Here is a 72,089-nt window from a genome sequence, read left to right on the forward strand (position 1 = left end):
TTTCCAGATATTATATCAAAAATGTTGCACAAGCTATTAGGTGAACAACTAATACCAGCCCTATGTTAATTATTTAATAAAAGGTTGTGAGATAGAATGCTGGCATCTGACTAGAAAACTATGATTTATCCCTATTTACAAGGGAAGGATCAAGAGAAAAGCCACTGAGTTATAAATCAGTCTTCACTATTTAATGACTTCAACCATCAGGAGCAGACCAAAAATATGAGGCAAAAATTTAAACATTCTGCAAAATCTGGACAGTTGGGAGGTATGAGGGGAAAGGTCCAAAATCAGGGACAAGTTTCAATCATTACTCTATTTCACTTAAAAAAGTTAAAAGAACAACAGATTTTGCATCAATATCCATAGTCTGAACAATAAGAAATATAAAGCTGCAATGCCTGGCATTGATTGACTGCTATCCATAATAATGAATAATAATTTACCAGAAATTCAAACATTTTATTAGGGTCAAGGAAAAATATGAGACATGATCATGGAAGTTCTGGAAAATCAGACATTTGAGCGGTACACCTCATCTTCAAAATCAAGAAGGACAGGTGCAGCCCTCTGCTTAGTAATAAGCTCCATGTATAATTTGAGAAATCAGGAGTGCTTCCATTGCAAAGTCCTTAACTGTCACAAGGAAAGTATTAAGTAAAGTTGCCACAGGTAACTGGAATACTTTGCCACAGAATGTGGAAAGTTATAGCAGTCTTCCTGTATTTTGCAAACTGCTAAAATCTCACCTTGCAGGGATACATATGCCGTAGTCTGTGGTACACCAGTTAATCCATATTTGTAAATAGTCCACTCCATATGTAAATACTCTTACAGCTTTAGTAGTGGCTATGTCATTTATTTGTGACTCAGCAACACATTCCATTACACCTGCTTTAATTTTGAATATTTATAACCATTTGTTTTATTAGGGGATATGCTGGGGATAACTGCCATCACCATCATCATCATCATCAACATTATATTCAGCTTTATCGTCATTATCATATTTCTTTTTATTTTACTTCTTAGTGAATGCATTTCTTATAGCTCAAATACATTTATTAGTCAGTTTATACTTATTTAGGGTCAAAGGCATGCTAAGCTATTAACTATGTATCTATCTAATTCACTGCACTGTATTTATATGCTTTTGACCAGTAAATATTGCTGTTTGTTTGTTGCTGGCATTTGGCCAGTGTTGAGACAGTAAATGGTACAGTATTTAGAACCAGTTCATTTACACAGTTAACAAAGAAATTTATCAATCAATAGATCAATCAATCAGTCCACAGGACTATATTATAAAAACTGTTGAGGAAGTAATTGAATGGGCCACGGGCTTCTAGAAGATTTGAGATGCATTTTAGAACCTTTTCAACCTTTTGATGCAATGATAGGCTGAACAGTAATCATGAATAAGCAAATACATTCAGTTATGCTTTTTTCCTTCAAGTAAGAAATAATCTATTTCCTAAGCTTACATTTCCAAATTGTCTAAATAGTAGCGCCAATTAAATGGAGAAGGTAAATCATGCAGAGATATATAAATCATAACTGGGAATAGTGCCTACCTCCATACTCCTCAAAAAAAAAACATTAACATGCTGTGTGTCCCCTTGATGTTAGACTGGGAGAAAGTGAAAGAATATGTTTCCATAGGTATACATTTCAGTAGTTGCTGTCTTAGACTCTGTGTACTCACAGAATATCTAAAGATCTAGATGCTCTGTAATGTATTTAATGATGGATTTTTTAAAGATAATTACTTGTTAACTATTCCTTTTAGCTCTCGGTACTATGTGTATCCACATATTAAACTGATATTATTTTTCTGCAAGTGATCTCACAAACTGGGATCTATCACAAGGCACACACACACCCACATACACACAAACACACACACGTGCGCACACACACACACACACACACACACACACACACACACACACACACACACACACACACACACACACACACACACACACACACATCAATGGGCAAATTAGTAGAATGTCAATTCACCTACACTATGCCTTTGGGATGTTGGAGAAAACTAGAACACCTGTATAGAAAATATAGACAGTGAGTACATACAGACTCTGTACAGAAAGAATCACAGTCAAGAACTCAATCAGAGAGGAAAGTGCTGTGAGATAGAAATGCTATTTGCTGCATCACTGTGCATATCATATATATCATGCACAGAATGTAAAAATAACCATTTATTGTGTACAATGTTGATATTCAATTGTGATTGAAAGTGAAAGAAATTATGGACAGCTTATTTCATTTAAATATACTGTAAAACTACCCAAACACAATCACTGTCACCCAGAGACAGTACTTGTGCCCACCAATTGGAGCCACATTTTTCAAGGTACATACATCAGATGTTCTGAGTGTTAAATAAATAGCTATAATAAAGTACTCCAGCTTGCTGCACACAAATGAACACTAGCAAGGTTAATGACTGCTTAACTTAATCATGACTTTACTGACTGTGCACACCTCTAATGTCATATTATGATAAAACATGGCCCCAGCAATGCAGTTCAACTTTGTTTCTCACAAACAGAATTCACAGTATTGTAACTTGCATCCACACAAGTATGCATTAGTTCTGCAAAGCAAGAATAATGACTGTTTAACTTGAGCAAGTTGTGGCAGGGTCAGCCTGTGTATTCCACAGACAGTCCCTATAACCAGCAAGTATAGCAACTGTCAGATAGTGATAAAAAGACATGCCCACAGTGATTTACTTCATTTTTATTTCACACAAACAGTAGCCATAATAATGTATTCCAGCCTGTTTTTGAAAAATGCACATTAGTTCTGCAAATCCAGAATAGTGACTAACTTGTGCAAATAACAACATGGTTAGACATTTAAATATGCAGACAGTCCTTGTAACTAGCAACTATTGCCACTTCACTGCTTACATACATCATATGTCTGATTTTAAAAAGAAAATATGGTCTTGGTAATGAATTTCAACTGAGTTTCACACAAACAGCAGCCACAGTAAAGTATTCCAAACTACTTCACACAAATATTTCAGTAGTCCCACAAAAACAGATTAATGACTGTTTAACTTAAGAAAAATACAAAAGGTTCAGTAATTATAATCTGTTTGCTGACTTTCTAACAGTATCCATGGTAATATGCTCCAAATAGTTGGACACAAATAGACATTAGTCACAGAAAGTCAAAATAATGACTGTTTGCTTGAGAAAATTACAAAAGGTTTAACCACTGTCACCCACAGTTAGTTACCATAACTAGCAAGTATAGCCACTCTCTCTGATTAAAATAATGCCACAGTAATGTATTTCAACTTTCTTTCACAAAAAAAAAGTTAGCACTGTAAATTAGTCAAGACTGCATCATACAAGTGCATTTCAGTCCTGCAAAGCCAGGACAATGACTTCTGAATCTGAACAAATGACATAAAGGCCATTTAGGGTAACTTTTATCCGTACAAAACCCCCATATAAAGTCATGATCACATGAATGTGTACACCTTGGGTATCAAATAGTAGTATCATAAAATGTGACAATGCCAGTTTATTTCAACCATTTTCCCACACACACCCACATCCAAATACAAATAGATGTGCCCAGCAAATATATCAACTTTATTGACTATGTATACCACAGATGTATGATTTTGATCAAAATAAAGAATACGTTCATAAATCCACAGTAATGCACTTCATCTTACTGCTGTCAGAACAATGCAGTATAACTCAATGCAACAACATACACATGCAGACACACACTCAAACAATCAAACAAATGCACAATTAAAAACTTACTGTTTTATTGACTGGCTGTGGTATGCATAGTGTTAGTTAAAAAAATAAAAAATATAGAATATTTAGTCCTGCAGGCTGTCTCAGGTAGCTTGATCCAAAAGGAAAAGACTCATCATTATTTCATACAGCAGTCCAGTTAGCCTCCTATAAAGTAGTATTTCTGCTACTGTAAAAAAACGAAACAGGAAGACCGGTAATAAGGAATAATTACCTTATTCTCTATTTGGAGTAGGGTAGTTGTGATGAATGCACTGTTTTAAAAATAGAAAGCTGAGTATTTTTTTTTTATTTTTCAGAAATTGGAGATCTGAGCATGCTCAGCAGCATGCATAGAGTTCTGGTCACTGAAATGAGAAATGCAGCTGAATGAATGAATGAATGAATGAATGAATGAATGAATGAATGAATACCTAACTAAGTAAATAAATAAGTATTGAAATATGATTTCAGTTTTTCTTTCATGGGGGATGTGGAACTACAGCCCAGCAGCCAGAACCATATGCCACCCTGAAAATATATCTGATGATTCATGGTTTTTGCTTCGTCAGGCTTCATATAGCTGTCATGAGACCATTGACTTCTCTATATAGCTATGCTTCCTTGCATTCAGTATGAGGGCTGTCCTAGAAACAGGATCTAGGACTGCAACCTGTGTGCAGTCATCATGGATACCTCTCTTTTGGGAGTAAGAATAGTTAGCAGTGTCTGGTGAACTTTAATAAGTTTAAACCTTTTTCTACTTAGATAATGATTAAATATCTTTACCACACAGACAAGCAAGGTGTCTGTATAATACCTTGATTTTGTGAGATAGTAGATTGTCACTTAAATAAGAAGATATACCACAAGACACCTTCATAATAAAAAAAGATTGATCAAAGTATGTAAGTACCTTGTGATTAACTCTTCAGTCCCCTGTGCATTTACATCCATGAAGTCGTATTTCAGATGATGTACAACATTTGAGAGGTAATGTAGTAACTTATAGTAACTATAGTTTACAAGTTTTCACTAGTGCACCTTCTGAAGCTAGATAATGTAGTAACTTATTACTACAGTTTACAAGTTTTTACTTGTGCACCTTCTGAAGCTAGATAATGTAGTAACTTATTACTACAGTTTACAAGTTTTCACTAGTGCACCTTCTGAAGCTAGATAATGTTATAACTTGTTACTACAGTTTACAAGTTTTCACTAGTGCACCTTCTGAAGCTAGATAATGTAGTAACTTATTACTACAGAAAACAAAAACTAGGAGCAACGCAATGAAGGGCATAAAAACTTCAATTCCAAATCACGTAGGTCAATCTTATTCTCAAAAATAACAGTCCACAGATATCGAAGTAGATAAAACGTAGCAGCAGTTTAATTAAGTGCACATAAGAACAACAGTTAGCGCTTTCGCATCACAGCTTCATCAGACCAATAATAAATGACTTAAACACTGTTTAAATAAAGCCAAGAGCAGGAAAACAACAAAAGAAGACATTAGACATTTAAAGGTAGATACCTCATATCATACAAGCGCTCCATATAAATCCTCTAAGTATATACATTGAGTAATTATGCACAATAAAAGATCAATCACACAAACTCTATACACATTTGTTAAGAAATATATTAAAACATATTAAAAAGTATTAATTATTATTAAAACTTCTACAAATATAATCACTATGAAGCGTGTATGTGTATCAACTATTCTCTTAGTACATAAACATCACTACTACATTAAGTTGTGAAACACTCACTCTCAATTGATAAAGCAACACCATATCTAACCAGTCCAATATCTCCTAGAGAAATCTATACAGAACATACAATCATAAAGTCATTAAAACATTGAAATGTTGAACATATATAGAGCAGCATGTTCATAAAGGCAAATATATACAAAAGACTCGGGGCATCTCTATCTCACTGAATAAACCACTCACTGCTTCCATCTTGCATAACTGGATAAAATAAATATGAGCAAAATCTAAAGATATAAAAATAGATGCAGCAAAGCATCATCCTACTATTCTAATCACTTCCACAGGTAATGCAAAAATATATACAAATGCATGTGCACAGCATGTATATAAAGTGTGTAAAACATATACAAAACCTATACTTATATGTCGACACATGTCCAGTTATACCTTGAGTCTCCTCATCTTCAGATAGGGTCTGATGGGTACCTTCCCATTCAAACCCGGTGGCATATCAGATCTAAGTTTAATGATCCAATTACTCTCCTTCAATTCTGTAAGATTGCAAATGTCCCCTCCTCGATGTGTGCCATATAACCTCTCAACAATCCTAAATTTAAAAGAATGGTCAACACTAGTGTCACTCACATGTTTGGCCAACGCATTATGGGGTGTACCTACCCTGATGTGATAAATGTGTTCACGCATTCTATCCCTAAGACTCCTGTTGGTCTTGCCGATATAGAATGCGGAACACAAAGTACACGTGGCCAAATACACCACATTGGTGGACATACAGTCCCCGCCAGCTCGTACTCTAAAATTTCCAAATCCATTCGGATGGACGAAAACAGGACTAGACTCAATAAAAGAACAAAAGTTGCAATAATGACAAGGGGACGTGTAAGTGAGAACATCCGAACCACTGTACATAGGGGCCTTGGGATAATACAATAACTTTTTCAAACTCATTTTATTCTTGTATACAAACCTAGGTTTATCACCTACCACTCCCCTAATAGCAGGGTCCACTGATAGAATGTGCCAGTGAGCACTGATAACATCTTTAATGCATCCTACATCTTTGGTATAAAATATCGGACAAGCAATGCCACTGAAACTATTCTTCACCTCAACGTCATTACTGACCAAGTCTCCAAATCTAGCAGAAAAGTAAGGAACAGCTCTCTCATTCCTTATATTGTCTATATCCCGTATACCTGTGATCAAATCATTCTCAGTATACCCACGTTCTCTCAACCTTCCTGATAGGTTCTCAAACTCATTTCTAAAACATAAATCACTAGGATTGTACCTCGAAGCACGCATTACCTGACCTCGCACTATATTCTTATATATATAGCCTGGGTGCATGCTGCTTCGATGAAGGAGGGTATTTCTATGACAAGGCTTTCTATACAGCCCTGTATTGATAAGACCACCATCCAACTTCTCTACAAAAACATCTAAAAATGAAATCCTAACCTCTGAGAATTCCATTACGAAATTCAAAAAACTGGTGGTTCCATTAATCTCACTGACAAATGTGTCTAACTCCTCAATTGAACCATCCCACAGAAAAAATAAATCGTCGACAAAATGCCTGTAGAAGGGCGCATGCCTAATGTATAACCTATTCTGGAACATTTTCCTAACCTCCCACTCAGCTATCACTAGATTGGCGTAGCTATTGGCACAAGAAGTGCCCATAGCCATGCCATCCTTTTGGAGGAACAACTTACCTGTGAAACAGAAGACGTTGGATTCCAGTATCACTTCCAAAAACGCCATAAGCAGATCAATCTCTGCTTCACTGAAATCTGAGAACTCGTAGGAATAAAAGAAAGTCCTCTAGAGAGGACATCCAACTCATCAGATGTCAACTCAACTGAGGACAAATTAAAGACTAATCCCTCTTTCTGGATTCCCACATCCTCTTGATATTCAACGTTTGAGGGCGGTCTGGGGAAAACTTCCTCTTCTGCCGCCCTCTGCTCATCGACCGTTTCCTTCCTTCTCCTGGAAGAGATCTGATCGGAAAAGGGTGTTTTGAATCAAAAACCTTAGTAACGATGGCATTACCCTCATTGGTTAAAGCAACAGGTGAACCTTCTGAGCATACAACTAACCCTTTATCTATACCAATTTTCTTTCTCACTACAGGGCCCTCCAAGCGTATGGGGCCGTTAGTGGTGTCTGTGGTGTTGGCACCAGTAGCTCCCTCATGTACTACTACATTACGATGGGTAGCTTGTGTACTACTAACTGTATCTATTGTGCCTATAGTTTTTGCTGACACCTCATCACTGGAAACATTCTCATTGACGCTTGTATCAATAGCAAAATCAGTCAAAACATCATTACCAGCACCAGAATCAATTGCTGCAACAGGTACAACATTAATTGCATTGGTAATAGTCTCTCGGCATTGTGTTGTGCCGCTCGGGCCATTATTCACTCTAGGCCAAGTGAATATATTACCTAATTTAAAATCCATAGTGTCTCTTTGTAACTTGACCCTTTTCTGGTTATACAGTCTTTTTTCATACTGAGTGACGTTATCTAATAAACATGGCAACAATCATTAACTGCTAAAGCAGGGAACTGAGAAAATATAATAGTCCTTTGCTGTTGTACCTCTGACCTTAGTGTTTCTTCAATCGGTGTAAAGAATGTATTCATTAACCTGATATAATTGAGGCTTACCTCCAAGTTCAATTGCTGCCACTCGTAAAGAAGTTCTGGGTACAGCGTAGCCGTAGTCGGCATTTTCAGGACCCTAAGGCCTCAAGGCCTCCCCAAAATCCATAAAGACCCAGTGTGTCCGCCCTTGAGGCCTATAGTAGCAGGGAGAGGGTGGTCCACCGAACCATTTTCCATTTATGTTGAAGATAGGTTGAGACCTATTGTCAATGGTAACCAGTATATTCTACGTGACACCAAACAGTTTCTGTTAGATCTATATGGGTTTTTGGGTTCCAATTTAACTGAGGTCGATTATGTTTTTGTCACGATGGACATACAGTCATTATTCACAATGATACCTAATTCAGTAGGGATCAAGATGGTGGATAGTTATCTGAGAAGGGTCTCAGATTTCAGTGAAGCAGAGATTGATCTACTTATGGCGTTTTTGGAAGTGATACTGGAATCCAATGTCTTCTGTTTTACAGATAAGTTGTTCCTCCAAAAGGATGGCGTAGCTATGGGCACTTCTTGTGCCAATAGCTACGCCAATCTAGTGATAGCTGAGTGGGAGGTTAGGGAAATGTTCCAGAATAGGTTATACATTAGGCATGCTCCCTTCTACAGGCGTTTTGTCGACGATTTATTTTTTCTGTGGGATGGCTCAATTGAGGAGTTAGACACATTTGTCAGTGAGATTAATGGAACCACCAGTTTTTTGAAGTTCGTAATGGAATTCTCAGAGGTTAGGATTTCATTTTTAGATGTTTTTGTAGAGAAGTTGGATGGTGGTCTTATCAATACAGGGCTGTATAGAAAGCCTTGTCATAGAAATACCCTCCTTCATCGAAGCAGCATGCACCCAGGCTATATATATAAGAATATAGTGCGAGGTCAGGTAATGCGTGCTTCAAGGTACAATCCTAGTGATTTATGTTTTAGAAATGAGTTTGAGAACCTATCAGGAAGGTTGAGAGAACGTGGGTATACTGAGAATGATTTGATCACAGGTATACGGGATATAGACAATATAAGGAATGAGAGAGCTGCTCCTTATTTTTCTGCTAGATTTGGAGACTTGGTCAGTAATGACGTTGAGGTGAAGAATAGCTTCAGTGGCATTGCTTGTCCGATATTTTATACCAAAGATGTAGGATGCATTAAAGATGTTATCAGTGCACACTGGCACATTCTATCAGTGGACCCTGCTATTAGGGGAGTGGTAGGTGACAAACCTAGGTTTGTATACAAGAATAAAATGAGTTTAAAGAAGTTATTGTGTTATCCCAAGGCCCCTATGTACAGTGGTTCGGATGTTCTCACTTACACGTCCCCTTGTCATCGTTGCAACTTTTGTTCTTTTATTGAGTCTAGTCCTGTTTTCGTCCATCCGAATGGATTTGGAAATTTTAGAGTACGAGCTGGTGGGGACTGTATGTTCATCAATCTGGTGTATTTGGCCACGTGTACTTTGTGTTCCGCATTCTATATCGGCAAGACCAACAGGAGTCTTAGGGATAGAATGCGTCAACACATTTATCACATCAGGGTAGGTACACCCCATAATGCGTTGGCCAAACATGTGAGTGACACTAGTGTTGACCATTCTTTTAAATTTAGGATTGTTGAGTGGTTATATGGCACACATCGAGGAGGGGACATTTGCAATCTTACAGAATCGAAGGAGAGTAATTGGATCATTAAACTTAGATCCGATATGCCACCGGGTTTGAATGGGAAGGTGCCCATCAGACCCTATCTGAAGATGAGGAGACTCAAGGTATAACTGGACATGTGTCGACATATCAGTATAGGTTTTGTATATGTTTTACACACTTTATATACATGCTGTGCACATGCATTTGTATATATTTTTGCATTACCTGTGGAAGTGATTAGAATAGTAGGATGATGCTTTGCTGCATCTATTTTTATATCTTTAGATTTTGCTCATATTTATTTTATCCAGTTATGCAAGATGGAAGCAGTGAGTGGATAATTCAGTGAGAGAGAGACGCCCCAAGTCTTTTGTATATATTTGCCTTTATGAACATGCTGCTCTATATATGTTCAACATTTCAATGTTTTAATGACTTTATGATTGTATGTTCTGTATAGATTTGTCTAGGAGATATTGGACTGGTTAGATATGGTGTTGCTTTATCAATTGAGAGTGAGTGTTTCACAACTTAATGTAGTAGTGATGTTTATGTACTAAGAGAATAGTTGATACACAAACACGCTTCATAGTGATTATATTTGTAGAAGTTTTAATAATAATTAATAATTTTTAATATGTTTCAATATATTTCTTAACAAATGTGTATAGAGTTTGTGTGATTGATCTTTTATTGTGCATAATTACTCAATGTATATACTTAGAGGATTTATATGGAGCGCTTGTATGATATGAGACGTCTACCTTTAAATGTCTAATGTCTTCTTTTGTTGTTTTCCTGCTCTTGGCTTTATTTAAACAGTGTTTAAGTAATTTATTATTGGTCTGATGAAGCTGTGATGCGAAAGCGCTAACCGTTGTTCTTATGTGCACTTAATTAAACTGCTGCTACGTTTTATCTACTTCGATATCTGTGGACTGTTATTTTTGAGAATAAGATTGACCTACGTGATTTGGAATTGAAGTTTTTATGCCCTTCATTGCGTTGCTCCTAGTTTTTGTTTTCAGTATTATCTTGTTGTGCTTTCCACTAGGGGCATTAACTCCACGTGGATCTGTTTTTTCAACTTAACTTATTACTACAGTTTACAAGTTTTCACTAGTGCACCTTCTGAAGCTAGATAATGTAGTAACTTATTACTACAGTTTACGAGTTTTCACTAGTGCACCTTCTGAAGCTAGATAATGTAGTAACTTATTACTGCAGTTTACAAGTTTTCACTAGTGCACCTTCTGAAGCTAGATAATGTAGTAACGTATTACTACAGTTTACAAGTTTTCACTAGTGCACCTTCTGAAGCTAGATATCAGAAGCACAGCTTTTACCCTGACCCTGTCCTGTGATTGGGTAGTCCTTTCTATTCGATCACTTGATCACATCTGCAATCTCGCCATTGAAAATGTTATATTTATCTTTGCTCTAAGCTCATAGTTTTTAGACTGTCTTGGACCAGCCATAAGTTAACAAGGTGCTCTTCGTCATTCTCCCTGGTAACAAGGCATATTGGGAATTCCTTGCAGTACTTGGTCCATTGCTTATTCTCTAATAATATGTACAGCCATTACACCATAATACTTTGTTTATGCGCAAGTCATTTAATAATGTAACTGTTTTCAACAGTCTTTTCTCATCCCTTGTAGTCCCCTTTCATTGATGACACAGACATCTAGTTTACCATTTTGGTCAGCACCTAGCTTCCCTCTTTCCCCTTGCTGCATGGTATCCTGTCATCTTTAATACCTGAATTGTGTGCTTCTCATGTGTAGGTATCTCTTTCACACAGAAGCTGGCCTCATCAGCATGATTTGCACATTTGTCCTGCTATACCTTTCATATTACAAAACAGACTAGAATTCTCTTCAGTGTATCTGTTTTTTTTCATGGTAGCTGATGCTATCAAAGTTGATGCACCCAAACTGAACAGCTAGACATGAGTTAACCAACACATTCACTAATCCTAGTGGCAGCAGTACTTTGTTCTGTCTGGATACTGTACTAGCACCAACAGGATGTCTGTTCTTTAATTCCAATAATGCTGTGTTGGTGGCTCAACATTTTCCAACTGGCTGTGAGTTCTGTTCCCCCTCCAGACGATTGGATTGGTAATACTACAGTGCAGCATATTGGGGAAGGGGAGTCCTGAGCGTGCTGTCCTTTGGATGAGATGCTCAACCAAGGTCCCATCTGCTTGAGCTGATGGTTACTCATTTGGATGCAAAAGATCCCACAGCACCTATTGAAAAGAGTGGGAGAAATTCCCCCATGTCCTGGCAATTTTCCTCTAGTATTATAAATACAACCTTAGGTCCTCTCCATGAAAAGATGCAACTACCACTAATGGACTAACTGGGCCAACAAACAGAAGATATAAAATAAATATAATAATCATCACAAGGAGAGAAATGGCTCCATATCAGAACTGCAAAACTTCATATTGTGAATAATGACATTTTTTTATGTCGGGATAGGGGTGTTTGTCAATCACTGTAAAACAGTATTTTTAAACAAATCTCTCAGGTCTTCTGATTGCAAGTTTGTGCATTCATGTTGCAATGTTGAGTACTGAATGAAAGTATCATCGCAGCCTAAACTAATACATGTACCTCTTTCTTTACTCATCATAGTGCAATAAAACATAAACCTTCAGAAAGCATGCATTTTGGTATGTTTTATGGTTCCTCTGAATCCTGTTGACTTTAGGATCTCAGTGTCTTGGTCCTCTCTCTGTTATCACTCATTTGTTTCCCTCTTGACCCTTTGCTTATTACCACTGAACTGTTTCAACAAGAGGTAAGAACTGGACAGGTAGTAATATTTCATTTGAGTATGTGTGTGTGTATATGCATATGCGTGAGTGTGTGTGAGGGGAGTCATTCAAATCCTACCACTTATTCAATATCCCACCACATTAGAACCATGGACATACAGTGGCCCCTCACAAAGTATTGCTGACAAACTAATTAGTCCACCATCTTTCCTTGCAGAATGTTATAGCAGGGCCACCATATCCCCCTGCCTGGCCACTCCAGATGGTAAGCAGACACATACCGCTCGCTACCAGTTATGTATTTCCTAAAGAGCTGTTATTGACAAGTAGCATTCTGGAGATTATTTTATTAGACTTACCTACAAATAATACCAGTTCAAGAAGATGAATTGTGGAGTTTGCATATTAATTTCTAGTTTCATAATTTTAGCAGCTTTTGAAGAATGTAAAGAAGTGGTGCATCTATAGGTCAATTTAGCTGTTACTTTTCTTTACAGTAGACTTTGATGAATGTTAAAAAGGTGCAATTAGATGTTAATTTAACTCTTAGTATGATGCAGAAGACAGACAGATATATAGATAGAAATAGAGAGATAGAGAAAGAGATCCATTCAGTCAAACTGAAAACCCAAGTGTAATAACCAGTCTTAGAGTTTCATGCAAATTCATCAAAATCTGTTTGCAAAAAAACAGCCAAATGAAAGTAAATCAGTTGACACACTTTTAAGGTTAGCGTTTTCTCTGTGGGTAACCCTCCACATCCACTCTTATGTTGGCTTTGCATTTTGTGCACACACATATTTAATATAGTCAACTGAAAAACTGCTTCACTTAGGGGGAAGGAGTAAAACCATTAACCCAGTGACCTTCTCTGACACATGCCTTTAAACCAAGTGGTGCTGATCAAGCTTTTCCCTTGTATACGACTGGTAGTATATTGGCCGTATGTGTCACATGGTTGGGCACATGGCAGGCAAGCTTCGAAGGACAAATAACTTGCTCTTATCTATGGAAAAGGTTACATTTCTGGAATCATCTGTGGTGCAGATCAGCGAGGCCAGCATCAAGTGGGCAAAAGGGGAGAAATAGTCAGATTTTCACAGCAGGATGCATTTATGAATGTTTGTGCACTCTTCCTGCAATTTCATGTCAGGGCAAAGGAAGGAAGAAGCACCTGAGCACCTGTCTTGCAGGGTGACACCCTCAGTGGTCTGCAGTTCAACCTTTGCCTCTTGTAATGTGGAAGGCAATTTATTAGGCTGTTATAGATTAAAATCATTAGGGAGAACCACAAAAGGAATCTTAAAAGAGTTGATTTTAATATGATTACTTTGTGACATGTATTGTTATTATACAATGGTGTAAAGATGTGTTCTTTATTTCTAGAGGATCACTTTAAGAGGAATTGTTATAACTGAGATTCAGTGCAGACGAGTATACATTACAAAAACTGAGCAGTAAACACTAATGATGTTTAGCTGTGAGAATGTTTGAGGCACATAGGCTGACCTGGAGCATCACCCACTCATCCACCTCCTGGGAGATGGTTGAAACCTGAGCTTGTTTTTAATATCTGCCTGCAGGAAGGTTTAATTGGCTTCTAATTATTGGAGTTTTACAGCAACCTTGCCATAGCCCAGCAGCATGCATTAGCTTTGTGTTGCTATGTAATGTCCATGCTTAGGTATTTTTCTGTTAATCTGTCTGTCTGTCTCTCTATTATGCTTATGTGCATGTTTGTAAGTATGTATCTTAACTATAATCTATTTATTGCATTTCATTAACATTGCAGTTTGCTCACTGAAATAAAGGCCATTTATTGGAGCCACCCATCGTCTAAACAGATGAAAAATTAAACAATTGAACTTATTAAAAGCATGCTTCAAATGAAGGAGAAAAAACATAACTCATGGCAGAAATACATACGACACAGGAAGCTAGAAGTTGCTAATAAGCTACACAAATACAATCTACCAATCTACATTATTGAGATGGTCATAAAAAAGTATTGTAGACATTCAGTGCATTGTAAGAAGCATCTATGTCCTTATTGCAGATTATTACACATAGGCAGAGCAGGCAGCAACATGCTGTTTACCAAGCAGCATTCTCCACAGATAGTTCACATTGTGAAACATTTCCTACCAGGCAATGGCATAGATATGTAGTGGATATTGTGAAGCATTGTTTGACTGCCAATGTTTGCACTTATAGTGTATATTATGAAACAGTGCTCCCCAGGAACTGTTATAAATAAGCAGAGTGTGTGTGTGTGTGTGTGTGTGTGTGTGTGTGTGTGTGTGTGTGTGTGTGTGTGGTGTGCGTGTGAGTTTATGAGTGTGTGTCTGTGTGTGTCTGTGTGTGTGTGTGTGTGTGTGTGTGTGTGTGTGTGCGCGTGTGTGGGCGTGTGTGCACATGTGTGCGCGTGTGGTGCGAGTGTGAATTTTTGAGTGATTGTGTGTGTGTGTGTGTGTGTGTGTGTGTGTGTGTGTGTGTGTGTGTGTGTGTGTGTGTGTGTGTGTATGTGTGTGTGTGTGATTCAGCTCACACTGCTATACAGAGCCAGTGCATGTTTTTTATTTTATTAACATAATTACAAAATACAAAACTAAACCACAATAATATCAAATCACAACAGTGGCATGCAGTGCCCAGACAGACATCTATTACCAGTGCAAAAGGTGTATTTAGATCAACAATAAATGAATGTGGACCAAAATCCTTTTCTTTCTCTAATGTCTTTCAGTCTTTTCTTTTGATTGAGCGTTCTATGGATATACGTCGGTCTTTCTTTTTTCCAGTCAGCTGTGTAATACTTTCAAAGCTTAAAAATCAGTACTAGTGCTGCAGCTATGATTTCTCTATAGATTTTCTTAAAATATCCCAGAAAGGACAGAGCCTCCGTGGACATACCTAGAAGTCAAAAAGCAGGGTCACATAAACCTGGTATACAGAAAGCCCCTAGAAAAGCTGTCCCATGATAGACTGATAACCCTGATGAAGACTGGGCTGTACTCCTCCAGATCATATGAAAGCAATCTGTGCATGGTGCCATGCACTCCTCCAACAGCTAGATGAATATTTCAAAGCTATTCTTCACAATTTCTCCTGAGAGTGCTGTCATAAATTTATTAATTTAAAGAAAATAAACTTTATGGAGGGGAACAATAAGGGTGGATAAACTAATTCCAAACTTCCAGATATTCTTCTTCCCTAAAGTGTCTCTTAAACCAAAATTCCAATTTTAGAGCAACCTGTTATTGAAACACTGATGTCTTACAATTATACCAGAAAGGCTCATCCAGACTCAGTAAAACTTTGCTGTGAACGAAAGGTTAGTTTGCTTTTATTTTTTGTATTTTGTATATTTTAAATACTGTAGTTTGTTTTCTTTACCTTGTGTTTTACCTGCATTCTGCTTTAACAGCATATTAAAACTTCAAAAGAGACCACAGCTCTCTCTCTCTTTTGAGTCAGGCAAAATTTTTTTTCCTGCCCTCCCACCCAGTCATAGTTGTCTTGTCAAATACCACTGTCTTTCTAGTCGCCTGCCTCTTATGTTAATCTGACCATATAGCTCATTTCCTCTCTACTTTCAGTGGCTTGTGTGAGTAATCACTAAATCAAAAAACCCTCCCCTTCAACTATTTAAATTTATTGGCCATCCTAGTGTATTCCATAGTACCAGGATACAAAAGTGACCACCCCTTTCAACCCATCTTGATGTTTTAAAAATAGTAACTCTCCACTAAACCTTAACTTTTTAAATAGGTAAAACTTAAGTTACCTACTTTCACATCTACCTTCTCTAGTGCACACTGCAGTGTGCATTTTTTTTCATCTTACTTTTAAGCATCCCTTTGACTAGCACTTTCTCTAATACCTGCTGGAAAGCACTAGGAAGCCTTAAACTGATACAAGCACTCAACTCTCCTTGTTAATAAGGAGAAATTAATAGTAGGCACTAAACAGACTATAATTGCAAAGTACCTTGCTAAGGTAAGGGAAAACAGCTCCTGTACTTTACAAAAAAAAAAAAGAAAAGCATCAAACCAGGCATGTCCAAGGGTCAGCTTCCGGTGATTTCTCCTGTCCACCTGGTGAATCTGGACATAATGGGGCAATGCAGCAATTGCCTCATGTACACAGACAACCCTCTCCTCCTACTACCCAACACTACAACCTGTGAGAGATACACTTACATAGCCAAAATGGAAGCAAAGCTCTCTCCACCCAAGATTGTGCTAGACAGTCAAGAGGAGAAGGTTAACACCCACACTACACCTCAAGCAACACATAGCCCTTCTAAACCCACACCACCAACACCCACATATAGCAACACAAAATCCACATATGCAGAGGCCCTTAACTGTAACCTGCCCAAGCAACAAGGACCTCTGAAGCTGAAACGCAAACAAACACCAATCACAACCAAAGTGTCACATAGTTCAAAACACTTGTGTGCCACCCAGCAACAGCCCCTAAAGCAAGACAATGTACTTAACACTTTAGTCATAGGAGATTCTATAGTCCAGCACACTGATGTCCCTCTCACCAGGTTGAACAAGGAGAAAATGACAGTCAGCTGCCTGTCGGGTGCCAGGATCCGCCACATAACGCATGCACTCAAGTCACTCCACAACAATTACAAATATGACTCTGTCATTGTCCGTGTTGGAGTGAATAACTTGAGATGTACCTCCCTGGACTACATGAAAAGAGACAAGGAAGAGCTCTCGGATCATGTGGCCCAGGCAGGTATGACCCTAGCCCTGAGTAGCATTCTGTCTTCGCCCCCAGAATGATACAACAATATAAGGACAAAATGATTGACTTCAACAATTGGCTAAGCTTCTGGTGTCATTCAAAGGGGATCCAGTATCTGTCTGCCTGGGACGACATGATTGACAGACCATGATGCTTTGCCAGAGATGGTCTGCACCTGTCGCCTCTGGGATTCAGGTTACTGGCTAAGGCTCTTGCCACCCCTATAGTGCCTTTTTTAGGCAAAGTTCAAAGAACAAAACCACCACCGTAACAGGTACAAGCATGCAAAATCTGAAGGTAATGCTACTCAATGCTAGAAGTCTCAACCTCAAAATGCACTCTCTCGAGGCACTCCTAAAAATGGAGAACATCGATATCTGTGCAGTAAATGAGACCTGGTTCAAGGCTCCAGAGAGCACCCCTGCAATACCGGGCTACAACTCTTAACCACACTTTTTGGCAACCAAAGCAGGACCAAAACACTAAAGGTGGAGGAGTGTCAATATTCACCAAAGATATTCACACCACCAGGCTAGTTGGCAAACACAATGCGTCTGAAATTCTCCAGGTGCAACTAACACTAGGTAAGACTGCAATCCAAATTGTAGCTTGCAACAGATCCCCCACCATACCCCAAGATTCTCACTACACCTTTCTAAGCATACTGGAAAATATTAAGATAGAACCAAACACCCTAATACTGGGTGATTTTAACTACCCTGCCATTAACTGGGAAAGCTACTCATGTACCAACACCTTTGCCCAACGGTTCTTGGAATTCATAAATTCCAACGCCCTGGATACACTAATCCATAGTCCCACCAGGGGCTCCAATATCCTAGACTGGGTCATTACCAACATGAGAAATCAATACTCCACACCTATGGTCACCCCCTCGTTAGTCACGTCTGACCATAAGCTAATCACCCTTAACATCCACATCCCACCCCCACCCCCCAGTAAGGAAACCTCCATAAAAAACTTCTCCAAAGCCAACTTCATGCTACTCAGGTCAGAAGTGACAAACTTTATGACATCCATGCAGAAGGGAGCTGAAAGTTCAACTGCTGAATCCTACACTAAGGCACTGTACGAGCACATCCACTCATGCATAAATCGTGCCATCCCAAATAGAACCAAGATGCTCTCATCCAAAAAAAAGAAGCCAATCTGGTGGTCCCCTGCCATAAACAAACTTTACAACAAAAGGAAGAAACTGTTGCAGAGAAGAGGAAAATCCCAGGATGCAAAAAACTTCCTTACCAGCCTCAGTAAGAAACTGAGATCCCTCATAAAATCTTCCAAATCTAGTTACAAAAATAAAATTGCCAAAGATTCCAAAGACAACAAGGCATTCTATAGCTATGTCAAGAATCTAAATGGCAATGCTCAGATCTGCCCTGAGCTAAAACAGAATGGCATTAAATATACTGATCCCAAGGATATTGCTAATATCCTGGCAGATCAATTCAGTGCCAACTTCACCCTCCCTCCTCTCACCCCCTAAATGGCCCATCTCAATACCGGAAGATTGCCAAATTCCGGTAATAATGGCCACACAGGTAAAAAACACACTCTCCAAAGCTAAGAATACAGCATCCATGGGACCAGATGACATCCTGGGCTATGTACTACATGAACTACAATATGAACTGGCACCTCACCTAAGTGTCATGTTTAATCATAGCCTTACCTCAGGTTTCGTGCCCACTGAGTGGCACACAGCTACAGTTATTCCACTCCACAAGGGGGGATCCACCTTGGATCCCGGAAACTACCATCCCATCAGTCTGACAAGCCTTATCTGCAAGGCCATGGAGCGTATTATCATGGAACTTATAAACAAAGACATTGGCAACCTTCAAACACTGGACCTCACCCAGTTTGGGTTCGTGAAGGGCCGATCTTGTCTCCTGAACTTGATTGACTTCTTCAAATCAGTCTCCAGAGCCATGGACAAGGGTACGGTGGTCCACACAGCCTATCTAGCCCTTGCCAAGGCCTTTGACACCATCCCCCACTCTGGAATCATAGATAAACTTACTAAGCTGGGCATTAATTCCTACGTCACCCAATGGGTTGCTAACTGGCATACTGATAGAACCCACACTGTAAAAGTAGCCGACTCCAAATCCAGCTCCAGACAAGTGACAAGTGGAGTACCTCAGGGTTCAGTCCTGGGGCCACTCTTGTTTGGCATCTACTTCTCTGAAGTACAGGCCAACACTAAGGGACTCTGGATAACAAAGTTTGCAGATGACTGCAAACTGGGAGCCATTATTGAATCCCCAAATGATGTGGATACTCTACAAAAGGGCCTTACAGAAACAGATGCTTGGTGCCAGAGCCATGGGCTCAAGCTCAATGCCAAGAAATGTATAGTTATCCCCTTTGGGAAAAAACATGTATCCGTGAATTACCATATAGATGGCAGTACACTAAACACTGAAAGTTTGATAAGATACTTAGGGACACAGGTGGACAGTGGTCTCACCTTCGATAACCACATCGCCACAACAGTCAGGAAATCCTTCTATGTGGCACACCTCATCACTAAGGGCGTTTCATCCAGAAAAAAGGAGGTCATTGTCCCACTGTACTCATCCCTCATCAGACCCATTATAGAATACAATGCCCCATTTGGTATTTACCTCTCAAGACATCTGCAACAACTGGAAAGGCCACAGAAATACCTCACTAAAAGAATCACAGGCCTAAAGCAGATGCCCTACGCTGACCACCTTAAAAAACTCCAGCTATACTCTGTCGCATATCATCTACTCAGAGGTGATCTTTGCTTAACATACAAGGCCATGTCAATCCCAGAGCTGTTGGACATGCTACACTTAAAGAAATCCCAATCCCTCAGAGCCACATGCTCCAGGGATCTAAACCTTGTCATCACAATAAACAAAACATGCTGGAGGGATAGGTTCCTGACCCAGAGACTCCCCAGACTCTGGAATAGATTGCCCATACATGTCAAGCAGAGTGCCTCTTTGGTCCTCTTCAAAAGGAACCTTGACGATTGGATGGGAGAAAGGAAATTCACCCTGGGGATCACGTCAGTCACCCTGCTAGACAGGGGTCCAGGGAAGTAAATAGTGTGGGAAGAAATAGCCAGGGAATTGTTATGGCTAGGCTTGTATAGGCCCTAGGGCTGATAGCCTAGTACCAGCCTATGAACCTATGAACCTATAAACCTGACAGATACACCGATACTAACATTAGCCTTCTCTTTCCCATCAGTAAACATCTGGGAGCTATACTGTACATTTCCTAGTCTTGTATCCATCCAAGTAATACTCACAGAAGGTCTTAACAGGGAGGAAAGTTGCAAATATTGACTCCAGTGTAGTGTATTACTCACATTAAGGATGGAGAATGCTTTATTCCAGATCTCCTCAACAAAGATAACATCCAGCCTAATTCAGTTTTCTCTGCACAGTGGTTTATTATTAACCTGTATCTTGGGGTTTACCATCCTCTATCCAATGAGCTAATAGACATATGGGAACCATACCCAAATTCCTGACTAAGCCACCAGAACTCGAGACCTCCTGGCTCACATACCTTATTTGCATTAACTAGATCCTTGTCCAGTAGCAATGTCCCAATAACTTCTAATTCAATCCAGAACCAAATATTATTGGTTTTCTCCTAGCTCTCATCATTTGCTAAACTGCTTTGTGTTAATCTGCATTTGAGAGGTACTTTTGCTGTGCTATTACATTAAGAAGTTCCAGGATCATCCTTCTTATGGTGGAAGGTGTTTATCTGGTTTACCTAATCTGAGAGGCATACCAGGGGAGCTTGGAGTGTAGTCATTATTGGTCAGAGAACATGAGAGTTAGTTTTCAACTTTTTTTCTGCCTGCTATAATTTTTTTGCAATGCTACTCACTGTGCAGTGGCAGTTAGCAGGACTCTGTATGGCAGCAAACCTATAAAGTCAGTACTTGGGACTTTAACCTGTAACTCAGAAAGGCTTTAAATGGAGCTAAGCTTATGGTAGCTAGTTAGTGCTTCAAACAGTGCTAATATCAGATCATAGCACTGTTTAATATGTAGCTTTAACCTTAGACACCACTCAGGTGACCACTGTAAAACCAAGTCACTAAACCAAGCCCGACCCTAATATATGTCCTGACAACATGGATTTGCAATTTCTCTGTTGCCAGCTTTGTCGATATGGGCATCCTTAGACTATATAGCAATTGCCTCATATACTCACACAACCTTTTAATCCTTAAAGAAACTTAACACCGTATGCAAGAAACGTACATACATAACTTCCTTAGAGGCAAAAATCTCATTTACAAACAAGGTTATCAAGAACACACACACACCACTCACCACACCACTCACCACACATACATAGACCTTTGTATGCTGAGGCATTTAAAAAAAACCTCTTCAAACCTCAAAGGCCTTCTAAAGCCATCAAAAGGCAACAGCTGTCCTCAACAACCACTAAAGCACACACCAAAGGCAAGACCTAACACCACACATAAGATTATATCCAATGATTTTCCAAGGACAAAGTCCATAATGCAAGCAACACTTTATCTAGTATTTTAGTAGGGGATTCTCTTGTGCGACACACAGCTGTACCTCTCACAAGACTGGAAAAGGAAAAGGTAATGGTTAGTCACTTATCTGGAGCAAGGATCTACAAAATCACACATTCATTCAAGTCACTGCACCACAGGTACCGATATGACTCTATCATAGTCCACGTGGATATAAATGACCTGAGACATTGCTCATTGGACTATATGAAAAGAAATGTTATGAATCTCTCTGAATACTTATCACAGACAGGTATGATGTGCCTTGCATTGAGCAACACTACATCTTCAACAAGAAAGATGCCAGAGTATGAAATGAAAATGACTGATTGATTTAAATAACTGGCTTAATTTATGGTGTCACTCCAGGGGAATCTAATATCTATCAACATGGGAGAACAAGGGTAACAGACCATGTTGCTTTCCCAATGGCAGTCTGTACCCATGCTTCCGGGTATTGGCTAAAACTTTAACCACCACCTTTAGAGCCTTTTTTAAGTAATATCAAATTAATAAAACTACTAATATAGCACAAACATTCAAAGCAATCTTAAGGTGCAACTGCCCATTATGCTTGGAGCCAAAACAAAACTCCACATCCTACAAGCTCTCCTCAAATTGGAGAATATAGACATCTGTGTTGTCACCAAGACTTGGTTTAAAGTCACAAAAAGTGCTCTGACATTGGAAGGCTATAGTGCTTTCCACATATTTAGACAAACAGCAGCAAAGAGAGGGGATAAAGGTGGAGATGTCTTGATTTATATTAACAACAAATAAAACTCCAGATTAGTCTAACAGGATGATTCCCTAGAGTTCATCTTACCTCTCAACTGCACAGATTTTGCATACTGCCCAGATTTTTGCCTCATATTTTTAGTTTATTTCTCATAAAATTGTGATTTTCTGGTAAATCACTGAGGATTGAAGTCAGAAAATAACGATAGACATTTCAGTTTCAGACTTCATAACCTTCAGAAAATGTACAAAACCTGTTATGCTGTTAACTTTCTAAGTTTGTAAGAGCAATATTTAAAAAGTGTCCCTATTTCAGGGCCTTTTTCTCCCCATTTTGTATGGCTTTGTCCAGATTCTTTGCTCTAAGCGGTTGAGGGGTATGGAGTTCATCCACATCTAAGTCTCTGTAGACAAGGTTCCATACTATGTCCTGGCAAGCTAGAGATCATTAGTATGACCCATGAAGCTCAGAACTCTTACTTAGACCTACTAGATGTGTTCACCAGCCAATCAAATACCCTATTCATTGGACACTTTAACTACTCCCCTACAGACTGGGAAACATATACTTCCTCTAACTCACAGCCACAATATTTCCTGGGCTTAATCAACACAAATACCCTGGACCAGATAGTGCACATTCCAACCAGAGGAAAAAATATACTGAACCTAGTACTCACCAACATGTGAGAGTGTTGCACTCCCCTCCATGTCACGTCCTCATTGGTGAGGTCAGACCACAAGGCAGTCTCCCTCAAAATAAAAATAAGACTGGAAAACACAAGTAAATCCATAACAGTTAGCAATTATTCAAAAGCAAACTGCATCTTATTAAGTTACAGTTTGTCAAAATCCATGGCTCCCCCATACCTGAGAACATAGCCACCTATGTAGAATTATTTACAGAAAACTTGTACAAGTATGTAAATGGCTGTATTGAGGCTACCATATCAAACAGAAGTAATCCCAGATCTAACACCAATAACAAACTCCACTAGTGGAATCCTTACCTTAACAAGATACATAACAAAGGAAAAAAGTCATGGCCAAAGTCAAAAAGAGCAACTCTCAGAAACAAGAACTCTCAATTCAACTTAACAAACTAAGAGGAATAATAAAGTCCAACATGACCATTTATGAGGTGAGGATAGCCTCTCAGATTAAGGACAATTAAAAGACCTTATTCAGCTATGGCAGGAACCTTAAAGGTAACACTAAGTAGTGTGCAGAAGTTGTGGTAAATGGCACAACCTTCACTGACCAGGGTGATACAGCGAATCTACTGGCTGATAAATTTACCTCTAACTTCACCCCCACACTTTCCTGCAATACCTCCTGTGAAAGCCTTTCTAGCATATCCCACCAACTGTCAATAGGGCGCAGGTCCTGCTGGTGCTCACTAAGGCCAAAGCCACCGCTTCAATGGACTCAGACAATAACTCTGGTTTCACCTAAATAGCTTAAAACATAACCTAGCAGGAAAAAACACAAAATGGAAAAAATGCAGATCACAAGGCAAAACCAATAACACCAAACAATTCTCCGCTGTAACAGGATTCTAATGAAGGCAGTCCCACAACCCTGGTATATAGTAGTAGTCTCCGTGAAGAAACTGTGTAATTCACGACCATATAGCAACAAAAGTTTATTCTTAAAAACAACACAATGACAGATTAAGCGCTTTCATTTCCAATACTGGCAACTTCTTCAGAATAAATGGTACATATCTGGTGACGTCATTTATACTATTTGATACTAATTAATTACAATTCAATTAAAATCAATTAAAAAAACATTTAAAAAACATTCAACAATCACTGCGGTTAAGTAAAAAAATAATAATAATAAATAAAAGCTACAGGGCAAGATACAAAAAACACTTATAGTGTAGTATAAATGTAACTTAAAATATGTAAGGAAATGTGTATATATATATATATATATATATATATATATATATATATATATATATATATATATATATATAAGTATAATATAAAAAGGAAATAAGTATAATGTATACATAGTTATACACTTCACTGTTTTTTTGTTGATTTTCTTTTGTTAACTTTTAACTTGTTAGCCCTTAGTCTTAGGGCTGGACGAAGTGACACATAATCATTCATCCCAGGGGATGTATTAGAATCCAGTCGGAATTGCCAGATTAGTTCTCTGCAACATAACTGGTTTTCCCAGTCTCCCCCTCTACTGTCCCTTTTTAACATTTCCAAAACCCAACATTTATAATTAGCTTCAGTGCATACCAATGTGTGCCTATAAAGTGCATTTGTTTCCCTTTTCCTATTAACATCATACATATGTTCATATATCCTTTGATGCAAATGTCTTTCTGTCTTCTCTGCGTAGTAGGCCCAACAGAAGGTACAATAAACTAGATAGACAATCTCTTTTGTATAGCAAGTATAGTATTGTTTACTCTTAAAAATAATAGGAATAGTAGGCATTGACAATTCCCCCGTATTTGCTACAAATGTGCATTGGGAACATCTTCCACACCTAAAAGTTCCTTTTTTCTTTTCATCATTCCCCTGCATAGTTTTTTCAAAAATATTTTTCAGGTTGGAACCCCTTCTAAAACTGTAACACAAATGCCTATTAAAAACTTTTAACCTATTAGGCATACTCTTGAAGATGTCCCATGTTTTATTAATAGTTTTTCTTATTAAGTTAGTATTGGAATTATATGTCATAACAAAAAGGGGGGTATTGTGATCTTTGTTTTTATTTTTGTTTATGTTATAAATGTCATTACTTGGACAATCAACAGTGTTCTCACTTGTAATAATACCCACTATGTTACACTCTGCATTTAATAGGGGTGTGTATCTAGTCCCCCACCCCTTAATCACCTCTGCCTTGAGAGAACTAATAACTGATTCTGGGTAGCCTCTCTCCAAAAATAATTTATGCACATAATCCAATTCATTGATAAAGTCAACATATCTTGATGTCATTCTGGCCACCCTGACCATTTGTCCTTCTATAATGTTTTTCTTCTGTAGTGGGGGATGATTGCTATAGTAATGTAAATAGGAATTGGAGAAGCAAGCCTTTCTAAAAATTCTAGATACATATTTCCTAGTTAAATTGTCCTTTAAAATAGTTACATCTAAATAATGAATTTCTTCTGTATTGAATTCATGTGTAAATCTGACAACATTATGGTTAAAAACCATAAAAGGAAGGTTGGTAAATTAGTTAGGGATGATAGGGCCTATGAACACCTGCAGGCTTATCCTTTGGGGCCTAAAGGATAGGCCCCAAAGTGGGAGGCTGGCGTAATGGTTAAGGTGCTTACCTTAGAAACACAAGGTGCAGGGTTTGATTCTCACATGGGGTAACTGGCTAGGCTTAAAATGGCCCATGAGGGTAGTTAGCCTAGTACTAATCTATGAATCTATGAATCTAAAAATGAAAATTTTAACGGTTATTTTCAAAGAAGAGTAACATACATACAGACCATCAGACAGTTAGGTCTTATTCGAGAAGACAGCAAAATAACGATGTACAGGTGGGACGTGATGGTGGTTTACATGATTACAATTACAATGGAGAAAGTAGTGATTGTGATATCCCTTTAGAACAGGAGGTTAGAAGGTTTTAATAGGCATTTATTTGTGTTACAGTTTTAGAAGGGGTTCCAACCTGAAAAATATTTTTGAAAAAACTATGCAGGGGAATGATGAAAAGAAAAAAGTAACTTTTAGGTGTGGAAGATGTTCCCAATGCACATTTGTAGCAAATACGGGGGAATTATCAATACCTATTATTCCTATTATTTTTAAGAGTAAACAATACTATACTTGCTATACAAAAGGGATTGTATATCTAGTTTATTGTACCTTCTGTTGGGCCTACTACGCAGGGAAGACAGAAAGACATTTGCATCAAAGGATATATGAACATATGTATGATGTTAATAGGAAAAGGGAAACAAATGCACTTTATAGACACACATTGGTATGCACTGAAGCTAATTATAAATGTTGGGTTTTGGAAATGTTAAAAAGGGACAGTAGAGGGGGAGACTGGGAAAACCAGTTATGTTACAGAGAACTAGTCTGGCAATTGCGACTGGATTCTAATACAGCCCCTGGGATGAATGATTATGTATCACTTCGTCCAGCCCTAAGACTAAGGGCTAACAAGTTAAAAGTTAACAACAAAAGAAAATCAACAAAAAAAAAACAGTAAAGTGTATAACTATGTATACATTATACTTATTTCCTTTTTATATTTTATATATATATATATATATATATATATATATATATATATATATATATATATATATATATATATATACACACACACACACACACACACACATATATATATATATATATATATATATATATATATATATATACATTTCCTTACATATTTTAAGTTACATTTATACTATAAGTGTTTTTTGTATCTTGCCCTGTAGCTTTCATTTATTATTATTATTTTTTTTACTCAACCGCAGTGATTGTTGAATGTTTTTTAAATGTTTTTTAATTGATTTTAATTGAATTGCAATTAATTAGTATCAAATAGTATAAATGATGTCACCAGATATGTACCATTTATTCTGAAGAAGTTTCCGGTATTGGAAATGAAAGCGCTTAATCTGTCATCGTGTTGTTTTTAAGAATAAACTTTTATTGCTATATGGTCGTGAATTACACAGTTTCTTCACGGAGACTACTACTATATACCAGGGTTGTGGGACTTCCTTCATTGGAATCCTGTTACAATGGAGAATTGTTTGGTGTTATTGGTATAACCTAGCAGGAACACCTGAAGCACTGTTTAACTATGGCACAGATTATCTGTCAGGTGAATGGAAGGCTTCATCAGTCTAACAAGACTGATATACAAAGTCATGGAATGAATTATCATGGAAATGATTAACAAGGACATTGGCAACTTATGAACACTAGGCACATAATAATTTGGCTTTGTTAAGAGGAAGTCTTGCTTAATCAATCACATAGACTACTTCAACAGGGTCACCAATGATATGGATGAGGGGTGCATACCACCTGTCTTGATCTGGTCAAGATGTTTAATGCAATACCCCACTCAGATGTTATTGGCAAACTCTCAGAACTAGGCATAAATTCCCACATAACTTGCTGGATTGCTGGCTGACTCACAGAGAGAACCCAAGGAATCAGGATTGGTGATACCACCTCCACTGGAAGACTGATCACTCATGGAGTATCCTAGGGCTTTGTGTTTGGAATCTATTTCTTGGAAGTAAAGGCTAATGTCAAAGGCCTCCGACTCACCAAGTTCTTCAATGACTGTAAAACGAGAGCTATTGTAGAATGCCCCCATGACAACAACATCCTACAAGAGGGTCTAACACAAATAAATGACTGGTGCCATAGCCAGGGTTAAAACCTCAATGTAAATAAATGCATTATAGAGCATTTTGGGAAATTGTCCACCCATGCTAATTACTCCAAAAATAAAACAGCCCTAAGAGCTGGCTCAATAGTTAAGAATCTTGGAATATATGTAGACCATAACCATGGAAGAAATATGTTAACATATTCTTGCTAGCTACAGGTTCCCCACCATGAACCAGGAAACCCATATATCACACCTGAAGGTACTAGAATCACTCACCATCTAGCCCAGTACTATAGTCATGGATGATTTTAACTATGCCTCCATTAACTGGGAGGCATGCATGACCATTAACATGCAGGCCCAAAGATTTCTTGACTTTGTAAATTCAAATGTCTTGGAGCAACATGTCGGCACTCCCACGAGGGGAACAAATATCCTAGATCTGGTACTCACAAATATGGGAGAGCACTGTACCACCTGTGTGATGTCCTCACTGGAAAGATCAAATTACAAAGCAGGCAACCTTGAAATAAAGGTAAAACTAGTTACCTCCCCTAATTCCAAAAACTTTAAGAACTGCTCTAAGTTAAATTACTTCCTATTAAAGGATGGCATCATTTCCAGGCTTCCCCAAATCCAGAAAATACAGAAATCTATGTAGAGGCATACACAAAAACCTTGCATAACCATATAAACAACTGCATAAAATGGCAATACCAGACTGAAATAAACCCAGGCCAAACAACAAAAACAAGCCACCCTGGTGGACTCCTGTTATTAATAGGTTGTACAACAAAAATAAAGAAACTCTGCTTGAGAAGTAAGAGGGAATGTGCACAGCACAGCAAAAAGTCCCTCATTAGTCTAGACAAATGAATCAGGTTGCTAGTCAAGTCTCTGAAAGCAGATTTTCAGGTAAAAACAGCCTACAACTCCAAGGATAACCATAAGGCAGGCATTTTTCAGTTATGTCTGCAGTCTTAAGGACAACACCCAACATTGTGTGGAATTAGTTGTAGATGGAATCACCTATACTCCACCAGAAGATATAGCAAATCTGCAGGCTGACAAATTAAGCTCAAATTTCCCCTCACCATCATTTCCAGTTCTTCCCCAAGAAATACCCTCAAGCATTCCACTGACAATTTTCTCCAAAGAACAGGTTGCCACTCTGTTCTGTAAAGCTAAACACATGGCTTCAATGGGGCCTGATGATATACCAGATTGCCTCTTAAACAGCTTAAATCAAGACTTATCAGGACCATTAGGATCTCCATTTAACCAGAGCCTCTGAACTGGTTTTGTCCAGATACAGTGCAGAACAGCAAAATTCATCCCTCGGCATAACAGGGGACCATCTACTGACCAGAAAAAATACAGACTCTCAAGTTTGACTAGTCTTACATGTAGGGTCATGGAAAAAAATAATCATAGACTTGATAAATAATGACATATGAAACCTACAAACACTGGACCTGACCAAATTCAGCTTTGTCAAGAAAAGGTCATGCTTAATGAATGTGGTGGATTTCTTTCAGAAAGTTGCTAAGACCATGGATGAGGGTAAAACAGTGCACACCACCTCCCTTGATCTGGCCAAGGTCTTTGACATAATTTCCCACTCAGGTATTATAAACTTACAAAACTGGGCATAAATCCTTACATCACCATATGGATAGCCAATTGGCTCATGAGCAGGAGATATGTGGTTAAAGTAGTTGAATCCAGATCCAGCAAAAAGACAGTTACTAGTGGTGTGTCACAGGGTTAAGTGCTGGGACCACTCCTGTTCAGAATATACATCTCTGAAGTCTAGGCTAATGTGGAGGGCCTCTGGATTGCAAAGTTTGCTGACAACTGAAAGGTGAGGGTAATCATTGGATCCCCCAGTGATATAGATATCTTTCAGGAGGGTCTAGATCAGACAAACAATTGGTGCCAGAACCATGGTCTAAAACTAAATGCAAAAAATACATTATCATACCCTTTGGGAAGTGAAATACTCCTGCAAATTGCAACATCAATATTGCATCTTCATAGTAGACTCAGAGGTGAGAGATCTATGTACACATATAGATAATAGCCTGAACTTTGGCCACCATGTGTCCAACTTATAAGTAAAGGTATGGCATCCAGTTCCAAGGAAATTATAGTCCTGCTGTACTCAACCTTCATTAGACCAATAACTGAGAACAACGTGACACTTGGCATGTACTTCACTAGGAACTTACAACAGCTGGAGTGACCTTAGAGGTTCCTCACAAAGAAAATACAGGATGTAAACAACATGTCCTGTGAGGATAGACTAAAAGCCATATCCCTTTACTCTGTCAACTACAGACTGTTAATGGGTGACCTATGTCTGACCAACAGGGCACTCACAAATCCAGCCATGATGGAGCTGCTACATATCCATAACTCAAACAGCATGAGGGTCATCTGATCTAAGGATCTAAACTTAGTCAGTGACTCAAATAAAATATGCTGGAGAGACAGATATGTGTCTCAGAGATTGCCCTTCTTTGGAACAGGCTTTCTATTTACATTAAGAAGAGCCCTTTCCTGGCCCTCTTCAAATGCAATTTGGACCAATGGATAGGGGATCACAAATTCACCCCTGGCTAGTGCCTATATCCCTTAATGGACTGGGGCAATCTGTAAGATACTGAAAGCACAGGCATAAACCCATATCATCCCCTTGCCCCTGGGTGCCACATATTGGGTAACATTGGATTATATTAGCTAGGTTTATAAGGACTCTTAAGCTGTTAGCCTAGTAATCTCCTATGAACCTTTGAAGCTACGGACAGTAATCTGGCCTTTGACAAGCACATAGCTAAGGTAGTAAGAAAATCATTCTATGTCACCCAACTCATAAGCAAGGGAATGGTATCCAGGTCCCAAAAAGTTCTAGTTCCCACTCTATGCAGCCTTTATCAGACTCATCACTGAGTACAATGCCCCCTTTCACATGCTACCAGTGGGGTGTCATAGTGGTCAGTCCTGGAACCCCTACTGTTTGGTATATACTTAGAAGTTCAGGTTCAAACCAAGAGATTGTGGCTGACCAATTCTGCAGATGACTGTAAACTAGGTGCAGTCATTGAAACCCCAAATGATGGCAGTATACTCCAGGAGGGTCTCACACAGACCAACAACTGGTGTATTAATCATGGTCTCAAACTGAATGCAGAGAAATGCATCATCATTTCCTTCAGCACAAACAATGTTCCATTATGCTATCAAATCAACAACAGTACCCGAAGTACCCATGAAGTGGTAAGGGACCTGGGATCACAAGTTATTGCAACCTTATCTTCTACCACCATATGTCTACTATAGTAAGGAAAGCTTTCTACATAGCACACTTGATTAGTAAAGGCATCACCTTGAGAACAGAAGAAGTTATAACCCTGCTATACTCATCACTTAACCGGTCTATAATTGAGTATAATGCCCTGTTTGGCATGTACTGTACTAAGCACCTGCAGGAATCAGAGAGACCTCAGAGGCTGTTAACAAAGTAGATCAAGGGGTTCCAGCATGTGCCTTACACAGACTGACTAAAGTCCCTGTCACTATACACTGTATTGTATAGACTTCTTAGGGGAGACTTGTACCTGGCTTATAGAGAAATCCAAGACCCTAACCTAATGAAATTGCTGCATATCCGGAAATCAAACTGGTCTAGAGCTAACCGTTCCAGGGATCTAAATTGGCATGTGACTTAAATAGGACATGCTGGAGGGACAGATCTAGCTCCCAGTGACTGCTGCATCTTTGGAATAGAGTACCGATTCACGTGAAACAGAACACCTCTATGACCTGTTCAAGAGGAACAAGGATGAGTGAATGGGGTAGCATAAATTCGTACTGGGAATATAGCCCACAACCCTGCTGGACATGGGCAGTCATCACTAAATGCAATCTTGGGTATTAACTAGCATTTCTATGGTATTACATTGGGATGAAACATCTAGACTTAAAATGACCTCTGTGTCGATAGCCTAGTAATCTTCTATGATCCTATGAGCCTATGTATCTAACCCAGCATTTGCAACAGTTTGAACACCCTCAAAGGTTTATCACCAGGAGAATCCAGGGTATGAATACCCTGTCCAACACAGATGACCTCAAGTCTCTATCTCTGTACTCAGTCTCCTTCAGGTTACTGACAAACAATCCGTACACAGCATGTAAGGCATCCTCCAGCTCTGATGGTTCTCCTGCACATGCAGATTGAAACATCTCCAGAAGCACAACATTCAAGGACCTGAACTTTGCCTGCAACATAAACAGAACATGCTGTAGACACCAATATGTGTCTCCAAGGCACAAGTTCTATGGAATAAGTTCTCCATCTATGTGAAGCAGAGTTCATCTTTGATCCTATTCAAAAGAAACCTTGATCATTGGATGAGAAATTGCAAATTCACTCTTGTTCTGGCCCCTATGTCTCTGACAGACTGAGGATGACAATAAGTAAATTGATCCCCAGCTAACACCCCCCACCTCCACATAACCATTAGCTACCCCTTTATTAATATACCTCACCATATAGGTGTCCAAGGAACTCAGAGACAAAGATGGGTTGGCTTGCATGGCTAGGCTTGTAAAGACCCTGATGCTGTTAGTCTAGTTTAACTATGAATCCATCTAGGTTCTAGCATGTAACTCAAGATTTGGGACACCCTCACCTCAGCATTTCACGTGCTTCAGAAGAGTTTTCCTACCTATAACTGAACATTTTTTGTCTCATATAAAGTCCATTACGTTTTTCTCTGAACCAACTTAGCCCACTTTGTTTTAACCAGTTGAAGAGTGTGCCTGATATAAAACAAAATCTTAGTGTGTATGGACCATTTTAACTGCCTGAAACATATGGAGGAATGGTAGATTCATCTTGCACCATTTTTGTGTTTTATCTATTCAGAAGGACAACAGAACCCTGTAGTTCTTATCCAATATTTCACCTAGGGAAAATGTCATACCTATACCCATATATTTGACCTCAGTAAGTAGTTGTAATCATTCCAATATTTTATTTACATTTGCACACTTCACACAGGCTTTATTTATAGGAAAAATAATTGGTTTATTATGGTTTGGATGATGGTGCAGCGGTTAGCATTATCGCCTCACAGCAAGAGCTTCTCTGGTTCAATTCTCAGCTGGAGTGCCTTCTGAGTGGAGTCTGTAGGTTCTCACTGTGGTCAAGTAATGTTTAAAGACATGCAGGTAGGTGAGTGGGTGTGCCTTATTTGAAGGTTAGGCATTGGGCTGGCACCTCAGCACTGTAAAAATCCACTGACAATCATTAGCAGACCCCTAACTGGAAAGATGAAATACATTAATATGATTTGTATGAAGTTTGGACAATTAACCAAAACTCTCTAGAATATCCAGCAAGACAAGGTCAGATACCATAGGATTTTTAGCCAAACTACCCCATGATCAGTGAACCAGTATGTAACAACTGGAAGATGGACTCTTGATGAACAATCATACTTGGGAAGCTAAGGCTTCAAGACATTAGAAAGATATGCTTTTGTCAGCACAAATAGCAGAGGCAACAGAGGACAACCTTGTTTAGTCCCTCTATCTACTTTGAGAAAATTTCATCAATGCTAACTGATGCTGTGGGAGATTGTATAACAACTTTTAATGGATATATCTGGAATCTTGAATCCCTGCAACTCCTCCCATAAAAACAACAATTCAATATTGTCAAATGCACCATTAAAGTGAAGTAAAACCAAGCCCCTAAATTCTGACTGTTTCTCACCCTGTGTCTGAAAGTTCCACCACAACCTTACCAAGTATTGTCCTCCCATATGCTCCTTCATATACCCCAGTTGTCTATCCTTCACCCAGTAAGAGACTTTTCCTTCCAACCTACTAATCAAGATTTTACTATACATTTTATATTCTATATTCCTCAATTATCTGGGATGATATGAGTTTGGACAAGTGGGGTCTCTCTTTTGCTTAGGCAAGAGAATAACCACAGTCAAGGAGATGTTGTCAGAAGTTTGTTTAGATCCAATACTTCTGCATACAACTAAGTAAGGACCCCACTCAACTGATGCTTTAGGGCTTTAAATAAGTCTGGAGTTAGGCTGTCTTGGCCTACAAATTTCCCTGATTTTTGTAAACCAATTGCTGAAATAACATTTGCCTGATAAATTGGCCACTCTATGAGTTCTCTGTGTTTGTCAGTTACATAAGGAAAATTATGCTTGGAAATGACTGCATTGATATACAGTGTATTATGAATTTCCACAAATTTGTAGATATTAGCTAATCTGTCCTGCAAAACCTAGTTAATATTGACTGGGTCGTGCACCAATTCCTTATTCTTCTCTGTAAATATTTCTAGGTATGTTCCCTGATGTCTTTTCATCAGCCTCCTGGCCAGGAGTTTAGTAGATGATATTATGAAACACCAGGGAGGGTTATAAACAATCAATGCACAGTGTGCAGCTCACGATGTCATACACAAGCAATACATAGTATGACATACTGCTTAGCACACAGTGTTAAACAGTGACAGCACATAAGCACATATGAAACACTGCAGAGGGTTATGAACAAGCAATGCATAGTGTGACACACTGCTCTGTGCACAGTATTAAACAGTGACAGTTCATATGAAACACTGCAGAGGGTTATGAACAAGCAATGCATAGTGTGATGCACTGCTCATCACACAGTGTTAAATAGTGACAGCACATAAGCACATATGAAACACTGCAGAGGGTTATGAACAAGCAATGCATAGTGTGACACACTGCTCTGCGCACAGTATTAAACAGTGACATTGCATATGAAACACTGCAGAGGGTTATGAACAAGCAATGCATAGTGTGACACACTGCTCAACACACAGTGTTAAACAGTGACAGTGCATATGAAACACAGTGGAAGGTTATGAACAAGCAAAGCATAGTGTGACACACTGCTCAGCACACAGTGTTAAACAGTGACAGCACATATGAAACACTGCAGTGGGTTATGAACAAGCAATGCATAGTGTGACACACTGCTCAGCACACAGTGTCAAACAGTGACAGCGCATATGAAACACAGCAGAGGGTTAAGAACAAGCAATGCATAGTGTAACACACTGCTCAGCACACAGTGTTAAACAGTGACAGCGCATATGAAACACTGCAGAGGGTTATGAACAAGCAATGCATAGTGTGTCACACTGCTCAGCACATGGTGTTAAACAGTGACAGCACATATGAAACACAGCGAAGGGTTATGAACAAGCAATGCATAGTGTGACACACTGCTCAGCACACAGTGTTAAACAGTGACAGCACATATGAAACACAGCGGAGGGTTATGAGCAAGCAATGCACAGTGTGACACACTGCTCAGCACACAGCGTTAAACAGTGACAGCACATATGAAACACAGAGGAGGGTTATGAACAAGCTATGCATAGTGTGACACACTGCTCAGCATACAGTATTAAGCAGTAACAGCACATATGAAACACTGCAGAGGGTTAGGAACAAGCAATGCATAGTGTAACACACTGCTCAGCACACAGTGTTAAACAGTGACAGTGCATATGAAACACAGCGGAGGGTTATGAACAAGCAATGCATAGTGTGACACACTGCTCACCACACAGTGTTAAGCAGTAACAGCACATATGAAACACAGCGGAGGGTTATGAACAAGCAATGCATAGTGTGACGCACTGCTCAGCACACAGTGTTAAACAGTGACGGCGCATATGAAACACAGCAGAGAGTTATGAACAAGCAATGTATAGTGTGACACACTGCTCAGCACACAGTATTAAACAGTGACAGCGCATATGAAACACTGCAGAGGGTTATGAACAAGCAATGGATAGTGAGACACACTGCTCCTCTCACAATGTTATACACAAGTAGTGCACAGTGTAAAACAATGCTCAGCTCACAGTTTTATAAACTGACATTGCATGTTATGAAGCACTGCTCACCTGACAATGTTATAAATGGGTCTATATTATAAGCTCAAAGCATCATCTATTTGAACTCCTAAAAGTCGACACAGAAAAAGCGAAAGCTCAAAACCGTGAATGGTCACTTCCGCAAATTCTTTCCTAGGGAAAAAAGTTTGATTGGCCGGAAAAAAGAAAAAGAAGCTTTCAAACCCTAATCAAGTGGGGGACTTAACCCCCCCCCACACCCCACGATGTGTGGGGTTGTGCCCCCCCCACCCCCTAACTAAATATATCAACCCCGAGATCGCTCTACATTGGAGAGAAGGGCAATTCCCAATAATGGCCAAGCAAATTTTTTCACAGGGAAATAATTCCCAGAAGTGGCCATTCGCAGTTTTCAACTTTTGTTCTTTCTGTATCGGCATTTAGGTGTTTAAATAGATGAGGCTTCGAGCTTATAATATAGACTCTTATAAACAAGCAGTGCATAGTGCAAACCGCTGCTCAGCTCATAGTGTTATACACAAGCAGTATATGTTATAAACATTAGTTACCAGCCACTGTTATAAACAAGCATGTTTTAAAGCAATGCTCACCAGACAGGGTTATAAACAAGCACTGCACATTGTGAAACACTGCTCAGCTCACAATGTTATACAGTACATGTTATGAAGCACCACTCAACAGAGAGGGTTATAAACAAATAGCACATACCAATCTTACAAATCCTGGCCTTGTTCACAGCACAGAGAAACTACTAATTTATCATGCTCAAGGATTATGGTTTGGAGGAAATTTTGGTGTGCCACAGTTTAACAACGTCAAGAGTATAGCCACCAATATAAAAATCATGGGAAATCACAAATACATTTTTACATCAGTAGGAAAAAATATATAGACTTCCCATACTCTGGAATAAGCCATCTATCTATATCAAACAAAGTTCCTCATTAGCACTCTTCAAGAAGAATCTTGATGATTGGATGGGAAATAGGAAAATCACCCCAGGGATCACCTCTGTGGCTCTGCTCGACAGTGGCACAGGAAAATAATTTTCTTGGGTGGCAAAAGCCGGGGTACCTTTTTGGCTGGGCTTGTATAGGCCCCAGGGCTGATAGCCTAGTACCTACCTATGAACCTATGAACCTATATATATATATATATATATATATATATATATATATATATATATATATATATATATATATATATATCATAACTCGAATTTAACAACAGAAAGTCAGACTTACTCTGTTCTGTACTGCATTACAAGAAAAAACATTTTTAATCAAATACAGCACATTTTACCAGCATTCAAGATAAAATGCATATCTTCCTACTGTAGATACTGGTGAATAACAAAGTAGTTTAAATTTTGGTGAAAAGTTCTTTGAATTAAAAGTAACAGTGGCCAGTCATCAGCTACTGGATTGCAATGATAGTTTAGACGTCTCAAGAAAAATGTGGGGGAGGGCCTGCCAGCACTTGAACTAAAATGGGAAACCTTAAAATATGCAGTTTAGCTAGTTTATTTTGCTGAGTAATTACAAGTCGTGTAAGAGAGATTAGAGATGCACTGAGAACACATATCAGAGTAATGCAAGCATAGATTTTAAATGAAATTAGATTCTATAAGCTTCCCAAGATGCCTGTGATTCATACTGCTGACATCCTATTTACACAGAAGTTAAAAAAATGATTTTATTATGTCTACCATGACTAATGTAAAAGATTCTTAAAGTGGATTTTTGTAAAAAAAAAAATTCCAAGATCACTTTATAGCAGCAAGTCTATTGAAACACATTAACCATACCCACTTAATGCATCTAATGCATTAAAATAGTTAGGGTACAAAGATATAATGAAATAGTTGAAAAGTAGTGGTAACCATTATTTATTTATTTATGCATCTATCCATGCTTTTTGTTGATCAAGTTAGTCCTATTAGGCCACTGGCCTCTTTCAAGGGGAGACAAGAGGTAATATTTATACTGACTAGATGAAATTTGGTCTGGACACTGGGGAACTCCCCCTACTCTTTTTAATAAGCATTGGACTATCTTCTACATTCACCTGAGCTACCACTAATTCAGTCAGTCTGAGCCTTGGTTTAATGTCTCATCAGATGGATGGCACACCAAGGAGTGCAGCACCCTTTTATGCTGCATTGCAGTGTCAGTAATGGAAAAAATCCACATACTTGGGATGGGAATAGAACCCACAGCCTCTTGCATCAGGAAGGTAAGATGCTACCTGTTGAACTACTACACCCACAATTAAGCTCATCAGTTTTCCATCTCCTCCCAGAGTAAACAGCACTGATAAAGAAAAAAAACTGTATCAAGCAAGTGCTGATGTACTGAAATAACACTAACAGAATTAATTTAGATATGAATATTTTTGTGGTAGCAGCATGCGTCTCAACTTATTTGGTTGAGAATGCTGGACAAAGATAAAAGTAATTTGGGAATGAAATCAGGATCTTTTTTTAATATTACTCTAATTCACTTAAAGTGTTAAAAGAACAACATGTTTTTTATCACTATTTTTTTTTTACAATAACAAGTATAAAACTCTAATGACTGGCAGTACTGACTGACTATAATCACAAGTGATTTACCAAAAAAAAACAGAAATATTATGAGGTATGAGCAGCACTCAAAAGGGAATGTTTTCCAGTGATTGGTAGTCTCTGGAGATGTCAGGATATAACCCATTCCAGGATATGGATTCTTTTTTATTTGTGTGGGATTTTAAATGACATGGTTATGACTTTTTCAATTCTACTGTAATTGTTTATGAGCAAGTTTCAGAAGAAGACAGAAACTGTAGTTTTAATGTCTGAAATAATTAAAACTATATATCCTTAAATTCTTAAGATGAGTCTTCTTAATTTTCACACAGTTCAGTATAGTTTGACATAAGCAAAAGAATTAAAGATATGCAGCCATAGTCAACTTTCCATCTTCAAATTATGGGCACAAAGTCTTATTTCATATAGTCCAGGGAGGTATGTCTCAGGTCATTTACTCTCTCATGGACTGTGACCGTGTCATACTATCACTTGAGTGCATGCACGATCTGGTGGACCCTAGTTCCTGATAGGTAGCTGACAGTAACTCCCCTCCTTGCTCAGCCTGGTGTGTGCCTCACAATGGAGCCTCCTATGACCAAAATCTCAGATGGTGTGACGATATGCCTTAGGAGGTTATGAAGAGAGACACTGTGAGTTGAGACTGTGTCTGTCATTGTGGTGATTCTTTGTTAGTATACTTTTGAGGTCACTGAGTGTACTTATTGAAATTATTGCATCTGGGAAGCCTTTGAGGTTTTGGTTTGGGTAGATTACTTTTAAGGGCCTTAGCATATGTGAGCCTATGTGTTTGACTCCTAGTGTGTATGGCAGATATAATCTAGTGTTGTGTGATTCTGAAAATCTGTTTGGTATTTACAGTGGCTGCATGTGAGAGCTTTGCCTCTAGAGACAGTATATAAGTACGTCTTCCACATACTGCATCTTATTGTTTGAGAATTAGGTGGGTGTCAGAAAACATGAGAAAATTTCTACATTGTTTCAGGATACCCATTTCTGCCACGCTGGCTGCAGAAACTGTAGGAAAGTGCAGATCCATGGTTCTAGGCTTAAATACGGTGGCTTGCAGGGGGTAGTATCAAGGGATTCTCTACTCCTTTTTGTGTTGGGAGGGTGGCGTATGGTTAAGGTGCAGGGTTTGAGTCTCACAAGGGATAAATTGGCTAGGCTTAAAATGGCTCGCAAGGGCAGTTAGCCTAGTACTAACCTATGAACCACTGTGGGGGGAACAGATGTGCTAGGGTGCTAGTTGGTTATGATATATAATTTTGGTCTAACCTCGCAGAGCAATACCCTCTTCAAGCAAACAGTGCCCTTCTGCAGCTTTTCTCACATGGAGCTTCAGTAAGTAGTAGTATTAATCCCAAGCTCTGCACCTTTTCTCACATGGAGCTTCAGTAAGTAGTAGTATTAATCCCAAGCTCTGCACCTTTTCTCACATGGAGCTTCAGTAAGTAGTAGTATTAATCCCAAGCTCTGCACCTTTTCTCACATGGAGCTACAGTAAGTAGTAGTATTAATCCCAAGCTCTGCACCATTTCTCACATGGAGCTTCAGTAAGTAGTAGTATTAATCCCAAGCTCTGCACCTTTTCTCACATGGAGCTTCAGTAAGTAGTAGTATTAATCCCAAGCTCTGCACCTTTTCTCACATGGAGCTACAGTAAGTAGTAGTATTAATCCCAAGCTCTGCACCTTTTCTCACATGGAGCTTCAGTAAGTAGTAGTATTAATCCCAAGCTCTGCACCTTTTCTCACATGGAGCTTCAGTAAGTAGTAGTATTAATCCCAAGCTCTGCACCTTTTCTCACATGGAGCTTCAGTAAGTAGTAGTATTAATCCCAAGCTCTGCACCTTTTCTCACATGGAGCTACAGTAAGTAGTAGTATTAATCCCAAGCTCTGCACCTTTTCTCACATGGAGCTACAGTAAGTAGTAGTATTAATCCCAAGCTCTGCACCTTTTCTCACATGGAGCTACAGTAAGTAGTAGTATTAATCCCAAGCTCTGCACCTTTTCTCACATGGAGCTTCAGTAAGTAGTAGTATTAATCCCAAGCTCTGCACCTTTTCTCACATGGAGCTACAGTAAGTAGTAGTATTAATCCCAAGCTCTGCACCTTTTCTCACATGGAGCTTCAGTAAGTAGTAGTATTAATCCCAAGCTCTGCACCTTTTCTCACATGGAGCTTCAGTAAGTAGTAGTATTAATCCCAAGCTCTGCACCTTTTCTCACATGGAGCTTCAGTAAGTAGTAGTATTAATCCCAAGCTCTGCACCTTTTCTCACATGGAGCTTCAGTAAGTAGTAATATTAATCCCAAGCTCTGCACCTTTTCTCACATGGAGCTTCAGTAAGTAGTAGTATTAATCCCAAGCTCTGCACCTTTTCTCACATGGAGCTTCAGTAAGTAGTAGTATTAATCCCAAGCTCTGCACCTTTTCTCACATGGAGCTTCAGTAAGTAGTAGTATTAATCCCAAGCTCTGCACCTTTTCTCACATGGAGCTTCAGTAAGTAGTAGTATTAATCCCAAGCTCTGCACCTTTTCTCACATGGAGCTTCAGTAAGTAGTAGTATTAATCCCAAGCTCTGCACCTTTTCTCACATGGAGCTTCAGTAAGTAGTAGTATTAATCCCAAGCTCTGCACCTTTTCTCACATGGAGCTACAGTAAGTAGTAGTATTAATCCCAAGCTCTGCACCTTTTCTCACATGGAGCTACAGTAAGTAGTAGTATTAATCCCAAGCTCTGCACCTTTTCTCACATGGAGCTTCAGTAAGTAGTAGTATTAATCCCAAGCTCTGCACCTTTTCTCACATGGAGCTACAGTAAGTAGTAGTATTAATCCCAAGCTCTGCACCTTTTCTCACATGGAGCTTCAGTAAGTAGTAGTATTAATCCCAAGCTCTGCACCTTTTCTCACATGGAGCTTCAGTAAGTAGTAGTATTAATCCCAAGCTCTGCACCTTTTCTCACATGGAGCTACAGTAAGTAGTAGTATTAATCCCAAGCTGGCCCCTAAGAAGCATATTTCTGGCTTTTAAGTGATTAGTCATCGCTAAGGAGATCACAATAAAGTGTCTGTTTGTTCCTTCTTTCACCAGGAGCAAAATAGAAGCACTAATACCAAGGTGTTTCCTGAAAAGCAGTTCCCAGGCTCTGCAGTGATTGGTAGCCTAGTCTCAGATGTTACAGGTTTTAAAAGTAAGCTAGAAAGAAGGGAATGATACTCTGAGTATTGAAGTGTGAACTTAATGAGTGGTGTAATATGAAACAAAGGCTAGCACAAGGGGAGGGCCTTCCCAGTGTTTGCCTTTTCAGTGCCCAGTAGAATGAGGAGATGAGATGGGGAGGAGTTTCTAAAGATAAATTTACAGTAGAGGCACGCTTACTGCCACATCATGGTAAGCAAGCGCAGAACGTGTGCTCAGGCCAACATATTTCTCAAAACAGGAAATAAAAAAACAAAAAAAAAATAAAATGCATGAACAGAAGAGGCAATGTAGAAGGCACATCTAAATAGCTATCAAATGATGTGTAAACACAGATTAAAAAATAAAGTGACTTCTCTGTCTTTTTTTCTGATTTAAAAACTCCAGCAGAGAACCAAAGACTTAGTGTTTGCAAATGCAAGTCAATTCTTATCAAAAGACAAGTAAAACTATTATGCATTAAGTATCAATTACGGCAGCAAAATAACAACGAAACTGGAAGCCCAAGTGTTAAAAGTTTCCCAAGATCAAGAGTATATCAAGTTCTCACCCAAACACACACTCAAATCACTGTTTTTTTTAAAACAAATCACACTGCTAGTACTGTTCATCATCTCCACCAACATCCCTCATTATCTGTTTGTTGCTATAGGCTTTTCCTTGTTCACATATTCCAGATTTACTAACCTGATACTGTTGGGTGCACATGCACTCATTTCTGATATTTTGATTGTGGGAGGTGTCCCCAGTCTATTTTTATAGCGTATAAGGAAGAACTTTGGATACACACCCCCCAAATTAGATGCTAAGCCAATGGGTACCACAACTGTCAAACTAAAGGGGTTGTTTATATTGCATACTGTACAGCATGCTGGGCATTTTACGTGGGCAAAACAGAATGGAGTGTGAAACAGTGAATTTATGAGCATATGTATGAGAGCAGCAGAAAGAAGGGAACCAATGCACTATATAGGCAAACGAGATGTGGTAATGCAGATTTTGAATTTTGGATTTTGGAAGTGGTTAGACAGCAAGAGAGAGGGGGTGACTGGCAAAGTAGATAAGAATTTAGGGAATTAATAGGGCAGCTACGACTCGATGCATGTGTTTATACAGGACTTAATGACCACATTTCTTTTGATCCCAGCCCTAAAATTAAAAAGGTTAACAATTTTTAAATTTTCAAATAATGGATAACAATTTTAAAATATGGTCAGTAACATTAAATGAAGATTGGAATAACATTATATATTGTGAACTAATATTGGGTTCGAACAATGATGTTATATGTACCAAGTTCGTAGTTAATGTATTTTAAACTAATAACATAAAATGGGGGGGGATAAGGCATTTTTCATATAATATACTGCATGTTATATATGGTACACAAAAATATGTTTTATACAAATATGTTTCTACAAAGATTTTATTATATTTATATTAATATGATGGTTTATTTGCTCAAAACACTATTTGCTTAATACATTATTTATTTATTAGATGATGCTATATGTTAAACTGAATAAATAAAAGGGATGGGGACTTGGATTTTAAAAGTCAACAGGACATGATGTAAAGAGATTCTGATAAAGTTTCCTGTCTGAAAATGAAAGCACTAAATCTTGTGCAATAAAGTGATTTTTTTATGCAAGTCTTTTTTTCTGAAGGAATATACTGAAATTTTGGGTTTAAGCTGCCTTTATTGGGACCGGTGAGCCTAGCTGACTTTGTTTGGTTATTGGTGACTGTTGTTGGCTTTATCCTGAAGAGTTTACCAGTTTTCTGTTTTTGTGATATTGAAAAGGAAGGTATCATTTGTGCTATGGACAATTTTCATATTTACAACTACACTGACATAGAGGTGAATAAAAAACATTTTAGTTTGTTTAAAAAGGGTTTTACCTTTATACCAAATAAAAGAGGGAATGTAGCGAACACTCTCTTAGATGTGAAAATGTTCATGAGAAAATTGAATCTGGAAGTTATGTTTAAGGACATTTGTCCACCAAAGGGAGTGGACAATTTTAAGAAAAAGAGTTTATACAATCCCCCATTACACCCCGAACTTATTAATTATGAAGCCTTGATAACTAAGGAAATAAGGGATGCATATAAGTCCAGAAGAAATTTTAAGAAAAACCTTACTGGGCAAGAACAGATCATATTAGATGATATGCGGAAAAGCAATACAATGAGGGTTATGAAACCCGACAAATGGGATGGGGTGTTGATTATGTCCCAATGGAGTTATCCTACTAAAATGTTGAACATCTTAAACACGGGGGGGGGGGGTGCTCAAGTATCGCGAAGAAAGGATCAAGGTAGAATTAACGAACAGCTATTTAATTTTTTGAAGGTGGACAAACCTTTTATTCCCGGGATTTTTGGGATACCAAAAATTCATAAGGATGTGAATGACCCACCCTGAGACCAGTGGTGACATCAGCAGGATCCAAGACACAACCATTACATACATTTTAATATATCTAAACCACTCACTTGGGAAGAAACTACAATTTTCCCTAGTGAGTGGTTTAGATAAATTAAAATGTATGTGCATTTTCTGGGTGATGTATTCATTTTGTGGACAGAAACAGAAGAAAAGACAGAATTTGTGAAATTTTTGAACAATTCATCTAGTTTTTTGAAATTCACATGCACCAGTAGCGTAGAAAGCATTAACTATTTGGATACATTTATACAAAAAAATCAGTAAAGGATTTAAGTCCAATGTTTATAGAAAACCCACATTTAGTAATTTCTATTTAGAGTATACTAGTAATCACCCCCATCATCAAAAAAAAATAATATAGTCAAAAAGTCAACTAGTTAGAGTTGCCCGTATGACTTCTGATGAGGGAGACGTAGATAGAGAGTTACAAAACGTAGCACAACTATTTTATGAAAGAGGGTATCCAGCTAACATAGTGGAGAAAAATGCAGAATATGTTAAAAGTGAGTGGGGTAAAACATTTAAACCACTGTTAGGTGATATACTACAGGAAAAAGAAAATTTGGAAGAGGAGAAACAATTTCATAGGGTTATGGTTATTCCTTTTTGTGGGCAAGTCAAACAAGTGAAAAAGATTTTTGAGAAGAATTGGTCCATCCTTAAAAATAACCCTAGAATATTTTCAGTTGTTAGGAAGGAACCCACTTTTGTATACAAACTGGGCTCAATTTAAGAGGGGCATTTGAACTTACTAATAAAAGTCAGGTAGTGGGGAATATTGGTACAACAAGATGTGGTGCTTGTGCACAATGCAGGTTCATACAAGCTAAGAATATGGTAACCTTACAAAACATTTTGAAGTCTAAGGTTTTCTTTGAAAAAGGAAATTGTCAAACATCAGGAGTGATATATCTGGCAGCTTGTAAAACCTGTCCAGCTTACTATATAGGCAAGACAGAAAGGCATCTTAGGGACAGAATATATGAGCACCAGTACCAGATAGCCACAGGAAATATAAATAATGCCTTATATAAACATTCATTAGTATGTGCAAATTTTGTTCAGTTTTTGTTTGGTATTATGGAGCGAGTAACACCAAGCCCTAGAGGGGGAGATTACAGGAATTATACAGAGGAAATGGAAATTAAGTGGCAAATAAAACTAGCTGCGACCCATGTGCCAGGTCTTAATGAAATGGTATCCTTAAAACCAATATTAGTGAGAAAAGCTACCTCATAAGTATTGTGTATCTTAGTGTGTGTGTGTGTGTGGGGGGGGGGGGTTCAACTATTCAGTATATATATCTTTTTAAGTAAGTCAATGGACAAAATGTGGTTGATTTTTTATCTTAAACAATTTTTAAGCTTACATTTGATGAATGTCTTGGAATTTGAAAAATTCTTTTTTATAAATGATGTTTGTTAAAATATCCTTGTGTTAAAAGGTGTTCGTAATGCATTTCATTGGAACATTAAGGTAGTTGTATCTTTAAAGGATTGTGAAGGGTGATGACATCATTCATTTTTAACAGTATTTAAAGGCTGTACTATGGAGTGCAGTTAGATTCTGATGAAGTCCCCAGTATAGGGGATGAAAGTGCTCAATCTGTGTCTTTGTGTGTTGGAAGAATAAAAACAGCTTGGACTGAAGAGTTTGGTTGACTGGAAGCGTTTCCTACTATTTCACAGTGTATGTTTTGGATTTTTAAAAAAAAATAAAAATACACTTACTCTGTTCTACTACCTTAAATATGGAGGTTAAAATGAATGATTCATTACCTGGTAATCTTAGTCCATCTTTGCTACATATTCTAATATGACTTTTGCTGGTATTCTTGTCATGTTTGGGTATCATAGGGAAATTAAATGGAGTCTGTTTAATAATTTAAGATGATTTTTATTGGCTGACAAATAAGTAACATGGACTATAAATTGATTTTTTTACTTGGCTTAATCTGTCTTCACAATTAAAACATAATTTGCACTAATTCATAATGAATCCATTTATATTTTTGACAATATTGTCATGGTTCATTTGTTTAATGTTTTCATATTTGAAATGTTTACACGTTGTTGCCTCAAAGTATGACGTTGTCCTGTTCGATTCTCAGCTAGAGTGTCTTCTGTGTGGAGACATGTGTGAATGGGCGTACCTTCGTTGAAGGTTGTGTGTCAGAGCTGGCAACTCAGCATGTAAAAATCTACTGCCAATCATTAGCGGACCGGAGTTCCTCTGTGGCGACCCCTAACCGGGAAAAGCCGAAAGACACAACAACAACACTTACAGTTATAATTATAATTAACTTAAAACAATGAGGTATAACTTCTGGTTTATTACAGTTGTGATTGTTTTCTTTTCATTCAACTTAGGCTTTGAAATTTATACATTTTTTAAAGGAGAGACCAGACATGGCATTGTAGTGTCAAGAGTATTAATGCAAGTTATAATTTGTAATAGACCATCTGTAAATATCACTATTTCTAATGTAAGATGTCATTTATCTAACTTCTTCTCCATAGGTATTTTGATTTACTGAAAATACTAATGGTTCCATGGCTATGACAAAAAAGAAGAGAAAGAGGGCTTCCCTGTTATTTTTAATTTTTATGTTTTCTTTTTTTAAATAAATAAACACATACATTAATATAGGTTTGCAAATTGATAAACACATTTAACAGATTTATATACACATTTCACAAATGAAACAAAATCCAGCACAGTATATATATATATATATATATATATATATATATATATATATATATATATGCATATATATATATATATTTACAGTTTAAGGAATCAAATACCTTAATGATATCCATATTCATGACTGGCAACTCCTTTAAATTTTTATCTATAAAATCTATGAACATTGTTGTTCTTTTAATGCTGTCTTGCATCTGTCTATTGATTATGAATCTTGCTTGATCCTAAGCTATTACAGAAGGAAATATTATTTTAGTGTCTCTGAAAAAATGGACATAAATATTTTGTAACTGATATTTAATAGAGTAAGAGGAACACTAGAATTTTTATCCTGTTTGAATACATCTGTTATTAAGATATATTTCCATGATGAAGGAACTATACTTTCATTTTCAAAATTTAAGGACACTATCTTTAAGAAATAAATCATGTTCTGTAGAAATGATTTATAAAGTCAGTGTAAATACCACTTTAGATATCTCCTGAAAAGAGCCCATTTGCCTATTGGGACTAACCCAATCAACAGTGTAAATAAATAAAGATACAATAAAATAACATAAAATAGAACAAACATTTGGAATTATACCCTAGGTCCCAAGAGCTTTACATTCTTTTACTTTTTTTTTAAATCTTATTAACTATTTCTATTGTTGAAATAGATTTCAGCAATCTTTCTGTATTATTATCTGTGACCATATCCATGTTGTGTTATCTTCATAAAACATTTCTAAGTAACATTCTCTTCTTACAGGAAGAAGTTATCCAGTTTGTTTTGGTTGGGGTCCTCGTTTGTGAAGTCTGCATATACTCACTAAGTTCATGAAGATTTTCTCTGGATCCCTGCCACATTATAAATACATGTGTTAGGTATACTTTTGACTTCTAAATTGTGTGTGCGTGTGTGTGTGTGAGTGCGTGTGTGCGTGTGTGCGTGTGTGCGTGTGTGTGTGTGTGTGTGTGTGTGTGTGTGTGTGTGTGTGCGTGCATGCACATGTGATGTAGAAGAAAGGCCTCACTGTCTACTGTCATTTCCCATCCTTACCTAGTAAACTCGGTGGATGATGGTTGCTGTTCCTGGGGTCATTAAATGAGTCAGCTACTATTAAAAAGTGTGGATGGAATATTTCTTAAAAAATAAGTAGTGGCTCTTCAAAATCAATTATAAGTCTATTGTTGCCTGTATTTGAGCACATTTTAGTGCTAGTTTAGAGTGTCATTAATTTTACTAGTCTTTAGAAGTTATGGCTTATGGATTTGATTTTATATTTCCAAAAGCCACAGCTACTTTATAGTTGAGAATATGATGATTTTTTTTAAATTTAGAGTTTTTATCACAGCTATGAATATATTTTCTCTATTTTAAATTTGTCTAGTAACATTCAAACCTCCTTCTATTTTTTCAAGTTCTCTCTCCCATTTCTTTAATTTATTTCAGATTAAATATAAATTTTTTTCCAAAAAATATGACTATAATAAATACCAAACTATAATAATATTATTTTCTCCCTTATCATTCAATTTTAAGAAATTATATATTTGTTCACTTAACCAGTCTTTGGTTTATTTTTGTTAAATGTGTGAAAATTGCATTTACTGTAGTTGTTTTTTTATAATTCATACAAAATTTTAAAAGTAGGAGCATTGTGATTTGACATTGGACACAAAATTATACTAAAAAGTCAGTATTAGAATTTAACTAATGTAAAATATATGTCAGTATATTTTGGGATTTCAAAATCTAAGATTAATGCATAAACCATAGGATATCTAAATCTTTAAAATCACTTAAATAATTCACATTTACATTGGGAGGGTGGCTTAATGGCTAAAGTGTTTGCCTTACAAACACAAGGTGCAGGGTTTGAGTCTCACAAGGGATAACTGGCTAGGTTTAAAATGGCTCGCAGGGGGCAGTTAGCCTAGTACTAAACTATGAACTTATATTCAGTAAATTCACCCAGTTATTTAATGCTTTTGCTAAGGCTGAGATTTTTGAAAATTTACTAACATTTATTTCTCTTTTCCCCAAATGTAGTTGACATCACCTCCCAAAATAAAATTCCCTTTATCATTAATCAGTTTAACTTTTAACAAAGTTAGCTAACAATCGCAGTAGCGTACATCTTTGCTTTGTTGAATAATATATTATGTTATTTAGTATTAATGATAGGTAATGGTGTCACTAGTTGAACATATCATCTTAGTTATAATAAAATTATTTATCCATAAAACTGTAGTGCCTCTTTTCCTTAGAAGAAGAGTCTACTAATACGATGCCATTCTTAAATGTAAACACCCTTGGATCATTTTCCAAAATATACATTTGTTGCTCATAGGTTAATATGGAAGTACTAAGCAATCAGTTTGCATATCATTACAAGCCTAGCCAATAACTTACATTTAGAAATGTCCACCTTCCTGAAGGAGGGCAACACGATATAGACCAGGGAAAATCCTGAGGCTGCCCATCTAATTTTTCTGGTATTCCGTGGTAAGAGTGCTACTCTGGTTAACATGAAATAAAAGCTTGTCCCAGAGGTGGAAGAGTATGTTGCCATAGAAATATGTCATGTGAATACTAATAGGTCTTATTTATCAGTTGATGAAGACTTAGTTTCTATGCCAATGTATTTGTGGACTAATTTATTCTGTGAAGGAATAGGTCAAAGAGGGTTGGATCTTTTATGGCTTGAAAGGCTAGACATAGGTCCCCATGGAAGGGTGTACAAGAGGCTGAGTATGAAGAGAGGGCTACTGATCTCTCCTAAAAAGTAAGATTTCTGGGACCACTCATATTTTTAGTTAGGAATCTCTGAGGTCTCTATGGTTGAGTGATATGCTTAGTCAAATAAATGTCAAAGGGGCATTATGTTCTGTAATGGGTCTGACGCAATAAAAGTAAAGAGGAACTAAGACTTCTTTGGATCTAGATACTTAGAAAAATAAAGCTTTGATATGAAGGTCAAAATCCTCTTCATCAACGTCTTTCCTTTCCATTTTCTATATGGGGATGGGGTGCTGTATCAAGTGTCCATATCTCTCTTGATTCAGCACCCCTCTCCTAACTTCATGCCAAGGTCTGGGTGTTACAGCTTCTGCTGAGTTTTCTTCATTCAGAAGCTGCAGAAGTACTCTTTCCATCCAAAGTTACTGTTCTGTGGACTGCTGAGTGGGTTGTTACTGACATCCCTTATGAACGGTGTCAACTATGTTTTTTATATTTCTGTCTTTGCCTTGCAGCTTGATATAGTTTCTTTGTACCATTTATTGGGAATCTTTGAAGAAGCTGGTGAAGCTCTTTGCTATTGAAACTCCTCTCTTATCCTCTTTGTTATCCAACCAAAATTTCTTCTTAGCCTGGTCTATTTTTTCTTACACTTTTTTTCTGCACTCCTTTTTTCATTTTATGACTTCCTGGACTTCTGCATTCCTATACGAGCTTTCCTCATGTACCTTGTTTCCATACCTCACTCGGCAACACATCTGCTCTATAGTTCTCCCACATACTGTTTTGAGGTGCTGCCATTCTTCGTCTTCAGCGCCATATTTTTTTTTCTTTCTGAGGGGCTAGAGCCTTGAGTAATTCCATGAACTCCTGTGTTTTCTCTACAGTCAACTTCCATGTCTTCACCTTAGAGCCATCTTCGACCATTGTTCAGAACTGATGGTGGCAACCAGTGGATTATGCTGTGGGTCTACTGTTTCACTGGGGATGACTTTGCAATCACTGATTCCTCCCCAGTGCCTTTCCTTACTAGGAGAAAGTCTACCTGAGTTATAAGTTGGCTACCATTTATGTGATCTTTTGACTGTATCTCTTGCTAAACCATGTGTTGGCCACCATAAAGCCATCTTTTAAACAGAAATCAAAATGGCCTCTTCTTCTTTATTCTTGTTGCCCCAACCATGTGGACCCAGGCAGTCATCATGTCCTGTTCTAACCAGATATGTACATTCAGATCACACATTAACACCTGCATCTGTCATCCTGCTTTATCAAGTATCTTTTCCTCACTATCACTACCCTGCTGGGGACATAGGCTGAGATTAAGATTACTGCCCTATCCTTACACTGTAATCGGATTGCTACAACTCTGTCAATAATTCTAATACCATCTCTCACTGTGTATTCTGAAGACTATCCCTCAAAACAATTCTCACACCATTTCTAGTCTGTCCTCCTCCTGAGTAGTAAACTGGAGATTCCTAGCTAAGTGGCTTTGCTGCTCTGCTCTTCCATCATGTCTTCTAGATACATAGGTTGTTCAGTCCAGCCCCCTCCTTACCATCATATCATCTACTTCCAAGTGGCATCATGATGGTGAGCATACATTGAGTCTAGCAATTCATAGTTTATGTTTGGCAGGTTGATTGGTTTTATGTCCAGCTGTTGCTCAAAAGAGCTATTCTAGACACCCATGCTGGGCAAACGGATACTGGATGGTCAGTAGCTTATTGACCCAAGGTCATTGGGATTTATGGCAGGCACACATTGACCAACAGAGGCACATATACCCTTCCCACTGTTAGCATGGATCCTTGACATGAGTTGAAGTAGACTGGGTCCTCTACCCAATTATCACCAATACAAAGAAATACGAATGCCCATTTTGGGTGACATTAGTCAACATGACTGAAAAATATAAAGCCAAATTGATATTATCAAACAGCTACATGGTGCCCAGTCTTTGATGCATGTTTGCCTCTCTTGAGCATATTGCACACCACAGTTGATGCCCAAAGCAGTTAGTCTATACTACTCTTACCCCTATTATTACCATCTAGAGTCTGCGCTGATCCCCATAACTCTATTCTTTGGTGGGTTTGAGATAGAAACAGTATGTTTTTGCAAGATGGGAGAACCCCACAGAGACGCAGGAAGAACATGCAGACATCATACAGGCATTGGTTGAATGTCAGAATTGAATCTTGTACCTTCTGCATGGGAGGCGAAGACCTAAACCATTATGCTGATAGTCAAACTATAATGAATCATCAACAAATATGTAGACATCCCTTATGATAGTGTTAGACTGGAGGGGTATATCATCTATATGGTTTGGAAGAATGCTTTGTTTACATTTCTTATATTTAATTTTAGATCATCACCCATGCTCCACTTCTTAACATGATAAAACTTATGTTGGAGCAATTGAAAATTCAGTGGAAAACTGAATAACAATACCTGTACCTAATTTGCAGTGGTTTGCAAACTTAGATAACCATACACTCAGAGTATTGGGCTAAAGGTCTGAGAAATTGATGCCAAATTTGAGGGAGCAACACTGAATATTATGGTAGATCACCGATAACTTATTTTCTTTCAGAAGTGGCATCTGTGACCATAACAAAATGTGTTCTGTTAGTCAACCAGCTAAATATCCACAAGACAATGTAAGTATTTGTTTTCAGATTTGCAAATCTGTCAGTAATTCTTGCACAAGGAATTGTGTCTAAGGCTTTGGTGAGGTGAAGATATGCTGTATGTACTGCATAAATACTTCAGTGAATTTTTCAAAGAAATTAATAAAGTTAAAGACACAAAACATTCCTTTTACAAAGATGAATTAATGAGGACTAAAAAATAAGAGATTGGTTGGCATAATAGTTAAGGTGTTTACCTTACAAACACAAATTGCAGGGTTTGATTCTCACATGAGGTAATTGGCTAGGCTTGACAGTGTAGTATAAGAAAGGTGCTGCACTCTGAAGTGTGTCATCCTTTTGATGAGGTGTTAAACCTAGGTCCCATCTGCCTGAGTTGGTGGTAGCTACACTAGAATTAAAAGATCCCACAGCACCTGCTAAAAGAGTAGGGGAAGGCACCCTCTTCTGTGCTTAAAATTTCTCTTAGTAGGATAAATACAGTGGACTAATCTGGTCAACAAAGAATAAATACATATCAGGCTAATGGGTCTATAGTAACCAGAGTCCATTGTTGGGCCAACCATGTGTAATGACATTGTAGTGATTGTAGAGTCCATTGCCGGGCTAACCATGTGTAATGACATTGCAATGGCTGTTTTCCAGTGTTTGAGAACATAAACTGGGGCATACCTTTCAACATCTTAGCACAAAAAATCCAGACAATGCCTAAAATAATGCGGGGATTAAGACCCAAGATTAGGTCAAATAAATATTGCTGTTATAACCTTAGAAAGTTGCTAGTATAACAGGATTTGTCTTAGCATGTATTTTCTGAAGGATATAAAGTCTGAAATTTAAATATATGGCAATATTTACTGACTTGTCAGAAAACCTCAAGTTTTGTGGGGAGCAGACAAAAACATGAGGCAAAAATCTGGGCATTCTGTGAAAATCTGGACAGTTGAGAGGATTGATCAGTGCAGAAAGCTAGATTAAAGAGGCTAAGTAGATCAGGTAAGCTATATTTGGTGCTGATATTCAGCCAATCAGGTATGTTATTGGGGTACATTGGTAATGTATTCTTAACATTAGAGTAGATTGAGAAGAAATTTTCAATTGTATCTAAAGGTGAGGCTGTGAACATGAAATCTATAGACTAAGTCTAACTGTGGGTAGATTAAAATTTGCAGTACATTTTTCAGCTATGAAATATGTTATTTCTTTTGGATAAGAGCATTGCTGGATGTTAATTCTTAACCTTGTGACATAATTAAGAAATATTTGTAGTTATTTTTTTCTAGTTGCTATTTTAAGTTTATATTCAGCTTCCTAATGGTTTTCTTAAGATCTTAACTAATTTCATTGTATTAGCTTCATTCACTTTTAAATATTTGGATAGCTTACTTTAGTAATAACCACTATTTAGACTATTAACAGTTAATGAAAGAACTTCAAGCATGCATTTTACTGCACACTTCTTCCAGTTGATTTCAGACACCGCATGACTTACATGAAGTATAATAGTTAACGACACTATTTAAAAAAAAAACAGCTTTTTAAGAGAAAATGACACATTTTACTTCAAAAACTGTATCATTACTCAGAAAGACTACTGTATACAAACAATTTAAATCAGTCTTACACTCCCTTGTCCAACTAATCTTATTTCCCAAGTTAACTAATCTCATCAAACTTTACCAAATGATCTGAAGTGCCACATTGTTCACATTGGTGATAATGCCTCAGAATCCAAAAGAGATTGGATCCAAGGGTAAACCTATCAGTTAAATGACACATTTACATACTCTTCATTTTTACGTATACTAAAAGGGTTGTAAAAGCCCAGGAATAGACTAGAAGTGAAGAGAAGAAGAGAAGAGAAGAAGAAGAGAAGAGAAGAGAAGAGAAGATAAGAGAAGAGAAGAGAAGGGAAGTGAAGAGAAGGGAAGTGAAGAGAAGAGAAAAGAAGAGAAGAGAAGAGAGGAGAAGAGAAAAGAAGAGAAGGGAAGTGAAGAGAAGAAGAGAAGAGAAGAGAAGAGAAGAGAAGAGAAGAGAAGAGAAGAGAAGAGAAGAGAAGAGAAGAGAAGAGAAGGGAAGTGAAGAGAAGAGAAGAGAAGAGAAGAGAAGAGAAGAGAAGTGAAGAGAAGAGAAGAGAAGAGAAGAGAAGAGAAGAGAAGAGAAGAGAAGAGAAGAGAAGGGAAGTGAAGAGAAGGGAAGTGAAGAGAAGAGAAGAGAAGGGAAGAGAAGAGAAGAGAAGAGAAGAGAAGAGAGAGAGAGGAGAGGAGAGGAGAGGAGAGAAGAGAAGAGAAGAGAAGAGAAGAGAAGGGAAGAGAAGAGAAGAGAAGAGAAGAGAAGAGAAGAGAAGAGAAGAGAAGAGAAGAGAAGAGAAGAGAAGAGAAGAGAAGGGAAGAGAAGGGAAGAGAAGAGAAGAGAAGAGAAGAGAAGAGAAGAGAAGAGAAGAGAAGGGAAGAGAAGAGAAGAAAGGAGAAGAGAAGAGAAGACAGGAAGAAAAGAGAAGAGAAGAAGAGAAGAGAAGAGAAGAGAATAGAAGGGAAGTGAAGAGAAGAGAAGAGAAGAGAAGAGAAGAGAAGAGAAGAGAAGAGAAGAGAAGAGAAGAGAGAAGAGAAGAGAAGAGAAGAGAAGAGAAGGAAGAGAAGAGAAGAGAGAAGAGAAGAGAAGAGAAGAGAAGGAAGAGAAGAGAAGAGAAGGGAAGAGAAGAGATGAGAAGAGAAGAGAAGAGAAGAGAAGAGAAGAGAAGAGAAGGAAGAGAAGAGGAGAGAAGGGAAGGGAAGAGAAGAGAAGGGAAGTGAAGAGAAGGGAAGTGAAGAGAAGAGAAGAGAAGGGAAGAGAAGAGAAGAGAAGGGAAGGGAAGAGAAGAGAAGAGAAGGGAAGTGAAGAGAAGGGAAGTAAAGAGAAGAGAAAAGAAGAGAAGAGAAGAGAAGAGAGGAGAAGATAAGAGAAGGGAAGTGAAGAGAAGAGAAGAGAAGAGAAGGGAAGTGAAGAGAAGGGAAGTGAAGAGAAGAGAAGAGAAGAGAAGAGAAGGAAAGAGAAGAGAAGAGAAGGGAAGGAAGAGAAGAGAAGAGAAGGGAAGTGAAGAGAAGGAAGAAGAGAAGAGAAGAAGAAGAGAAGAGAAGAGAAGAGAGGAGAAGAGAAGAGAAGGGAAGTGAAGAGAAGAGAAGAGAAGAGAAGGGAAGTGAAGAGAAGGGAAGTGAAGAGAAGAGAAGAGAAGGAAGAGAAGAGAAGAGAAGGAAGGGAAGGAAGAGAAGAGAAGAGAAGAGAAGAAGAGAAGAGAAGAGAAGGAAGAGAAGAGAAGAGAAGAGAAGAGAAGAGAAGAGAAGAGAAGAGAAGAGAAGAGGAGAGAAGAGAAGAGAAGAGAAGAGAAGAGAAGAGAAGAGAAGAGAAGAGAAGAGAAGAGAAGAGAAGAGAAGAGAAGAGAAGAGAAGAGAAGAGAAGAGAAGAGAAGAGAAGAGAGACGTGGAGAGATGAGAAGAGAAGAGAAGGTAAGAGAAGAAGAGAAGAGAAGAAGAGAAGAGGAGAAGAGAAGAGAGAAGAGAAGAAGAGAGAAGAAGAGAAGAGGAGAAGAGAAGAGAGAAGAGAAGAAGAGAGAAGAAGAGAAGAGAAGAGAGGAAGAGAAGAGAAGAAGAGAAGAGAAGCGAAGAGAAGAGAAGAGAAGAGAAAAAATATCTTTATACATAAATACTTATTCACTTCTATATACCTGAGCATCAGAATTGCATACAAAATTAAATAGTGAGGGTACTTACTCAGTGTCGTTTCTAATTAATATTAAATGCTACATTTTGCATTTGTACTAATCCTTCATTGTATCAACGTCTTCAGATTCTTCAAATGAAGTAAGATTGATATAAGGAAGAATATCAGAAAGGTGCAAATTAGTTTACCATTTATTCATAATGGTGCCTTTAAAGAATGTACTGAAAATACACGGATCCCGAGTCCAACTAATCTTATTTCCCAAGTTAACTAATCTCATTAACCATTAAAACCATCAAAATAATAAGAACTTCAACTCCACCAATTTTCAAAATGAACTTAAAGCTTGCAATTGGTCAATCCTAAAGCACCTTTCACCGAATGATGCAGTAGCGCAATACCATATCCCTTAGTATTCTTGATTCGCACGCTCCTGCTCACTCCATTAGAATCAAAACAAAAACTGCCCCATGGCTCTCAAAATAGACCAAATCTAAAATCATAGCTAGAAATAAGGCATGGGACAAATGTCATGCCACAAAAGACCCACTAGAACAACTCAGATCCCGACAGCTAAGGAATCACACAAAAAAATCTATTATACTAGATAAAAAAAACTTCCACTACCATCTTCAACAAAAACATAACAACAAACCTCAAAAGTTTTGGGCAGGAATAAACAAATGTTGTCACCCAGGATAGTCCTCCACTCCTACCACGTCAACTTCCAACCATACATCCCCAGAGGATATTGCAAATACCTTTAATAGTTTTTTCACAGATACTGTCCAATCCCTAGCCAGCCAACTGGCAGCCAGCTGCTCCAGCCCAAATTCTGCCACAGCCAGTACCCCACTCTCCTTTGGCTAATACCCCACTCTCCTTTAGCTAATACCCCACTTTCCTTTAGCTAATACCCCACTCTCCTTTAGCTAATACCCCGCTCTCCTTTGGCTAATACCCCACTCTCCTTTAGCTAATACCCCACTTTCCTTTAGCTAATACCCCACTCTCCTTTAGCTAATACCCTGCTCTCCTTTAGCTAATACCCCACTCTCCTTTAGCTAATACCCTGGTCTCCTTTAGCTAATACCCCGCTCTCCTTTAGCTAATACCCTGCTCTCCTTTAGCTAATACCCCACTCTCCTTTAGCTAATACCCCACTCTCCTTTAGCTAATACCGCACTCTCCTTTAGCTTTCAGCCTGTTTCTACATCACTAATCAGATCTCTAATTAAGAAATTAAAACCAACTACTCTAGCAGCTGATCTCCTCCCACCAGAGTATCTGCAAAAAACAGCAGATGCCATAGCATACCCCAGCTCCATCATAATCAACAGAACCATATCTGAAGCCACCATCCTCTCCATTTGGAAAATATCTCACGTAATACCACTCCATAAAGGAGGCAGCACCTTCAAACTGTCAAACTTTAGACCCATAGCTATTCTGTCACCACTGGCTAAAATTATGGAGATGTATGTCCATAAACAACGTATGCATTATCTTACCCAGAATAAGCTGTTGGCTAACTCTCAGCATGGATTTAGGCCACACCACAGTACCACCTCAGCCCTCTTATCCTTCTCTAACACAATAAGCCATAACTGAAATAATAGCAAGCTTTACTCAGCCCTCTTTTTAGATCTCTCCAAGGCCTTCAATATGGTAAACCACCAAATACTCATGCACACCCTTAAGCCATTCTCACTAAATAGCCGTGTGCTTCAATGGTTCAAATCTTACCTGTTTGGTAGACAACAGGCTGTCCTATGGCAGGACAAACTATCAACCTGTCTACCCATCACCCTAGGTGTCCCCAGGGCTCCATACTAGGACCCCTTCTTTTCTCTCTCTTTATTAATGACCTTCCCAATGTCATCCCAAATGCTACCTGTATCCAATATGTGGATGCCTCCATCTTGATTTGTTCAGCCACCTCCCTGACAGATCTAATGACATTAACCCAAAATACTTTTAATATAGTTGAAAACTGTCTCTCTAACCGTCAGCTGATATTAAACCCTAACAAAATAAAGTTGCTTCTTTTCTCCCCCACTTGTAAGAATTTAATAATGGTACCATTATCTCCCCAGATGCGCAAACCAAACTCTTAGGCGTCACAATAGACAACACTTTCAAATTTGATATTCGTGTCAATCAAACTATCAAAACCATTAACAAAAAACTTGGCTCCCTCTATAAGATCACACCTTTCCTTACTCCATTTGCTAGGACTACTATTGCTCATTCCCATCTACTCTCCACTCTTCTCTATGCCTCCCCTCTACTCACTAATTTCAACAAATCCACTCTTAGCAAACTCTCCGATTGTTGTAACCATATTGCTAGATTTGCAACAGGCAAGTCCTATAGGACCCACCACTGTCACAACCTAAATCTTCCAGAGTGGCTAGAATGGCCTAGCCTACTTCAGTACAGCCAGCTTATAATTGCCTATAAAGTTCTCAATCACCCTGATAATATGCCTACACTTAAAAATATCATCAACCCTCATAGCAACCTGAGGTCACTTCGCTCTTCTAATAAACTACTGGTTCAAACATCCAAGATCAACAACTTTCCTGGGGACTCTCTGTTTGCTAACTCTGTTGCCAAAACTTGGAACTCTTTTCTGCTGATCTTACTCTTGAACCCTCTCTTACTCAGTTCAAAAAAAACCTCAAGCTATACTTTAAAACTCACTGGCTATTTCCTTGTTCAAAACTGACTAGATCCTCCTCTGTAGTCTGTAATCATGTTACATTGCCTAGTCAATTTGTTGACACTGTTTTAAAAATGTATGATTATATTACCTGCCTGTAAACTGTGTGTAACTTGTAATCATTTTGTGATTTTTACTGTATGTTCTATCTTGTTGCTTTTCTCCCTGGGCCTCCGCTGAAAATGGACATGTATCCAGTCGGACTATCCCGGTCAACAAATGTAAAATAAAATAAATAAATAAATATGTACCCAGACTACTTTAACCTGTTGAAAACCCAATACCATCAATGTCTTCATTTCCTGCATAACTGACCATAAAACCATTTGGTTCATATGTGAACTCACCACATTTAAAACACACACACACACGCGTGTGTGTGTGTGTGGGTGTGTGTGTGTGTGTACATTTTATATATATCTCAAACCACTTCCAATTATGTTTTTCAATATCTTTCTTCTCTTTCCTTCAAATCTTTAACGTACATTAAATCCCTACTTAACAAAAAATGGTTAAAGTATATGTAGCGCAATATTACTTTAGGTCTTTTGCTTTGAAAATACTTCAAGACAGTCTTTAAAATCAATTCAAATAATTTCATGACTACTTAGTTAACATACTAGAAAATGAAAAAGGAAATAGATAACACATATAGAATTGCAAGGTCATTTATTTGAAATAGGTTGCAGAAACTAACATCAACATCTCTTCATGCAGATGTAAAATACATAAGCAAACTGATATTTTATAAGCAACTAAACTATTTTTAATACTTCCCCTCAGAACTACTATTGTATGCCTCTAAGTCTAGTCTTATTTTCAAATACAATAAAGTTGATATATAAATCCAATTATTGAGTCTCTCATTCCAAGTTCACTTAATTTAGTCTTAAATTATCAATGATATAATTAATACACAGTCTCCGTAAATTAGTACATGGCAGCCCCTGCTTACATCTTTTATACTAAGATGTTTTTTTTTTCAATTTCTACTTCATAAAAATCATGTCTGTGATTTTAACAAGCTTTTATCTGGCTATTAATATATTTTGGTGGCCATTCATCACACATTGTATAATGATACCCATCAGCCATTGCAAGGGAACATCTATTCAAGCCACAGGGTATACTAAATAATGGATATTTAAATTATATTTTTTATTTTATTTTTCTGACAATACCTTATCATACTGATATACCTATGTTCATAAAAAGGAATGTTTTAACCACCATGTGTATATTAAAAATGTGGTTGGAAATATATTCTTTATGCAGACATGCTATATCAGCATTGTCTAAATAATGTGAGGATTTCTTTTTTTTTATTGCTTCCCTAATTTGCATCCAAGAAGCAGGAAATATGCATAACAGCTATAATTATTTTCACAACAGGAAGTCAGCATGTAAAATCTTAAGAAAGCGCTATCTCTGAAGCATTATTATGATGCCTGCTGTTTTATAATTTCATGGCACATAACATTCTGTTACTCATAGTATTAAAAATAGCAGCATATATTTGAATCATAGTTTCTGAATGCCAAAGAATGCTAATCCCATTTCATACACGATGTAAGCCCTACTTATTTTACTCCTGTGAAAGTCAGGCGGTTAGTGCAAAATGTATTATTTTTGTATTCCCAATAAAAGCACAGACTTAATGTAGTTGAACAGCAGTGCTCATTAAAATATTGTTTATATTTTTCTGTATAGACAAATATGACCTATGGTGTCATGAACATCAGGGTTTCATTGACATTATTGCTTATGAATGCAGATATGCACATAGCTATATATTATTTTGTCACTGTTGTATCTGTTCTGTGTTTTATAATATCTGCACAAAGAACTTTTTTTTTTGTCTTTAGTCTCTTTCTCTGTCCTTACTTTCTTCAATGCCTTGCATGTGGTTTCACCTTTCATCCATAAATGTCCAGGGAGTATCACAACTCATTTATATACCGATCATTTTCATAAATAGTATTTTACTTTGCTGTTTTCTAAGTCCTTGCAGCAGCAATCATACTTAACTGAGCACTATCTTTTCTACACCTAACAGCCCAGCTACAATCCAGAATCTGTAGAAGTTCATCTTCAAACATTAGTTAAATCAATAATATGAAAATAGTTTGCTTTATTACTTAGTCCTGTGACTCTTTCTTTCATTTACCAGATGCAAGGCTGCAATCTCACTGTACAAAGCTATGCTACTAACTGAAAAAAAAAAAAAAACGGTATTATGTTAAACTGAACCCAGTATTTTAATTAGTTAACCATTATAAGAAATCAAAGTTCTTGTTGAACAAGATGATCTTTTGCTTATCTTCGTGTCCCAGTTTGGCTCAGGAGAAGAAGAGTTTACATTAGACTCCAGCCTGTGGATAACAGGAAATCTCTTGATTTTCAGTTCACTGGACTGACATTGCATCTAGAACATTCTTCACTTCCCTACATAGAAGATTTACTTGCTGCTCTCACAGACACCAAACGGTAGGATGGGAAAACAAAATTAAGTTTTCACAGTTTGAGCTAAGCACTTTTTTTTCTCATTGCTGGTTGTATTCGACGTGACTAAAGACTTTGTAAAAGCCCAACCTGAAACACAAGCCAATTGACTATACATAAACATTATCTGTTTAACATATTATTAATATTCATGACCAAAAGCTCAGCTACTGATTACACAGTTATGAAAGCATTTATTCCACAGATCGTAAGTTAAAAACGATGAAGCCATCTTAGAATACATAAATATTATCTGTGTAACATACCTTTAATGTTCATGTGCAGAAGCCCAACCCAACTAATGCTTAGACACTTATGAAAGAGTCTCGATAGATATTAAATAAATATTAAGTATGTTCATTTTTTTCTACTGCTTTTTAGATCTTAACTACAAACTTCAAAGTAAGATTTTTGTATAGACTGGCTTACCTTTTGGTTTTAGTGAACCTGTATTATGTTCCATTAAAGCCAGAGGTATAGAAAATAATTCACAAACTGTATAGAGAAATGCCATGTCGCACCACCCACCCCCAGGTGTACAAGGGTTGAGGTAATGTAGCAGCATCTTGAAGTATCACTGTTTGACCTGGTATACGTCATACTTCTGAGAAACAGTCTTTTTACTTGTACTATGTTACCTCTTGGCCATAGAAAAGAAACTGGCTTTTGATGACAATTGTCAGGCATTACTTACAATGCATCATTGTGACAAGTCTTAAACCATGGTAGCCAGCCCACAGAGGCCCATTCACACAATTGTCAACATTAAGCCCCAAGCCTGTGTGCCACATCACAGCAGCCAGTTCCACAGGGGTTCGTAATAATGTCAGTAGTCTGCACCAACACATATCTTCATCGCAGCATGGAAGCCAGTCCCACATAGTTCCATCTGCACTGGGCTAACTGAACCAGCACAAAAACTGTAGTCTGACTTTTTCTTTTAATACAGGACGGGATGGAGTGCAGCAATAGCAAATTTATTTATCAGAAACAAAACACCATAACGTCTTTCTTTAAGAAAGCTGCTAGAAATACCTGCACAGTGATTATTAATTATTTTTGTTATCTTACCACCCCTAGCATCATTAACTCCCCAAGTTATGCAGACATCCTACAGAAAAGCCTCACTGAGACCAATGACTGGTGTCGAAACCATGGCCTTATGCTTAATACCAAAAAATGCGTCGTCATCCCCTTTGGGAAAAACTCCCCCTAATTAACACATCGATGGGAGCCCACTGAACACTGAAGGTGTTATAAGAGATCTGGGGACACAGGCTGACAGCAACCTCTCCTTCGACCACCACATTGCCTCTGTGGTCAGAAAGTTCTCCTATGTGGCACATCTCATTACCAAGAGTTTTACATCCAGGAAGAAAGAGGTCATCATTTCTCTCTCTACTCCTCCCTCATTAGACCAATCATAGAGTATAATCCCCCATTAGGCATGTACCTCATTAAACACCTGAAGCAGCTGGAGAGGCCACAAAAGTACCTCGCAAAGAGGATCCTGGGCTCTAAACACGTTCTACATGGACAGACTAAAAAAACTCCAGCTATTCTCTGTCTCATATCGTCTACTAAGAGGCGATCTCTGTTTGACTTACAAAGCCATGTCTGACTCAGGTCTGTTAGAAATGTTACATCTAAAGAAATCCCAAACCCTCCACACCACATGCTCCAGAGACCTTGCCCTCATTACCACAATCAACAGAACATGGTGGAGGGACAAGATCATAACCCAGAGACTGCCCATGCTCTGGAACAGACATCCCATACATGTCAAGCAGAGCACCTCACTGTCCCTCTTCAAGAGAAATTTTGATGAGTGGATGGGAAATAGAAAGTTCACCCCAGGGATCACTCCAGTAGTTCTACTTGATATAGGCACTGGGAACTAACATAGGGTGGCACGATGCCAGGGCACATCTATGAGCTAGGCTTGTAAAGGCTCCAGGGCCATTAGTCTAATACACACCTATGAACCTATGAACCCTGCCCTTGTTATGTTCTTAAAACCAGGGCCACTTGATTTGTCCACCTATTAAACTCATTAAACAAATTTAATTTATAATACAAAGACAAATTTTCTGCCCAAAGCATTGATGAAAGAAAATAAAAGATTCATGGTCTAGGTATGGTAAGACTTAATTATTACAAGTCTGCCCTGAAAACACAGTTGTCAAAAAAGTGCCTGTAATGAAGATACAGTAGAATAATTGCTTACATCAACTGCTTCACTCCTGGCTGCTAGGTGATGCAGTGAAGATGACTGACATTCAATGTAAGCCCTCACTCAGCCATGTCGTTAAGGTGTCCATTGTGTCCACCTCCATGAGGAGGTGAAATCCTCTGGTGCATATCAGGTATCACAGACTGGGTTCCTTCACATTAGGAGACATAGCCTAAGAGTAATACTATATAAAATAATATAATATAATATGTTTGCTTGCGTCTTTCGGCTTTTCCGGGTTAGGGGTCGCCACAGCAGAACTCCGGTCCGCTAATAATTGGCAGTAGAGTTTTTACGTGCTGGCTTGCTGGGCCTAACGCACAACCTTCAACAAAGGAACGCCTATTCACGTATGTCGCCACACGGAAGACACTCTAACTGAGAATCGAATGGCCAACGTCTAACTGTGAGGTGACAACGCTACCGCAGCACCACCACCGCAGATAATATAATATAATATAAAATAATATAATATAATATAATATAATATAATATAATATATTATAAAATATAAGTGACGATTGGGGAGAGATGGGCGAAGGCTGCTAGCCTAGTCAAATAGTATTTGATATATAATTCTATCAACTGTATAAATACATTTAAAATACAGGCTTGTGTTTTTAAATGTAAGAAAATACTGTAAAATGTGAACTTCAAGATTGTTGCAACATTGCCATCTGCTGTAAGGAAAACCAAGCCAAGTATTTAAAATGTGTCTTTTTAAGTTGAAAATATCTTATGAGTCTCTTTAATGTTAGAATTTGGCTCCAGGGCAGCTGGATGAAGATTTCATGCCCATTGTTTTAAGGCTAAAGTTTATGATTAGAATTTAGATGTGGAAGGTGATTTATTGCTCTGGTTTCTGCTAGCATATACATGTGAAATGTCTTGTATTGTTGTAAGTTTCTGAGGAGGTGTTAGATTGCTAAATAATGCAGTTTGTGGCCTGAGAACTCAGACCAGGTGTTAAGATGATGCAATATGAATACTGGGAAAACCTAAGTGTAAAAAATGCTGTAATTTTGGGAGGGCCTTAGAGACATGTTTATTAGTAATGTTTAAATACTATTTCTCACAAGAGACTGGAAAGCATTTTGATCTTGGATATCCACTTATCAGCACTCTGCCCTGTGCTCACATGTAAGTCTTAGCACTGTGATTTCTTGTAGGAATAGTTAAAGCTAGTAAAGATTAACTAGGTATTTTTCTTTGAAACCAGACCTGTCCTACTGTATTATTTTAAGTTTCTGTGTGATCTCTGAACTCTTAGATATCTCTGTGGTGTAGTAGTTTTGTCTTGTGTTTTAATTATTTATTATTAAATATTTTTAAAACCTTCTACCTGTGGCTGATTTGTGTAGAGATAAGCTCTAGAGTACATTGCATATTTATAGAGGTTATTGTAATAGGCCACTCTAAAGTAAGCCTTGACTGTTAGTCATACTGCCATTGGATATTAATATTGCAAAGTAATAATTGGACACCCTTTTAAGGGCCTTTTAGTAGCTGATATTATTAACTGGGTGGTGGCAGTAATTACTACCGTATAGTCTAGGTAAAGGGGCACAGTTGGAGAATCTGTGTCAGCCTTTCCCGGAGTGTCTGTAAAGTTGTATAAATACTTATCTCAAAGTGTGTGTGTATTGTGTCAGCTACTTGGCAGGGACATGAAGCACTGGTTGGACAGAGAGGGTACTGGAGGTTTTAGCTTGCCCATTTAGGCTGAGACCTGGACCCTATAGATGTGCCAGTGGGGAGTCTTACTAGGGACCTGGTGAGCAAGGGAGCAACCAGCCCCAGACTGACTGTGTTCTCTGTGTGCACTTAAGGGAAATTGTACTTTACTGTGTGTATTAGTTATCATTTTCTCTTCTATGAGACAACCTCCCTGGTGTTAGTAGTGAGGATTGAGGCTCCTTGATTGCTGGGCCAGGGCATGGTAGTCACAATATAATATAAGAGGCATAATATAATAATAGTACAATGTAAGAGGCACAGTAAGAGGCATTATATTAGAAAAAATACATTTTTAGCATACAAGCTCCTGTGGAAGTGGGAGTTACTCAAAGAACTGGCAATTCCATGTGTGGTTATGTTAGTACTCCAATTGCAGAAATCTTTTCTGCAAACTTCACAATAAGCATATAATTATGCCAGAATACTACAGAGGAAGATGAGGTATACCTTATTTAACTAGAGACAAGATAACTTTGGCCACAAGTAAAATTAAAAATTCAACTTCCTTGGGACCAGATAAATTAACTTGAACTTTCTTTCGCAGAATCAAGGAAAACATGGCTAAATCACTTTAAATAAACTGTTAGCATACAGACATGTCCATGATTTATGGCAATAGGTTGCACTTGTAATAATCCACAAGAGGGGCTTTTGGCTAGGCTTGCAATCATCTGAGACTGGTTACCTAGTATATACCTATGAACCTACATATGTCTACTTCTACTGCCATTTACAGCTAAGCACATATTATTCAAACATATATGTTCATAGAAAGGTTACTAGGCTAATGGCCCTAGAGCCCTTACAAGCTTGTTGGTGGTTAGGTGAGTGAGTTCACAGATGTAAGGCTCTATGGCAGTTAATACTGACTTCCTCTATCTTGGAGTGACATAGGTGCCACCCCAGGAGTGAATTTCCCATCACCCATCCTGCAGTCTAGGTTGTGTTTGAAGAGGGTCAGGGAAGTGCTCTGTTTCAAATGACTTGAAAGCTTAAATATAAACAAATAACATCTGGAAGAAAATCTGTCAGTAAGTTGTTGTGAACTGGTTTTGTTTTATCCCCAAGAATCACATAATAGGACACAATTCAGGATATTGTGCTGACCCCCAACCCGCAACAACCAAACCTAGACATGTACAATTCAGTCCTAGTGAACTCAAAGTTCAGTAGTTCAGTCATACTTTTTAGCTAAGATTTCCTTACCTATATTTGGCTACAGTATGCTGCTTACTACCACTGGATAGATATCAAAGCAGAGACTTGGACACCCAATATATGTGTGTGTGTGTATGTGTGTGTGTGTGTGTGTGTGTGTGTGTGTGTGTGTGTGTGTGTGTGTGTGTGTGTGTGTGTGTGTGTGTGTGTGTGCGTGTGTGTGAGTGCATTAATTTAAGTCAAAGGTAGCTTTTGAATGTTCACAGCCACACAGTAGGCAAATGGAGGTGTAAGGAATCAAACCCTACACCTGTGGTTTACAGGAAGCATGTCATAGTCTTAACCTGCCACATTAATTGCCAGGTTACTGCTCACTGATGAAATATGCTCTCTTTACTCACTTGCTGTGCTAAGATGAATCAAACTGTATTGAGGACAGATGCAGCTGAGACAAGGGTTGACACAAACCAAAAAAGGAGACTAAAGATCTTAGACTTGTTGTACTTCATCAGAAAAAAGAAAAGAAAGCAGCTCTAGTTAAAGAGCTGCTATGTTTTATCTTTTAGATAATTTAAGTCAAACTACCATGAGATATTCATGCTTACTTAAATCATTACTGACTCCTTTGCTCAGCTCACAGGAACTGATCAGCATCTCTTTCACACTGCTGATTGTGTGTCTTAACACCTGCATCTACATCAGTTGCCCCCCTTTGCATTGCCCTATAGCAGTAGGCTCCTTTAAGGTGATACCATATTCTTTTGTGCTGGGGGAGTGCTAAACCATTTCACAGATATTCATATCCACAGTTGCCATTTCTTTAAGACCAGCAAGCACTTCCTTCAATTATAAATTGTTTAAAAGAACTAGAGTATAGAAAATCAAAATGTTGATCTTCAGGTTATATATTAATTCAGCATGATGGCAACACTGCACCCACACCACTGTAACTAGTTTGTTAAATAGCAAATGTCATCCGTCCATGCAATCTGCTAACTCCATTATTGTAGAAGCACAGATGTGCTAATTCTCTAAACTGAGTTGGTTAGTAACACCCTCTGTACTTAATAATACTATGGAAAAGAAATATGAAGATAGCCTTGTAAATTGAAAGAGCTGGTCTTTTGTGTATGACTGCAGCCAAAGTCAGTAAGGAATACTAGATCAAGTCAATAACCCTGCACTTAAACAAAATGTATGCAGGTACATCCCTGCCACCTCCCCTGATTAAAGCAGCATGCCATTTCTAACCAAGTACAATTCAAGTAAATATTCAAGGACTTTAATAACTTATATGATTTAAATCATATAATATATTAAACATTCAATCACTTTGCTCTGTTATGTTGAAAAAGCTTGCTATGCTGTAATTACTTCTAATCGTGTATTATGCTAAATTATGCAGCATGCCATTTTACTGAGTAAAATTTAAATAAACATACAATGAATTTTATAACTTACAGAGTTAAATTTACCTTTAATTTCTCTATAAACTGTGTAAAATGTGTGTAAATATTAAATGATTGTTATATAACATGTATCAATTCTTATCCTTCTTAACCAATGTTTTTATATGATGTCTAATTTGTTATAATTATTTAAACCGCAGATGCTTTTCTTTTATTTTTGAAGATTGTAAAATTATTGTTCTTAAAATGTTATATAATAATTTGAAGTTTTAAAACTTGGGCCTCTGCTGAAAATGTGCTTTTACCCATTTGGACTTTCCCAGTGCTCAAATGTCAATAAATACATGTCAATAATTAAAGCAGATAGTCTACGAATATTCAGTCATTTTACTCTTTAAGGCTGACAATGATTAGTCTGTTCTGATTACTTCTAATTTACTTTGCTCACTACAGCATTAATATTGGATGTTTTTGTATTTTTTTCTGTGACTTCCTTTGCAGTCTGCTTTCTCCTCTCTCTCTCTTGTATTTTCCTAATGTAATTATTCATATGCATATTTGCTAATCCGTGATTACAGTGTTCTTCATTTTAAATTATCTTGCTATACTGTCAAAATTATATTTAATTTTGGTTATTCTTATAAAATAAATTAAAATAAATGAATACAATTATTTGATTACATTAACTGTCTCTGAGCAAGTCACTCAACCAGACAGTGTTCCCAAACTGGACTAAAAAAGGTCCATAGTGATTAATGTTCTACCCAGGTTAACAAATACAATCAAAGAAACTCAGAAAGAACCACAAGAATATCTCTTATATATATATATATATATATATATATATATATATATATATATATATATATATATCAACTAATGTATTCTTATGAATAATGAACCCCTACCCCAATTCCCACCCACTCCTTTTTACTCCACTATTATACTTCTTACATACAATTTTCACCTGTGACTCCCATTCCCTAACCCTCTCAAAAACATTACTAAGATTATATAAACACTCATTTCTTTTTACCTAATTTACAACTTTTAATCTTTTAGCACCCTTCCTTACTACCTTTCTACCTGCCATACTGCTTTGAACTATATTCATTCATTCATTGTCACACACCTCCTTAACAGCACACATCTATTCTACATTGCATCTTCTACTCCCCCCCAAAAAATAAATAAGTAAAAAAAAAACTGTTTCACATACTCTATTCCTTACATTACAGAGGAGATACTAGGGCAACCTAACTCCCTTCCTTCATAGAAAGTACTTCTTCCCTACCCCCATCAGCTTTCAGACTTCACCACAACTGCTTATCCTTCTGCCCTGCAACTTCCTCTTACGTCTAGATCCCTACTTTTTCACTAACTGCCAACTATAACATGCTTTATTTAGCCATGCTACTCCTCAGCTTATCCTCTATCCTTTTCCTGCTACTGGGCCATCGCTCATCTTACCATGGCTCTATAATAGCTCTCATCATCTCTCCAACTGTGTCCCAGCCACCCATTCATACTTTCTCCATATACTTTCCACACATTACATCAAACCTATTTTATGCTGCCCCTTACCTTTACTCTAAATACAGACTGATTAACTCCATTTCAACTCAAACCAAAACAAAAATTAAGTGGATAAGCACACCCCAGAAAACAAGTATCAGTAATTCACAACTATACTAAAATCCTTCTAGAAGGAGTCATTCATCCTAATCCTGACCCTACCTATCACAATGAGCATCAAGATAATTCTCTTACACACACACACTACTCCAACCCTGGAATGATCAGCTCCCATCCCCAGTGTTCTAACTTTTGTTACCATAAATGTCAGAAGCATAAAAAAGGCAATTTCTAAACTGCATGCCTGAATTACCCAACATAAGCCTGGTATTCTCACTATAACTAAAACTTGGCTTAAAATCAGATTAAACAACACCGAAATCGTATCTCCCTGATATAATATCATCCATAATGACCATATAAAGATGACAGGTGGTGGTATTCCTTGGTATTGTTTTAATATTTCCCAGCACCTTACAACAAATCAATACCAAAATTCAGTTTAGAAGAGTTTCTTATTACTTTTCTGAAGTTAAACAATTATAAACAAATATACATCCTTCTTGGTGAAAGTTCAGCTATACTGGAAGATATCCTACATTAGATATCCATGACAATTACACAAGAAAAAATACTGCCAGGTGATCTGAATGTCAGTTGGTTGGCCATAAACTCTAACTCGCCTACATCTAACATGAGGTTATACAATTTCACACAACTAATTAATAGTCCCACAAATTATAGCAAGACATCAAATTCTCTATTAGATTGATCTTAGTATTAGACTCTAGAAATACACCACCTATGGTGCAATGTCTGACTGTCTCAGTGATAATCTTCCATTGAATCGAACTAGAGATCTTACACATATTAACCAAGAAGTGCTCATTGCTACCCTATCATTTAACTGGAACTTCCTAAAAAATCATCCCCTTAGATGATGCTGTAAATGAATTTAGTACAATTTTCCTGAATATCCTGAACAGCCTTGCACCTCCTAGAAGAAAGAGACTAAAATTTGGCTATCCAAAAAGAGTAGAATGCTAATGCAGGACAGAGAAAAAACATGGAAAGAATGGCAAAAATTATAATATCTTGAAAACTTTAGAATGCTTCTCAATTATAATAAAAATAAAATTAATAAAGGCAAAATACTACACTGCAATCACTTTCAGAATAATAATAAACACAACCTGAAAAAATTCTAAATAGCCAAACAAAATATATACATATATATAAAGGACACACACATATATATATATATATATATATATATATATATATATATATATATATATGTGGAAAAGTGTAGAACCAATGACAACCAATTTATGGTGACACCTATGGACAAAGTTAATAAACCTAAAGGAATGCACATTTGTGGTAAATGTGTCTGTTGCAAATACATTCTTGTTGGAGTTTCCTACACTTTTCCACATTGTAATGTTACAGTAACATTTAGGAAAATGTATGATTGCAATTCCAGCATGGTTGTGTATTGTGCAACCTGTTCCACCTGCCCATATTTTTATGTTGGCAAGACTGTCCGTAGACTAAGTGACAGAATTAAAGAACATTGTGGAGCCATTCGGAATAATGACTATGTAAATGCCCTTAGTAAACATAGCGCAGTGTGTAACGATTTTGAGTCTTTTAAATTCTTAGTATTAGAACAGATTGATTCTTTTTTTGGTGATGCTGATTGTAAATTACAATTATAGGAATTGAAATGGCAATTAAGGTTAAAAGCAGAATTTAGCCCAGGGTTGAATGAGTCTCTCAACCTAAGATGTGCACTAAAATGGTTTCAATAAGGTATACTATTCGTTATTTAAGATGTGCACTAAAGCTGTTTTATAATGGTATACCATTCCTTATCTGGATTCCATTATTTCATACTGGGTTTTGCATAGTTACAGTGATATTTTTATTACATAAAAAGAAGTCCTACTGTAAAAAGAAATCTTACTGTTAGCATGGACATTGTGTTCAGCATAAATGTGTTGCATATGCATTAAAGTACTGATTTAATGTGTATCACCACTGGTTCATATTAGTACTTGTTAATATTCATGAGCATTGTTTGGCTTCATATTTCTTGTCCCTTGACATCTGATCCATTCTGATGAAGTTCTGATACTGAATAAAGGAACGAAAGCTTAATGAACCACAGAGGGTTGCATTTTTTACTTAAGAAGTTTTGTTTTTTGTGTTTTTCACTAGCAGACGTTTTATATGTATGTATATATATATATATATATATATATATATATATATATATATACATGGGTCGCTTAAGAGATAAGATACATGAACATTTGTATTAGGTGTGGATTTGGTCCACGGTAAATGCCCTTTCAAAAAGTGTATTGGATACTAATGAGAACCAGTTTAAATTTATGGTTATGGAAGTCATCAATCCAAACTCACAAGGGGATGACATTAGGAATGTAACTGAAACATGTGAAACTAGATGGATTGTAAGACTTAGGGCTGACCAGTATCCTGTGCTGAATGATAAAGTTTCCCTTAAGCCCATCTTTAAATCCAGGGGACTGAGGACTTGAAAGTGAAATGTCACATATTATTGTGTTATAATATTAATGTTTTAGCTATATATTATATACATGTATATATGTGTCCTTTATATATAGTATATATTTTGTT

At 37.6% G+C, this 72,089-nt stretch overlaps 1 pseudogene; it reads left to right on the forward strand.

Moving 5' to 3' along the window:
• Positions 1-9,101: 9,101 nt before the first annotated feature.
• On the forward strand, positions 9,102-56,091 carry LOC122816480 (annotated as a pseudogene).
• The last annotated feature ends 15,998 nt before the right edge of the window (positions 56,092-72,089 follow it).

This window comes from Protopterus annectens, chromosome 1.part1 (assembly GCF_019279795.1).
Source record: "Protopterus annectens isolate FY-2018-M chromosome 1.part1, PAN1.0, whole genome shotgun sequence".
Classification (NCBI taxonomy): Eukaryota; Metazoa; Chordata; order Ceratodontiformes; family Protopteridae; genus Protopterus; species Protopterus annectens.